Here is a 72089-nt window from a genome sequence, read left to right on the forward strand (position 1 = left end):
AGCATCTGAGAAGCATATTGAATTCATGGGCTTCTTCACATACTTAGAGTCTGGCATGTGTGTAAATACTTCACTGTAGCAGGGTCACAAGACCTCAATTCAGCTCTTATAAAAATCAGTGGAAAACTCCGTTTTGATGTTAAAAGTTGGATGTGTTTGCAGTATGTATTTTTTATGCTAATGTGGAGTGAGCCAGCCATATTGCAGGAACATTTGGTACACGTTAAAAGCCTTAGGTTTTGTGAGCAGTAGCAACCTTACACCAATGTTTATCCAGATTGATTAAAAGATGTGAATCAAAAGGCATGCCCAGACTGGCAGAAGGCAGTGAGTGCCCTCCAGAAAAGGCAGCATGGAACGGGCCGTGGCTGGGGAGCTGTGGGTGCTGGCAGAAGGTCATGGTGGGGGCCCACAAGGATGACTGGAAATGATAAGCTCACTCCTTGAACATACCGGGGAGACAGATGTGTCGTCACACCTCATGTGCACCTGGGAGTGTGAGGGTAAGTCCTGCTACAAGCAGCTGACCCCAGCTGGGGAGGAAGAGAAGCATCCATCTATCTCAGAGACAGGAACTTGGCACCCAGGCAGATCCAAATTTCTGGAGAAGAGTGAGTTGTGAGCTGTACAGCATAATAGCAAATGTAAAACTGTCACTGCTTTGACACCAAGCCTGCGCTGAAAAGGCTTTGTCTACAATTGTGTTAAATTATCTCAAGCATAACAATTTATCCCAATTTAGACCAATGTATGGTCTCATTTTCTTTTGCATGAGAGTTGAAGGGCACTGCCTGGGAAGATGCAATGGAGGAGGGTGCAGAGAGGCACCCCTAGGAGATACACCGTGTGTGCCTTTTTTGAGAAGAGCTTGGGGAACTGAGTGGGACCTAGAAAAGTGAGGTGTTACTATGCCAGCTCACACTCAGTTGTTCCTGGAATGCTGCTTCTAGGCATTTCTGTAGCAAGAAAATTTGCAGAAAACTTGGAGAGGGCAATGGATTGGTAAAAAATTACAAAAATCACAGGTAAATAACGCCATAGGGACACCTAATTACTTGTGGCATTTGAGGGAAAGGGTTTGCAAATAGTACCAGATGAGTAATGTAAGGAGATAAAAGGAGGTAATTAGGAATTGGAACTGCCTGAATATTTTCAGAATTTCAATATGGGGAAAGGAAGAGATGAAAAATCGTTCTATTTTGACCTGTTCTGTTGGCAAGGACAAATGTAACAGGAATAGTTGAGCTGGCTGATATAGAGAAAGTCTGTTCTGATCACAAGACATTTAATAGAAATAAATGACAAATCCTTCATTACATTCAAAGTAAGACTCAGCAAAACTGAAAAACAGAATGTAGGGGTAGGCAAAGAACAAGAAACAAACCAAACAATTTTAGAGGGGCTTTAAGAGGGAGACGTATGTATTCGATTAAGGAATCAATTAGGTTTCTGTGCATTCACTTATATAAATTCCAGATATATTTCCCTTTATATATGCTGGTTAGTACAGTCAGGCTTTTTTTGTGTGTCTCCCCAGGTTGAAATTCAGCCTTAGTTAATACTTGACTCTCAGGTATGTACAGCAGTCCTTTGAGCTGACTATTCCATATTATCCTATATGACCTCTGTTCCTGTTAAGAGGACATCTGCCTAACTTTTTGCCTGATAAATAAAGCACCCTTTTCTACCATCTTTTCATATATGAAAGTGTTCTTTTAGTTTCATTCTGCCTTTTCTGTAATCTCTCCCTTTTCGTACTTCAGTTTTTTCTCAGTGCTTTTTGACAGCCTAGCTCTGACTGACATAAAACCAAGAGTTCATTTCCTCGACAATCTTCCTAAACATTTTGCTTCAAAAGATACAATAACATATAATTTGATTCCTTTTTTGCTCAAGGCTCAGAATTTTTTGCCTGCATAAGGGTGGAACACAGAAAAGCCAAAAGACAAATGAGTATTGCTGGCTGGGCAATTTTTTGAACTAGAAAACCTAAGCCAAAGACAGCCCTTGCTAAAATCTCAGGAAGACTTGGCAGCAATGACATGTGCTCCCTGCCTGTGTGACATCCTCTTCCAGCCTCTTCCATCCATCATTGACGTGGACCCACAACATCCAGTCACCATTTTGCACCCATCTAGTGCTGCTTCTTACTTGTTCCTGTCTACAGCTCAGGAGTCACTTTCATTCTCTTTCCTAATTATTTCAAGTTTCAGTTAGGTTAGCTGGGACAGTATGAGGCATCTGGTGGATGGACAACCTCAGTTGTGCAATGTTTGCTTAATTGCCTTCATATAATTATGCTGTTTATTCTGTTACCCAACTAGAAAGGATATGCTGTTTGAAGTTTAGATATTTAGTTGATAAGTGGAAAGATAAATGTAATAATATTGCCAACTAGAGAGGGTAATCTAAAACTGCATTGACTAAAGGACAGCTATGTTACATAATTGTGCTGACTGGGAGTGGGAGTCAACCCTTTTATTACCCAAATATATTGAGGTGAGGAGGGCTGGTTTCTCTTTGAGAGAGGCTGAGCTGGTTTTGCCATCCTTTCTCTCCTGAGGGCATATGTGACAGGATCATATAAAGGTCAGTCCTGGTTCTGACCAGGATAAGGTTAGTTTTTTTGCAGTAGCCAGGAGAAGACGTGGCCAGAACCTGGAGTTTATTAAATACCACCTCATGTCATTTTCTGGGGCCGGGGTCCCTTCTGGTTGAGTAAGCATGGTGTGAAGGGGGTGGCAGGTAGTGCCAGTTCCCTCTGTTACTGATACTATTGCTGTTACTGTTTGTTTGTCTTATTCTGTTGCTCTTTCCAGTAAATTGTTCTTATCTCAATCTGTGATCTTTACCCTTTGTGCCTCCAATTCTCTTTTCCATTCTGCCACAGGGGGCCTGAAAGGGGGGAGTGAGCGTGTGAGGGGTCTGTGGTTTGGGGTGCTTCAGTGAGAACACTAAAATGGGGAATGCTATTCCTAAATCACAGCAGCCTTATTTAAATCTCTTTCTTGATTCTTATACCAGCACACAAAACACTGCTACAGAGACAAATAAATGATTCCCCTTAAAACTCTGTGACTCTTGGGATAAAATTTATCTACTTCAAGCAAAAGAAACAAGTGTGTGGATGTGGGATGGTGGGGCTAGAAACCTTGAGTCTTTAATCCCAGGCTTCTGCCTGTATTTGGCAAGGGAAGATTTCTTGCAGGATGTTGGAAGATTTCTTGTTGGAGGTTGGATGCGTGCTTAACAATTCCCAAGTTCTAAACCTTTTTTTCAGGTATTTAAGTGATCTTTCCAGTGTTTAAGTGATTTGTGAACAGTAGCTGTTTTGGCAAGGAAAATGATATACAGCTTCATGGTATCCAAGTGAGATTTATTCTTTTAGCATGAAGTACTAGCAAATTGGCTGTTGGCCTATCTAGCTTTTTGATAATGACATCATGATTGATAAGTCTTGATAAGAGCCTTGATAAGAGCAACAAACCTGAGCTCAGAGTTTCTCCTGCCGTTTCTGAAATTAAGTGGATTAATTTATACCTAGTATGTTCAGTTCTTTCAAGGGTGTGCCAATAAGTATGCTGTTGCTAACATAATGTCAGAAGCCTTAGAGCTAAGCTGGAACTTTTCAGCAAGCTTAGAACTCCTTCAACTTTGCTCTGTAAGGCAGGTGGAAGATCAGTGGTCAGAGCAGAGAGCCCCAACCTGCTGCTCTGGTCTTATCACATCTAGGCAAAATTTCATGGGAGGAATTAAGAAAAAAAAATATTTTGACCTTTTCTATTAGAAATGACAGAAGTCAGAGAGGGAAGTCCTTTATGTTGCTTTGTACAGAGCCGTCATCCTCTTGGCTCCCTCTTTCCCATCCTGCCCTCAGCACAGCAGTGTAGCTCTATGATGGCTGGTGAATTAGTGAAGGCAAACAAACTTACCCTTGCCTGATAGGAGAGACAGCAGAGACCCACAGGAGCCACATGGTGCTTTGTTATGCTTCCTGTGCACTTGGGTTAACTGGATTTTTTTGGTTTCCTTGCTGTGCAGCTGACTTCTTTTAGGATGGGAGACCAGCTTTATAGGCACTGAACCAGAAAAAGCAGTACCCAGGAATCAGTAAGACTCTTCTAGCTCCTGGGTAGGGAGGGAGGGGGAGACTAGCAAACAGGGAGGGGAGAAAGTCCATTTCCAGATAAGCATGTTGAAAGGTTGAAAACAGGGAGAAGTGTGCTTTTCTGCTCAAAGTTTACATATTGATAGGGACTTGGTTCTTGGCTGCTTCTGCTTCTTGGTGCATATGTTTAGAATTTGTAGAGTGTTATGTTCTTCTTCAACAAATCATAGCGTCAAGTGAGGAAAATGGTAAACTATCAGGACACTCACATCTGTTGAATGACATCTGTTAACAGTATTTTATATGGGATTTTATCCAATTTTGTTGTCAGGAGTCCTCATGATTGCTTCAGTGTTGCCATCATGTGAGTACACTCACACACACACTGTATTTGATTATAGATTTAGCTATCTGTCTTTATACACTATTTTTCTGCACATTGGTTGGATCATGGAACTGATGTGACTTCTTATAAGCAACTAAAATGAAATCTCACTTTACAAGAAGAAGCTTCATGCTGAAGACCCTCCTGATCTGCACTATTGGAATTTCTTATCTTATGCTTGTGACACATGTTCCTTTTCAAAATATTCTTCAATTCTGTCAAAAAAAATTTCCTTCCTCTGTTACAATTCACCACACACACTTACAAAACTGCAGTGAATACATATTTCCACTTTTTTCCTCTCTCTTGTTTTTGCTTCATGATGATGTAGTGCCTCGCACAGTTGGTTTATTGTTTTCCCTGGATGGTTAATTCCTTGTTTGTACTGTTTTTTTATCATAGCAGCAGGAAGAAAGTATCTTTTTTAATAGGGAGATGAGAATGTGATTATTAAGCCACAAAAACGATATACAGAGAGAGGTGTTGTATACAAAATTCTTTGACCCTAAACTAGAGTTTAGTAACACTTTGATTTCTATAGATTGTGATTTCAGTTCTTGTTATTAGAAAAAAGAATATGCAAAATCATGTCAATGGAAGGTTATACCATTTCTTTCCCAGACTTCTATTTTCCTGGATGAAAGGCAGTGAATTTTAAAATGTATATCATTGTACTCCATGATGCTTGTGCCTTCCTGGATCAACAATTTTGGTCATGAATTCAGTAAATATTGAGATAACTATCAGAAAGCATGAACATTAAAAAAGATCTTTGGACATACTAGGTTTGACTGATTTCACTCTAACAAACATCACTGTCAGAATATAATTTAGCTTTAACCAGGAATTTTAGAATTATGTAATATTTGTCAGGAAATTCATATGAGTTTTTTTATGGAGGTTTCATAGGTTAATAACATCATAATTCTTGTTTTTCCTTTCCTCCTCTATAAGGTTTCAAAGAACTGGAAGTATCCTTATGCTGATAAACAGCATGAGATATTCATGCAGAAACAAGGCTAAAGTTTTAAAGTCTCATCCCAGAATGGCATTAGTAAAACGTATAGGACTTGTGTTCATACTTCTCTATCTGATTTTTATTAAAAAATGTTGGTAACAGATGAGTTTTAATTATGCTGTGTCACTGTGTCATAGTTTCAGATCATACTTTCAGCTGCACTTTCAGACATTATAAATCAACGTTTTCCTATTAAACCAGTGAAGCTGTATGTCCTGGGGGCCAGATTAACTCACCCACACACACCTGGTGCCATATGAGATACCCTCAAGGAGCCTGCCTGGCCTCTGACTGCCCTTGCAGATGGGCGTCTGCTTTCCTCCCATGGGTCCTGTGCTTTATCCACCAGTTCAAATGGCATCTCAGAGGACACTCCACATCTGTGGCCAGTCGACATGCCAATCCTGTCTCCCACAAGCTTACTTCATAACTTTTTGAGGTTGGAGAGAAGGAATGAATAGATTAAAATACATGTCTTCTGGAAAATCTTTGAGGACTGTTCTTGTAGTGATTTTTTATTTCAAGCCACTTGTGCCTCCAATTTATATCCATTTTGACCTGACAGCCATTTCTCTTAATTTTCTTACCCTTTTAAAATGCATTTAGTGGGTAAGTGCTGGCAAAAAGCCTGACCTGCTATCACCATGTACTGCCATCAAGTCTGATATATTAACTGCCTCAGTAAACCTGCAAGGCTAATAGGGAGATGCTCGTAGCTGTGTGTGTCATATCCTCATTAATCCATAATGTTGGAACACAGCAAAGGCTTGGAAGTATTTCTCAGTAGAGTGGATAGTAAGGATTTTCTTGCCTTCAGTGGAGTAAGAATTAATAAGCTTTAAAAATACTATTCATCTTCTCTTCCATGAACGTATTTCTGTGTTGCCTCCTCCTCCTCTGAGTGAAAGTTTTAATGTTGAAATTGCCAGTATAAGAGAATGGCTTCCTGTGCCTTTTCTGAAGATGGGTAGAACCAGATAATGAAAAGAAAGTATTAATAATTAAAAGATGCAATAACCTCATCTGATTGATGGGAGTTCCTTTCTTCCCTAGGAAATGTGGATGATGGGAATAAACTATGAAAAATTATTTTATACCCTTTAGTATTCTTTTGTAACACTAACATTGATTGCGACAACACGGAATATTTTTCCTTTCTGAAAATATATTTACTATTTCGGTTTACCTAGATATTTGGCATCACTGACATCCTGGAGCAATAAATTCCAAGACCAAATTGCATAAGAAGATTTATATCTGCTGCTTCCTGATACAGGTAAAAGTTTTGTTGCTCTTATTCTTCTGACAATGAATAGAAACATAGTTTCTCTGAAGCTCTGCAAAGACATATGGTCCCACACTTTGTAGGCCTTCCAGGTTTAGCAGTTTTGCTATTTCAGTGACTATTTTCTATCATCTTTCTCCAAGTCTTCTCTAACTGCAGAATCTGCATTCATACTGCAGGACCCATTAATGCTAAGTATTTCACTATTATATTTTGCACTGTTATTATTTTCTGGATTTCACTCCACTATGGTTTTTCATTCACTAGTTGTGTGGTTTATAGATTACTTTGTAACTGGGCTTTGTATTTGAGCTAATCAGGATTTTGGCAGAACTGTAAAAACAGCTTATTGAATAATTGTTGGAAAGTTGTCACCACAGTTCCCATGTGTTCTCTGAGTCCTCCAGCTGATTTAGTAAAATCCTTGAGTGTGTTCTGATATCTATTTATCTGGTTATGCTTCAGAATTAGAACTCTGAAATGTGTATTAATAGTTAATTTAGCATTAGCCAAAGAAAATTGATTATGAAAGAGTTAATATATGGAGTGTAGGTAATATTCTGGGTTTTACTTACAATATTTGAAATTTAGTGGTCCTAATTTGTTTTAAGCACTTAAAATCATATAGCCTAGCAGAGCTCTGGCCTAACAATATCTTTGCTAACAAAATGAACATGTGTATCTTTGCCAACTTAATTATGAACACTTTGTTCTCAACCATAAATCAATATTAGCAAATCCCTTATTCATCCACAGTTTAAAAGTCAGGCATCCTGTGTTTGCTGGAGGATGGCTGCTCCTGCTGGGAAGCAGCCTAAAGTCATGGTGGTAGAAGGGGCTGAAGGTGGAATGGTGTCTGCATGTGACCACCAGCAGAGACACATCTCTGAGCTACCCTGCTTAGCAGGCATCCATGAACAACAAAGAGCTATTTCAGGATCACACAAGTCTGAGAGCAGCCCTTGGCCTCCAGTATGGGTCTAACTGTCTGTATTTAAACACTTGTCTAAGTCCCATGAACTGCATTAGAGTGATTCTTTTATTTTCTCTGTATCCTGCTGATGTTCTTTTCAAGTTTGCAAATATAATTTAAGAAATACTAAATAAGACAACTAGAGAGGAACTTCTGAATTTTCAATGTCTGTTTTTTGCTATCACAATAAACACATTTTCACCTCACTGATTAATGGCTCAAGATTGAAAGCAAATTTGTTTTCTATTGAAAAACTCTATACTAAATTGATATTCTACTCTATTTCTATGGAGTATCAGCCTTTAGGTTAAAAAATTATCTGATTCCTTGCAATGCTTCCTTCACAGCTAGTTTTGATGAGCTGAGATTATTTCCGTGACTCACCTGTTTACCTTCTGGCAGTGCCAGACAGCAGTCCTTATCTTGCTAGTCAACCTTCTGCAAACAGGTACAATAATTTCTATGGCCTTCTCCCTTTGGATTGACTCTTCACTTTTCAGACATCTCAGTAGCCTTCTCTGTATCTACCCCAGCTTCTTTTCATAATCAAGATATTTCAGATTTCAGATGAGAGCCTAATAAATAATATTAGTCACTCAATAATGGAAATTACTCTTTTGCTGCATTTTAGTGTTGTATTTGGTAGATTTTTTTTCTGGTGTTTTTTGTTTTGTTTGTTTGTTTGTTTTGTTGGTGTGAGTTTTTTTAAAAGTTATTTTTCAGAATTGTCTTAAATCAACAATACAAATCTGCCCTGAGATCAAATAATGTATTCTTTCTCACCATTCATTTCAGGCTATAATTTGTTCCTTGTTTCTTTCTGCTTAAATTGTTTTCCCTTTCAAAGCAAGAAATCTAATTGCTTCTACAGGGAATCTGTTCAGACCCTTTCTTGACAATGTGTCTCCAGTTTGTGTAATTTATCTTAGAATTGTTTAGCTTGGAAAAGACATCTAAGATCCAGCACTTAGCCCAGGACTGCCAAAACCCAAATGCCAAATCTGCACATCTTTTAAATACATCGAGGTATGGTCTCCACATTCATGGACAGACTGTTCCACTGCTTGACTACCCTTTCGGTGAAGAAATTTTTCCTAATATCTTCACATCTGTTATCAGTAAAAAGGGCTTATGCAGAAGGGCTTATGCAGTCTGTGAAGATGAAGCCATAAATATTCAAGGAGTTATCTAGAGATCCTCTAAAGAATATATTCTGCTCCTCCACGAAAGCACCCATGGATCTAATAGGAGGTGCTATTTATAATGGATATTTGTTAGTCTTAGCCATTTTCCCCTTCTTTGCAAATTATCCAGAAAAGGATGATGATTCTTATGACATAAGGTGAGTATTTTTACTTAGAATGAAGGTTAGGGTGTGGCTGAGTGTATGGCTTCTTTCTAACTATTTTCTACTAGTCCTGATTTCTAAGGAAAGAGTGAATTAAGCAAATGAGAATTTGGTTGCTTGCTGTGGTGGCAATTCTTTTGAAGGTGAGACACAAAGAATGAGGAAAAAGGATTATTTGCAGAAAAAAAATTGGATCCTAGAAGATACAGGAATGGACCACCTCATGAGCCAGAAGGGAGTGACTGAAGTTTCTTTTTGCATAGGAGAAGAAAGAAGAGGTTAAGGAAAAAACCCCTGGAAATCCCAGGGAGCAGGGCCTGGATCTTGTGATGGAGAGTTTAAGAGACAATACTGGAAGTAATGGGAAAAAACTGACTTTGACACTGAACAGTCACTGTATATTAGTAGATTTGATCTCAAAAAAGATATGTAATGGTGTATGCATAGAGAATATCTGGCCGATGGATATTCTAGGATGTCCAAAAAGTTTGTAGGCAAACAATTCCTCTTCAGGGCAGTAGCCAGATGTATTGATTTTTGCTTCCTTTGCTGCAGTCACAGTTGTCTTTGCAAAATATTGGAACCTGCATGTGTTCCTGCCTGTGATCAGGACCCCTGCACAGCCTCATTTTCTCTTGCCCAAGGGCTCAGCAACATCTTGATGCCTTTTCTCTTGAAATAAACTGCTTCTTCCCCTCACCCTGTGTGTGTCAGGATGTGTAAGTGTACCTTCTGACAACACCCACACAGTTACACGCCTGGATAGTAAATGCGAGACTCTTATTTAAATGTTACAAACTGTTCAGGAGTGTGGCTTTTGCTTTGTTTGCTGAGCCATATTTAAGAACACTTTCCAAGACCTGGGGGAACAAGTAAAATTGGCAACCCTTTCTGCAGTTCTTGCCTGTGGCACGCCCTGGTTGCTAAAGTTTTGCAGGTTTGCAGGGTGCCTAGGGAGCGTAGCTGTGGTGGGGTAGAGGGGTGGGCAAAGGGCAGTGCAGCTTTTGATTTTCTGTGCTCAGCACTATAGTCACAGGTTTAACAGCATGGCGTTACAAATGGAAAATAGAATGTTGCTTTTCTGTCTCTAAATGTAATTTTTTATATATTTAAAATAACTTTCTACCTGGCTATGACTTTTGCAAAAGGCAGGTGATACGTCAGAGTACCAGAAGTTATTGTCCTGTAGTGAACTCTCTATCGCTTACTCGAGCCTAACAGTACATACTGCATGACATCAGCAACCCAGTGACTCACACACTAAGATACCATAGGTGTGTTCCTATATCCTGGAGATCAGAAAAATCCCACGCAGAAGACTTGGCTTGTTTTTCCTATCTTGTTATGGAAACTGCGTGCATAGGTTCTAATAGCATTAAACAACAGTAAATGAAGACTTTCTGTTTCTTATCAGAAGATAAACTGCCTGTTTAAAAAAGGTGTTGCCAAGCTCAGGAGAGCCTCTTAGAAGGCTACAGGCTGCTAATTATAGCTCTGTGTGGGTAAATGTTGTATGTAAAATATGTAATATTTCCACAGTGAACACTCATAATCCTGTTCTGGGGGAGAGTCCAACTAGTCTGAAGCACTGGACACATCTGAAGATTGAACAAGATCAGTAGTTTGATATATAGCAAAAAATGTACAAAAAAGGATGCAAATTGCCTAGTTGCGGGGTGACAGTATAGCTCTTTCTCCTTCTACAAAAATAAAAATATAGATAAAGAGTACTTATAAGCAGTTTAGAACTTTTGTCTCTAAACAAACAGCAGCAGGTAGTTTCACTGAAGGCATTTAACAAAGCACTGTTTTCCTCAATTCTCATTTACTTGAACAACTTCTTACACATCCCATTCCAATTAATTTGTAGGATAATGACTTTTAGCTGCTTGCCTCTTTGATTTCACTGATAACTTTTCCATGTAATACTTGGAACTTCAGTTCCTCTTCATGGCATATAGATATGGAGGAGGCATTAGTGTGCCTGCTGAATCAGGCTGGAATGGTTCCACAAAACTTCAGAAGAAAAAACAGGGGGAAGAAAACTTGAAGGTTGGGTGTTGTGGATCATTGGCCGCCCCACAAAAGACTTGGCAGCTTAATGAAGGAAAGATTTACTTTGCTATCCAAAAAACAGGCTAAGAACCTTATAAAAACAGGCTTACTCAAGAAGTTTCTGGGGTTTTCTATTTCTCATCAAAAAGAGGGAAACATCACACAGCCTTTTGTGTGGCATTTCAGTATTCCTGCTTCTATTCCCAGCTGAAACAGAGAAGGATAGTCACAAACAAGTTCAAAATAATGACAGCATTGCAGTAAGAGCATGCTGAATCTCAAATAAATGATCTACATTTCAGGGAAAGTTTCAGAAAGGGGGCAGCAACTGAATTCTGCTGTTACCTGGGTCTGCTACATCTCATGGTTTATGGTGCTTTTGAGCTGTGAATGACTGGAGCCTGTGGAAGCAGGAGGTGCTCTGTTTGTATTTGTATTTCCATGGCAATGTAACAAAGGAGTTGTTTGGTCTTCTTTCCTCGAGAGACCTGCCAAACCACTCCTCTTTATAGAGCAAAGTAGAAGGAATACAGTTGGCATTCTTGTGGAAAATGTAACCTGGTTTCAGCTTCATGCAAGCTTTAGATATCATTTGAGTGTTTAATAAATATTTTTGATTTCCAAGAATTTAGTTTAATTTTGTACTGATGCTTTAAAATGCTTGTTTGTCTGAACTGATTCTTGCTTCCTTATGTACTTTCTCATTTTTGTGATACAGAATAAATTGGGTTGGAAGGGACTTGAAAAATCTTCTAATTCTAACACTTTGTCATGAACAGGGACAATTTTCATTAGACCAGATTGCTCAGAGCTCAATCCAACCTTGCTTTGAACACTTCCAGGGATGTACTTGAGTATAATTTTGAATGTTCATTAATCTTATATTCTTAACACTGAGATTTCTGGATGTGAAAGTCCTTTATAAGCCCTACTATAAACTCATGAGATAGGACTTAGACTGGGAAATGGAAGCACCAGAGAGGTAAAGAAGATGTTTGCAAATCTCTAATATTCTGAAGCCTGCTAATGATAACTGTGTTGGGAGAGGTTTTACTGGGTCCCATAGACCTGTACACTTCTGCCCCCTAAAAGTAGATCAGGATGAAGAGGGGTAGCAGTATCCATAGATTTGACCTCATCTCTCAGCAGTTCAATAACAGAGTTCTGAAGAGCCAAAGAAAGCCAAGGAAAAAAAAAAAAAATCTACCAGCTTCCTCTCAGTTCCTCTGCATCCTTCAGTTGCAGAAAACATTACATAAGTATGGTGATCATATAAGGCAGCAGAGCAGAAAGGGAGGTCACACCAGGGCGTTTGTGCTTTATCCAGGCATTTAATCAGCACAGCCAACTGAGCAAGGCTGCTTCCTCGGCTGCCTCAGTGCAGATACACCCTCGCTGGGACCTATCCTGTTTTCCTTCCTGGGCTGCTGCTGAAGTTTTCTAGGATCCTGAGTCAGGTGTGTGTCTGCTCTGACACTTCAGCTCTCATGCAGAGATTGCTGTCTGCGTCTGCTAAGGACAGAATTGCAGCATAATGAATAGCTGTGATTACTCTAGGATGTTAATGTAGGAGAAGCACACTGACTTTGGAGCTGGCTTATTTAACGGAGAATCTTCCTGGTGTACTTCTAGTTTGCTATTGAAAGTGATTTGGGTTTGACTGAAAGCCTAGTGAAACCAGGTGAAGTCTTCTCTGGGTTTCAGTGTATGTGAAGGTTTATATGAGAATGAAATAAATGAATTTAAAATACTGTATGGTATTTATCTGAGAGAGCTTAAGTGCCTGAAAGCCAGAAGCTGAGGGTGTGAGTCAGTTCAGAGATAATAAGCAACTCCTCCTTGTTCCTTGAATGATGGTTATACTTTATGATGACAGGAACAACATGAGAAATGAGAAAAGCAAAATTTTATCTGATGTGTGAAATGTCATGAGGACAAGCATCACATACAATAAGTATGAAGAATAAAATGGATTGACTGACAGAAACTCTCCATTTCTAGAATAAAAAGGATCACATTTTTGTACAATACAAATATGAAGTAACTTTTGTTTTAGGAATATCCACGACTGCTCTAATCCCAGGCAAAGTATTGTATCCTTTCTTTTCCTGCAATTCAAGCTTTAAATAGAAAAGTATGTAAATTTATTCCTCTATGTCTGACACAAAATAATTCAACAAAATGCTGTAGGTGCCATGAGAGAGGATCCTGTGAACCATTCACTTATAAAACCAGACTGATTAGCTAGCAACTAACTGCTTACAGGAAAACATTGTTTCTTCAGCATTTTGCTACATGTTTTGAGTGCTCAGTGAGAACACACATAATTATCAGTATTTTTCCCCATGAGAAGGCTTTTTAATAGAATTTTTAAAAATCATAACTCAAAATTCCACATGAGAGCTGTGAGAGCATAGTTAGAGAGAAAATGTAAGTTAGTTAGGGTTACAGCCATTACATTTAGATGACTACATACAATTTTAATGGTGTTGTTTATATACCACCATTGTCTTACCTTTCTGTTCACTTCAATCACATTTCCACCCTTTCATTCTTAATAATTAAGGTGAGAGGAAATCCTAAGTAATATGAGTGTGATTTTTATTGGACTGTCCTTCAGATTTCTGCCTTGTGCCATTATGCATAACCATATTATCTTATGGAGTAGCATTTCTGTGTGGAAATGGAATATGGAAGAAGCCTTATAGCCTCAGCAGGTGATCAAGGACTGTGTAGTTAAATCGTAGTCCCATCCCTGAACGGATTTCAGCTAAAGGTTACAAATACTTACATAAGTTGTAACTTTCCTACAGCACATAGCCTGGTGACATCATCATGCCACTTGCTGACATGATGTTTACATGTAAAGTTATGTAAATGTCTAGAACTTGTTTAAAATAGAATGAGGCTTGTTTGAGTGTCTAAATCACTACCAGTACTAAGTACTCAGCATGCTGAATTCAGCTAAGTTTGTCCAAGGGTGATGCTGATTATCCATTTGCTTTCCTTCTCTGGAGACCCAAAGAGATGAACCAATTTTTTTCCTATTGGGATGTCATCCCTAAATTTTCAAAACTCTGGTACTCACTCATACTAGGCTTCAGCCTGGCCAGTCATGAGGTTCACTTAGTGAACTACCAGCTTTTTTTCAGCTTGGATTAGCATCTGAACAAATTGCATTAGTCTTCCACGGATCCTAGAGAGAAGCCAAGTTGGGCTGTATGTACCAATATTGTTGCCAAAATAGGGTAGCCAGGAAGGTAAAAGTACAAAATTAGATGCCTATAAAGGCAAAGGAAATAATATATCTTGCACGTAAAAGTTTCTTCTTACTGCAGAAGTGACACAGTTCTGCCTAAAGACTATTTCTCAAAGCAGAATTTTCTATTTCATTTAATACAAAGTATTACATGCATACACAATATTTACTGTGGATATGTTCATGCATAGTATATATTTCAAAGTCTAAAATAATATATCATATCTTGCTCTAGAGGTGATTCAGAAATAGCAGATTTATTTGATCAAATTATGCTAAATTATTATGTTCATTTTGGTGAAAATATTTCATGCTTATTTTGAGAAAATATTATTGTATGATTTCCTGGATGTATTTAGTTCATACATAGCATATATTTTAAAAAATAAATATTGAAGTTGTTTGTTTTGCTTGTAAGCAGTTCCCACTAAATCAGATCCAAACCAAATCTACCCTTTCCCAAGAAATAGTTCTCTGGATAGCAATATATTTTGAATCTGAAGATTAGGCTTAAGATTTGATTGCTGGAGTTAAAATATTGCTGTTAATGCAATTTGGCATTTTAGGCTATTTTTTAAGCTGTGAAAAATTGAAATATTGGAATCAACTTGGATTGACAACATCACATGTATATACAGAAAAGTTATGGATGAATTTCATTAAATATAATAGAAGAAAAATCTGTATTTTTAAAATGGTCTTTGAACAGAGATTTGAGTTAGCTATTAATGCAGTCAAGTTAAGAAAGATAACTAGAAAAAAAGATTATTTTTCTTCTCTCTTAATAAACCTTGCTTCTACTGATGCCCATGCATGACATCCTATTTTTAGCTGTCAGGGAAGCAGTGAAGCATATGCAGCAAAGTGGAATGCCCTGTTCCCATGCCTGGCTCTCCATATAGAGCTACTGCACTGCACTTTTCTTCCTTGGCACTCACTTTGAGGGTTTAACTTGAATTTTCTTGTCAGATTTGCCTCATGTGAGAGCTGTCCTCATAATAAACTCTCAGGCAGCTGCTTCTTCATGGCATCCACCTTCCCATGAGGACCCACAGAGGCTGAACATTGAATAAACTCAGTACCAGTGAAAAGATGTGCAAAAATCATGTGCAATGAATCTCCAGCTATCTTTCCTCTTCCCCCTGGCCCCTGTTTCATCTTGGTGTTGGTACTAAGTATGTCTAATTTTATTTTCTTTTCTTGTTATTTTTGGAACCAAGTTTCAGACTTGAGAGACTTCCATGCACAGGAGATGTGTTTTGGCTCTTCTGTCAGTTGTGTTCTGTGGATTATTAGATCAAATCCAGGGACTGCCAGGTGACTAATCAATTTATTACAGAATAACAAGGCTCACTGGAGAGTTAACAATGTCTTTATAGTCTCCCCTCAATGAATTGTCTGTAATTTTCTTAGCTTACAGGACAGATCAGTTTAAAAATTTCCAGTGTTACTTGAATATGATTTTTAAGAGAGTTTTAAAACCAACCCACAACAAAAACAGCATCCCCCAACCTCTTTTAATTTTACTTCTGAGTTAAATGCCATCATTTAAAGAATATTTTGCCCTGCATTATGTGGTATTTTATGTTTGTTTGTATTAATGGAACAGGGAGTGCCAGTAAAGAAAGACTTTGAAGCATAAGCAGAGGTGGAAGTATGGTTCAGATGGTTTGAAGTGTGCTACTTAGAGCAGTACTATGGCAGTACAGTCTAAGACCTGTAGAAGTCTGTACTTTTCTCTCCTGAGCAGGGCCAAAACTTATGTAACACTATGTATATTGATGCATAAGAAGGACTATGATGCAGAAGTCACATGTTGAAACCAGTGGTTTGGTTGGCTGCTCCCAGTGAGTGTTATTGCAGCTGCACCCTTACCTTAATCCAGCCCAAAACTGGATGATGCAGTTTGCACTTTTTTTTTTTTTCCCCGTGCTGACTTCAGACTGGCTTCATCACACCTAGCTTCACAAGTTAAAAATTAACAGTCTAAATCCAACCTAGTCATGCAAGTCTCCCAGTGTAGATAACTAAGAGAAAGGAGACGTTACTGCTTTCAATTCCTGATGCAGTACAGGCACAAGTCTCACTGCCCTGAGTGGTCCTATTTTCAGAAGCACACGGTTTTCCAGGATTTTTATGCTGCAGTGAGGAAGATGAGTGCAACTGGTTAGACATGATTAGCCTTGCTTATCATGCCATTCCAACTGTCCACCTGTGCATGAGCCAATCTTTCCCCTGTACCAGGGCTGGAGCTACTGCTTCTATTGACAATTTATGCTCCCTCCATGCTTTGTCTGCAAAAAGGGAGGCTAGGCAAAAAAAGAAATTACGGAAAGATCCTTGAATATTAGGAGCGTATAAAAGGCAAAGGCTGACATGTTCACTCACAAATCCAGTAAACAGCTGTATGTTTTTAGTTGCACTCGTTTTTGTATTTGCATCAATTCCAGTCATCATCTTGGCCAGGAACTGTGTTTGATTTAGATATATTTGTTGCACCTCTGGAGTATAAAATAAATATCTTAAATAATATTTATCTCCGTGTTACAGCTCTATGACCAGAATGATACCCACAAAATGCTACTTTCTGAAAACAGAGCTTAGTAGCAATTAAACACTTTCAACCACTGCACTAATCACCTACTTTAAATAAAGCCCACATTTCACACAGCAGATCTCAATCTATGCCAAATTCAAGTCACTTTGCATGCACAATTTTTCTCTGCCTTTTTTTTTTATCTCAGAAATCTGTGGGAGAAATGTATTTTGAAGTTTTCTAGTTAATGACTCCTTTTGTAATCTGCAGGGCACTGGCTGTTAGCAATTTCTTTAAGATCACTTAGTGTATTTATATAATATCAATATTAACAGGAGATTAGGTGGAAAACAGTTGTTGCTGAGTGACTGTTAGTGCAAATTGAACTGTTTGTATTAGAAGAGTATGAATAGTGTATTTGCTGCATTAAATTGGACTGCCGAGATAGGGGAGACATTAGCTGGAATCTGCATGTGAAACTATACCAGTCTCCATTTGCAACGGTCTTTAACTCATGCTGAGCACAAACCTGAATTTCCATGTGAATGTTAGAAGAGCTCCAGACATTACTGCATGATGGTAATGTTACTAATTTTGCATGATGGTAATATTACTAATTTAGATCCTAAAAAAATATTTAAGTGTGCTCATCAAACCATACAATGTAGCAGACCTCATACTCTGGACTTCAGTCATGAAGATGTGTTTCACATCAGAACCGTAGCTCTGACAGTAGAACCCACAGAGATGCTGATTGCCACATAGAATTTGCCTATCTTTTTCAACCAAAAGCAAAGTACTGCACGGTTGTGGCAGTACTTTGTCATGTTTTTCATTTAATCGGTCTTGGTGAATGTGAAATTGAATCAGCAGTTTGTTCCTTTAACTCAATCACTAGATCCAAATAGTCTTTTTACCACAAAAGAAAATTATAATACCAATAGGCTACACAGCAGGGGTTCAAGGCATTCTAGGAAGAGCAGCTAATTATTGCTTTCTGGGTATTATCTGAAACAATGCCCTATTATTGAATGGTGTCTGGATTCTGTTTGGTTGGTTGGTTTTGGCTTCAGTTTCAATAACCAAGAGCCCAGTTCTCATTTCATGCTACTATTCACTTTCAGGAGGATTGCTTTGCAGAGTAATGAAGCTGTGATTTATAGTTAATGAGAGTCAGACTCACCATAAGATATGGTGAGTATTGTATTCATCCCACTTTAAAACATCCAGTTACAAAAGACACTTTCCCTTTCAGCTGGTGTCATGGGTAGATAACTACTGGGTTCCTCAGCTTATTGTTCCACTGATATTCAGAGTAGTTTTATCATTTTGCATGTCTCCCCAAAAAAAAGAGGGAGATTGCAATTTTCAAATATTCCACTTGTTTTGATGCTAGAGATGGTGATTTTTACGACAAAGCACAGCAACAGCTTGTTCTGTAGTATTTTAAGTGAGTGTGATTTTTTTCAGTATTTTGAGGGTCAAGTGATAAAACCTAATATCTTAATGCTGGTTTTGAATGTTTGACTGGAAATCAAGTGTTTGTTGGAAACAAAGAGAACATAGGCTTTGAAGAAAGAATTCTTGTACAAAATACATGGGTAAATAAAAGTGGTGGTTGAGTCAATATTTCCTTTTATTTTTCTAATTTATTCAGTCTATAAACATAATCCATGAATAACAGACAAAAAAAAAAAATCTGTGTTCTTCTCACACAAGAGTTCCAGTTCATAGTTGTCATTATTCTGTATCATCAGGAAGTTAGGATGAGAGAGCTGAAACTAATTATCCAGATAAAATTCAGACTTCTTCTGGTTAGTGTATCATTAAATAGGAGGCAGGTGGAGATTATGAGATCTTAAATTCCTTTGAAGATAATTTTCTAGTGACAAAGGCGCAGAGTTGTACTACATGTGCTCACACTTATTTTCCTAATTTTCAATAATAACTGGAAGAATTCTATGGTATTACTGAACTCTTTCTTTTGCATATCTTAGTTTCTAATATTTAGATTTCTTTGGCTGCTTCTCTCACTTTTAAACTCTAATATTTGTGAAGGAACATTTGCCCCAATGTTTCTAGAGCCATACACCAAAGCCTACCCACAGCAGGGTCCTTGGACAGTAACCTTCACCTGTTGATGACAGTACTTATTGAGGAATATGTATTTACAGCCTCAGACAAAACAAGGAAAATTGCCTGTGATACATATCCTCTGCATAGAGAAGAAAGGAGTGAAAAATGAACTGCCTAAAAACCTTAAGGTGCAAGTGCAAGGACTAGAATGAGGCAGCGAATGTGTACATCTGGCCAGAAAAGGCAAAGAATACTTTGCTCCAAGTTGACTTATATGGTTCAAGGGGCTTGGATTTAAGGTGAAACTGGCTTTTGAAAGAGCTGTCTGAAAAAACCATGGGCTGTACAAGGACCAAGGGCAAGCTTTTCTCCATGCTTTCCATCTGAGTTAGGTGACAAGCCCTGGTCAAAAACTTGGCTCTACAGGAGCTGGTCTACACCACTGTCTTCCAGGCAGTCAGGATTTCTTATCCTGAGCTTCTATTTCGCTCCTCACTTTTTTTTTTCTTGCCTGTGGTTTTCAACCTGATCAGGACACCTTCATAAGGTGGCGCTGCACTGTGGGGACAGCACTTGCTGGCTTTTTCTCTCCTTGTGCTCTGGGGTATGCTGGCTGCCTACTGAGTGCTTGCAGTGAAATGATTAACATAACAAGGACCTCTGAACAAAGCCCTGAGGTTCTCCTGTAAAATTATTCCTAAAACCTTTTCATATGTGGATAAACTTTAAAAATGCACAAACAAACAGAAAAGCCATTTCCTTAGTTCTGCATGAATCCGTCTCCCCAAAGGTGACAGAACATGTAAAAGAGCCAGCAACACATGAGAAAAATGTCCTGAGGAAGAAAAGAAATCTTCTGTAAAAGCTTCACATTCAGCAAGTTGCTGTTTAGTTCCTGTGTGAACAATTAATCTTAAAACAAATATTTGGGCAAGAGGGGATTGAGCTCTGCGAGGTTTCATAGCTAACTAAGGTTGAATGAAAACACACACTGCCTGACTTCTTCAGGCCAGTATTTCTTTTTCACCCTTTCCATAAAAATAACTAAGAAAAAGTATCTGTTACAATGACCCAGGTTTTGCCATTGAAACCTCCCTAAATTACAGGCTTTTCCTCTGAGACCATTTACAATAGGGTATATAATGCATGGCTGTGTTACACCCTACTGCTCTTTGAATCCAGTGTAACTGGTTATTACTACGTTAAAATGTAGTGGTCTGGTTCAAAGGCTTTTCTATAAATAAATATCTTCCTTACTGGGCAGATGACAGTCCCTACCAGTAGCTCCTGTGTTAACAGCTCTCTAGTTTTTAGCTCTTCAGCTGAGCATGGCTTGTAGCTGTTTTGAGAAGTCTGTGAATGGCTGGCAGCTGCAAAGTCATGCAAAACCTGACTAAGATCAGACTGGAAACCAATAACCTTATTACACTACAGGTTCTTATTCTGGTTAGTATTTCAGTAGGGGTATTTTTTAATTTCCTGTTATCTAAACTTCCTGAGTTATGTTTAGTTTTAGATAGAGGAAGAGAGAGGCCACAACTGTTCTGCTTGAGACACAAAGGCTTTATGGTGTGTTTGTTCTGTCATGAAAGCCCTTATCCAAACCAACAGAGAAGCCCCACTGGCTGTGGGAAGCCCAAGGTGCTGCCTGAGTATCAGGTAGATGCCATCACATCTTGGCTCTGTTCTGGGTTATGCTGTATGTATGCATATCTAGTCCCAGGAGGGTGATATAAAGCATAGCTAGGCAGTACATACAGCACCTGTACATGCTGCTGTGCTTTGCTGTGCCCCAGCAGTCAGCAGAGCCCTCTGCTTTTCCCTGCCTTCCCTTTCCAGGTGGCTCCACCTGGAATAAGAACTTGGCCACTCTTGAGAACTTCTTCCAGAGAGGGATGAGTGTTGCCTCCCTCCCATGACTGCTTAAAGTCATGCTCCCTCTGAGTCTCTTGGGCCATTTTCGAATAAAACAAAGTTGGTATCCCTACACTATCAAGAGTAGGTGGAATAAACCACCCCCCTCTTTGAACAAGTTGACCATGACATTCTATTTTAACTGGGGTCTTTAGGAAAGAGGCTAGCTCGTGCTAATGGACTTCTGATATCTGCAGGCTTTCTGACTCTACAGTAACACAAAAAATAAAGGGATATAAAAGTATAAACAATATGTAGCACTGTTGGAAAACATTATTTTCAAACACTGCAGAAGAAAAAATTCCTCTTTTGGGTGCTAACTTGCACTAGTACTCAGCTCGTGTCAAAAAAAAATAAGCTGGATTTTCAAAGATTAAGTTACAAGCATTGAGAAATTATTTAAAAAGAAAAAGATGGCAAATTATTTGGTGTTGGTTTGTGATGGTTTTGTGTTCATATCCTAATTTTTAGGCTTTATATTTTCAAGATTTTGTCTGCACTGTTGGGGAGAGGGAAGAGGGATCCAACATTTTTTCTTATAATTGCATAACTCAAAAGGCTGGCTCTTTATTGAAGCATGAAATATTTCATTTAAATAAGGAGAAAAGAAGCCACAGCATAGTTAGGAAAAGAGTACAATACTGTGAGCTGTGTGAGAACAAAACTCATTAAGCATATCCTAAGAAATCGTGGGATCGCTTTAGGATTTCATGAGAATCAAAGTATTTTTTTCTTTTTAAATTGCTTAAAGGTCTCTGAAGTAACTTCAGACTTTCAATTGTTCTTTCAAAACCGTGAAAGCTGGCAATTTACTTCATTTTAATGAAAGACACTTTCAGTAGAGGGTGATTCTTGAAAACATTGAAAATTGGAAAAATTAATGATAAAGAGATCACTATGATCTGGTTGCCTCAAGCTCCTCATTCTAGACCTTTTTTGGTCATAAATCATACCATCCTTCAAATTGTTATAAAACAATATCACAGCAAAGAACCTCTACAAATCAAGTTATTGCTTCAAAGGATGCTAATAAAAAACATGTATCACAAGTCTTCAGTGGACTACACACAAAGTGTTGGATTGGCACTAGAGTTCAATGATAGACAGAAAAACAGTGTTTGTTTGATTGTTTTTTCTAATTGAACTTTGAGTACAGTTCTGTGTATTACTTTTTTGAATTTTAATAGTTTTTTTTTTTTTAAATGTCAAGTAGGACCTTCTAACTAGTGACATCAACTTTTAACATAGTAACTACTGTACTTCTCTTCAGTTTGTACTGCTCCACTTATGCTGTGTGACCTACTACAGGGAAAGCAGCTTCCAAGGAACAGGAGATTTTAGCTGTCTCTAAATTACTGGAAATGTTCTGCTTATATGCCATAATGAAAGGGTACACATACAGGAGATGCTTCTGCAACTGCAATCTGCTGCAATTATAGCAGATACAGCTACACCAGGAGACCAATTTAAGTGAACAACATTCAAAACACAAAGCCAGACAGTCCTTGGGGAATTTCAGCTCTTTTCTTCTCTAAGGACTAGTTTTCCCAGACATCCATGGCCCTCTCCCTCCTCTTTCTTTTTGATCTTGGTGAACCTGTCCCAACTTATAAGTGAAATTTAAAACTAAGATCTTCATCACTTGTGGTCACTGAAAATCACAGGGCATTTACAGTAAGAGCAGGGTTCCAGCTCCAGCATCACAGACACATTTCACTGGGAATAAAAGCATTTTGGGGCTCTTTTGGGAGACCCCTTGTGTCAGGGCTCTCCAGGCTGCCTCTGCCCCACACTTCAGCCTTACAGACTCAGCAAGCAGGGAATTGAGTCTCAGCCACCCACCCACCTGCCTGGGAAGGCTCCACTGAGCAGGGGCCTTGTGAATTTGATGAAATTAGGGAAAAAAAGGTCACTTCTGTGCAGATGCATTGTGTACACACAGCCACTAAAATTTCTGGTTCTCCCAGAAAGGAAGGAAAGGTTCTCCAGTGTTCACAAGTGCCTTAAAGAAACTTTAATTTCAATAACAAAAGTATTTTCCTGTGGCCCCTCTGAACTGTTGAACCTCTAGAAAAGTGGACTTTATAACATAGAAAACTTTTCCAGTTTCTAACTTCATAGGGCAGTCATAGCCATCTTTAGTTTTTTGATATTTTTAGTATATTATTCTTCTACACATAAGCAAAAATAATTTTTCAAGTAACTCAAAGGGAGATGATTTATTTGTCCATGAAAGTATATAGGCATAGAAGAGAAATTTTATGTTAAAAAAATTGTTTTGTTGTAAATTGTGAATGCGGAAAAAAAGAAAGAAAACCTTAAAGAAATATATTTTCTGACAGACATCTACACATAATTCAGAAACAATTGACAGTATCTTGTTGAATTTTTTAGAAATGTCCCTGGGTTGGGACCAGATTTAAAGAATTTTTAGTCCCCAAAGTGAGTTGTTTTTCCAGAATGTTAGGAGGCTGTGAACAAAGGGATTATTATAACAGTCACTGTCAATAAGAAAAACCTAAAGTATATTAGTCCCTTCAGGGGAAGAAAGTAATATATTAAAAGATTTTGCTACTGCATTTTACAGGTGTAAGAAAAGTGTTTCAATTCTACATAATTGTCCTTCCTTCCTCAGAACGAAAAATATGCTTTTCTTATTTTATCTGCTTGTTCTTTTATTGCAGGATTATATTTTCATTACTGGAATTTCCTGCTTATATGGTGACGTGCAAGCCAGGATTTTCTTGGCTGTTACCAAACTATTTCATTTCTTGTTGAAGAAGTGCAGAATAAATAGTGGTTAGAGGCTGGTGCTGGGCTGCTCATTCCTTCACATTACTTCTCTTGTGAATTTGTCTCCCTCCAATACCACAATGTCTGAAGAATGTCAGATTTTTCCTACTTTGAATTATATAGTTGTGCTCTTGCGAGATACAGAGCTTCTAGGTAAACTTGGCCCTATTGCTCTGCATTACATTCTTGTTGTTTTCTGAATAAAAATTAGCTCCAGTAAGATCAAAGACAACTTTGGCAGCTCAGGAAAAAAACAGCACTGCCTTTTTATTCTTTTCCATGTTTATTTTGCTGCCAATTCTCTTTGAAAATGGTCCTTTTTGCCAAGGCTACAATTTTGTTAAACAAATTACTTTTAATACTATTTGTTGTTTGTTTGCACAAGTGGAAAATGAAAGATGGAAAATATAGAAGTGAAAAGACAGTGAGAGATAAAAACACAAGAGTAGCAAGAGAAACATGAAGTGTAGCCAAAGCATGTACCACACACAATCACTCAGCACTATGGCAGGTTCGTCCTTGAAAATCCTCCCAATGGACCCATTGAGGTGCCAGATCTTTGGGGTCCCTTTACAGAGAACTGTCCCTTGCTCGACTTGGAGTATCTTGAGGAATGAGTTTTGCTGACTGCAGTGTTTCAAAGGTGGATGTTAGGCTGGACAGGGGGGTATAAGGCCTTACAAGTGCCATTCACAGCTCTGCAAGACCAAAACAGGGACCAAGTGGCATATGTATTCCTGCCTCCGCTCCTGAGCTGCATTTGCTTCTGAGGGGCTTGTTGCCAACTCCCATTTCACGTGCCTCAGTGAGCTTCTGAGGGCTACAAAAGTCTGGATCATTTCAGTCAGGTTCTCATCCTTCAGCATGCTGCTAGCCAGGAAATAATAAATTAGACATGGCTCAATATGAGATTCTATGACAAGTGAGGACAGGAATCTGTCAGGATCCTTTGCAGGCTTAACAATATGCTAGTTACTACTGAGGGCTGCAGAAACAGCTCTTCATTTTTTAAAGCCCAAAAGCCTGCCATATGGCCAGCATAAACTGCATGCTTCCTCCATGTGGTAACTAGCTGAAAATCACAGACTTGTTCAAAAAATGCAAGGTGGGGTAGTCCAGCCTCCTGCTCCAGGCAGGAAATTGTTCAGGGCCATGCTGAGTCCAGTTTTGAAAACCTTTGGGGATGGAGACAACACAGCCTATCTGGGCAGCCTGCCACATTCTTTGACCACCCTCGTGGTGAGGAGTATGTTGTCAGAATTGTTTAATAACTGAAAAATGTTTCTCTTAACTAGAGAATTTTCTGTAAAATGCCTTCTTCAGAGTGTGATATTTTCTGAGAAAATGACAGTTTCAGAAAGCAAAGTTATTTAAAGAGTTTTAAGTTTCCTAAACATGAGTGTTAAATGGCTTTAAACTTCCATTTTCTTCTAGACATTAAGTTTTCTGGTCATGTTACATCACCTAAGATGCAATTCTTACTGTACATACATTTCCTTTTTTTTAGTGGGAGAAAACAGTTTATGACACCAGTGGAGTAGTCTGTAGGTGGAAATAGGACCATAAAAACCATGTTGTAACAAATCTCATAAGAATTTCTGGCACCACTGTGAATTCAAGTGCTTGGTAGTTGACATCTATCTGAATGGATATGTTTGTATAAATGCACACACACACATCCATATATATATGGATGTACACATTTACATTCACACGCACATCCACATATCTCTAGATTCACATGCTCATATTCATTTACATGCATATATACATCTATATCTATATCTATATATTCACATATATGTATGTGTATATATGTATACATACAACAGGTCTGCCAGCACACATTTCAGCTTATTCTGGGCAGTAAAGGCACCATGGGCAGACTCAAAGACTACCAAGATTGCAGCCAGTGTCACCTGGCTGCACTAGACAGGGCAGGAAGGGCTGCCAGGCAAATGACGAAGCAGTGCCTGAACAGCTCAGTGCTCCATAGATAGAGCTAGGCTGTTTCTTTCTCACAGTGCATGAGAGCTGTGGGAGACGCTTTTGGGATTAATAGCCTTGGCATGAAAATTTTCAGCCAAAGGGAAAATACTCATAGATATTCTAGATGACCAAGAAGGCCAATGGCATCCTGGCCTGCATCAGAAATAGTGTCACCAGCAGGGCCAGGACAGGGATTTTCCCTCTGCACTTAGCACTGGTGACGCCACACCTCAAATTTTGTATTCAATTTTAGGCCCCTAAAATTTCACTGAGGTGCTGGAGTGTGTCTAGAGAAGGAAAACAGAGCTGGCAAAGGGTCTAGAGTATAAGTCCTGTGAAGAGCAGCTGAGGGAGATGAGGGTGTTTAATCTGGAGAAAAGGAGACTCAAGGTAGACTTCATTGCCCTCTATAACTGCCTGAAAGGAGGCTGTAGCCATCAGGGGAGGTCAGCCTTTTCGCCCTGGCAACTAATGACAGGGCAAGAGGAAATGGCCTTGAGCTGTGTCATGGGAGGTTTGGGTAGGACATGAGGAAAAATTTCTTCACTGAAAGGGTGGTTAAACATTGAAACAGTCTGCCCAAGGCAGTGGTGTCACCATCCCTGCAAGTGTTCAAGAAATGACTGTATGAGGCATTTAATGCTGTGGTTTTGTTGATGTGGTAGTGTTCAAGCAAAGGTCAGACTCGATGATCTTGGAAGCTTTTTCCAGTGCTAATGATTCTATGATAGAAGAGCCACATGATAACTACAGGTGTGAGTGTAATGACTTTCTGCGAATGCATATGGCCAATAAAGACACCTCTGGTGTCATGCCAAGCTTGGAAGTATATGCTAGCATATGAGATTATAAACAGAAGCACTGAGGCGCAAACAGAATGATAATGTGCTGAAAAGGCTCCTGATGCTAGGCACTGCCATCTAGGCAGCTGCCATCACCTTCTGCCACCTCTCCCCTTCTCTCTTCCATTGGCCCACAGTACTAGCAGCATGTGTTTAGATTTTTCTGCTGTGGACTGAGGAACAGACTGGCCTGAGAAGTAATACTCTCTCCTTTTTTTGGCTGATTTATCCTTATTGATTTGCCCATCTGGCCCGTGTGAGTGCTGCACAAGCAATTATGCTGGCAGTGGTGGCAAAGAAGTGTGAAGTGGTGGGGTCAAAGTCTGTGTGGGCCACTCCTGCAGGCACACACATCCATGCACATTTGGATCTCCATCTGGTACATCAGGAAAGGAGAAAGGTCTCCTACACAGTGGTCTGGGAGAGCAGTTCTGTGCTGGAAGGATGGAGATGAGCATGTAGGTGCTGCTTCCATGCCTTCTCTTCTCTTGGTTCTGCATGAGCTGCTTTGAGGTCTCTGAATGACATCCTGAAACTACAATTTATTCTAGATTGAAGAACAATCAAAACAACATTACCATTTCCCAAGAAGACTCATGGCAATTGTATGTACATCAGATAAACAAATCTGTATACATGATTTCTCTCCTTTTCTTTTCATTGTTTCAAAAAAACATGCTTAGAAAGCATGCATTTAAGAAGTGTACCTAAAGCACTGTCTGCCTGTAACTTGATCTCAAACACTGTCTTTCTCTTTAAGCTTTGCAAAAGGGAAACAAGTTCATACTTATCATCAGTTGAAAGCTCAGTTGGAAGTGAAACAAATTAAATTTAATGAGGACTGCTTTAATTCTCATCATTACTGTCTGCTCACTGCTGTAAAAAAGTTTTACTAGCCCACTTAAAATGCTTAGATTAACTGTCTTTATTCTTTTCATCCAGGCAAATCCTTTTATAAGGCTAATGAAACTGCATCCTTTGGTATAAATGTACTCATGACTTTATTTCATATGACACGCAGCCCTACAATATCACAGTTGTCCACAGCAGGTAAGTTAATATTAATTTATTTTTGTGCTGTTATTCCATAATTCTGATATACTGGAAGGTTAAAAAAAATTCCTCAGCTCTGCCTAAAAGGATAGACACTAAGTTTTTATAAAACTTATCACTGATGACATGAAAATAGCATTGCTGCTTGTCAGAAAAGAGTCTGTAGTTCAATTTCTGTGGTTGAACATTGTAATCCAGAAACAAATTCTATGTTTCTAATGGGAATTAAAGCTGTGTGACTAAGAGGACCAGGTGGTCCCTCACAGCAGAATCTGGACTATTGTTATTTAGATTTATGTAGGATTTCATGCCTATTCCAAATGTTGCCTGCTAGTAATTTCTTTTGCTATTGTTGCTTAAGGTCATCTATAAATGCAAAATGTTCCTCAGCGGGCACTTAACAGCAGTAACCTAGATAAATATTTTCATTTACATAAACATTGTCTGAACAATTCAGAAAGTGTAGTAAACAGTCTCAAATCCCAGAAGCAATCTAGACATTGCAAGAATTACATTGTTTTTTGAAAAAGATTGATGTTCTACGTTATTTTATTGGTCATAGTCCAACACAAGAGGGTGGACTGATGAAAGAGATGCTCAACACGTCCAGGATTTGTGTTACTTTCTTTTTTCTAACTGTGCTAGTAACTGAATTTCCATTTGTTTTTCAAATTTTTATGTACCCTTACGCAATAAAAGATAATCTAACTGGACAGGCGCAAGCAATGGGGACCAAAAGGCTTTTAAAAGCAAATCCTGAACCAAAAAGCCTCTCTCTGTAACTGTAACAAGGTACTAAAAAGGAATGGAATTACTTTCTGCCTACTGACAGCACAAACGTTGTTATTTCATTGGGAATAGATGCCCCTTCAGAGCTCGGTAAGTTTTCATGTGAGTATTTTGTTGTATATGCTCTTCATGGAGGAAATTTACTCCTATGAGACCTATTGGACTCAGGCCCTTCACCCGTGCAATGTTGCACCACAGGTCTATGCCAAACAAAACTGGGCTCCAGGCATTTCAGAGAGGCTAAAGCTAACAAAAAATACACTATATATGGGGTGTGGGTTGTTTGCATTTGTTAGCAGTAACATCTTGTAAGATCAAACAAGATAGAGACACTTTCTGTACACAGACACTTTGTCTCCAATGATTTAGCTTTGTTTCAAAAAAGCACGTGTGTGAATAGATCCAGAGAGGTCTTAGTTCACCTCCGAGGCAATCTCCAGTTGTTGTTTACGCGGCATGAGCCGAGCGTTGCTCCTTGCAGCTGGACGTGGCTGCCTCCCCCTCACTGTCCAGCTTGAAGCCTTGTAGATAATGAGGATTAAGTGGAGTAGGTATGATTGAATATATATCTCTGGCACAGGTTCACTGACATGCTATCTTCTAGGGCTGCCATACCAGCCTGAGAAAGAATGAAATAAATGTGAAGAGGTGAATATGCACTACTTGGAATACTGGTGTTCTGTTAGAAGAGAAATCCAGCATCCAGCCATCGATTGCCATTGCCTCTGCATGTATATTCCATGCCTTATGCTCTGTGTATGTTTTACAGCCAGAGCATGTGTGTTGAAGCAAAGCCCTCTGAGCAATGGCACTGTTGCTGTGATCTGTTTATACTGAATCTCAACAACTAATCCTTCTAACCCTCAAACAATTATTTTAGCCAATACTGTAGCTGTCCAGAATTAGTGGACAGTGTTTGTACAGTTCACACTTGATTTAAATCATCATTGTCTTATTTTAACTCTCCCATATGAACACATTATTCCAATTCACTCCAAGGATGGGACCACAAGAACATGCCCACATATATGTAGCCATCTGTGTGTGTGTCTGTTTTACATGTTTGTGTTATAATTTAAAACTGACTTACGGTGTTTGGTGTTCAGCTTGGGGCACTTGAAAGATACTTTGATTTCAGGAAGCCTGATTACCCTAAAAGAACCAAGTAAGGGGCTCAGATTTTGCATCTGCATCCTCTAGATGATCATCCTTACAGCTGGGGTTCTTCTGTGCTCTGTCATAGGACACAACAGGGATTAATCAGGGACTTGCATAAGTTAGGGTTATCTTATCTTTTCCAACTGGGTGGTTGTTCATTTGCTGGTGTCTATCAATTATGGTGCCCACACAACTGTAGGTACATATTTTGCCAGCTCAAAGAAGAAACACATTTCCTCCTTTTTTGCTTACTTATTCTATAAGATTAAGTGGATGATTATTGACCTGAATATCCCACAGTCCTTTTCGGAGGAGATGCTATTTTTGCCTCTCCCTGTGAGTGTGGCAATTCCTGCTGCTGACTGCAGTAACTCCTGCCTCCCAATCATTATTTTACTGGTTTGAAACTGCAGCTTGTGAATTAGCTCCCAAACTTGTACCCAGGAATGAGCATTTACCTTTCCTCAAAGCTACCTCAAATGCTTTCAGGTTCCTCAGCTTTAACTGGGTTTTGCCCACTGACTAAAGAATTCAGACAGTATAGTTATGACTTATTTTGAGTATTCAGTGATTGCCATAGGATTTTCAGAGACTGACTGTCCAGAGACTACAAACTTGTACCTATACTAAATGCTAGGAAACAGATTAAATCCCATGATGATCTTTAAGCCTGTTTTTAACAGTCTCCAGCTAGTGAAGGAGCATAGGCCCGACTGCAAAATTATGCTAGTAAAACTTTCTATGACAACACTTCCAACTTCAAGGGGTATAATCCATCTTTCCCAGAGTAATTTCCACTAAATTCAATTTCCTGCATCATCATATTGTAAAGAGTCAGGAACCTACTTATTCACAAATGACTTTGAAGACTGAATGCAAATGCAGTGAATTGTACTCATTTTATTGCTAAAGTTCAGCAGAAAGAGAAGGTCTTTAATCACTTTAAAAAATATTTTACTGGGTTTAATTTTGTCTAGTACTCCTTCCAGGTCTCTGACATATTGTTAAATGTAAATCAGTAGAGCAAATACTTGATGAAATAAATATTTAAACAGAATTAGCGTAGGTGGGGCAAGAAAAACTCTAATTAAGTATAGAAAAGGAACAAAGAGAGGATGAGTTGTTTCAAAACCAGATTAAGACCAAGGAAAGTCCTGCACTGAGTTTTTCAAGTAGAATAATATTCTGCTGCTGTGTCTAGATCTGAGCGTCCATGCTTAGTGACCAGCAGGGACAACATGATCACTTCTGTGTGGCTGAAAGGGAACCTAAGCAAAGAACAAAATTTGCTTGGCTGTCATCTATTTACACATTGGCAGCTCTCCTGAAGGCATCCTCTGTCCATGTCTCTGTGCAGGATGAGACAACAATCTCCAGTCTTCTGGCTTCTCCACAAGCAAACTGGAGAGTGGAAAGATAAACTGCCTAGGGCGCCCCACACCAGAGCAGAGGGGACTGCTGCTCTGTGCTTTCATTTCTTGAGGACCTCCCTGAGTGTCACTGGACATGTGCACAAGAAAAGGCATATGGTCATTTTCAGATTATTTTCTCTGGCCTGTTTCTGTGGCACACTTTACATCAGTGTCTAACCTGACAAAGGGCAACAAGGCAGGTTTAGAGGACAGCATGCTGAACTGAAGAAATTCATTTGGGAATGGTAAAATACTTTAAAGGGTGAGGCTATTGCCTTGTGTTATTTCAGAGATGAGTTGGTGCCTTATATTCCCAGGATTGGTTATCTATCAATGTTGAACAATTATACAGAAAGGCCTTTTGGGTCTGCTGTCTTGCAAACACACCCTCCATACAGCTCTAGCAATCAATAGCCTGCTGGAACTGCTTCTTTTGTACATTTGCTGCACATCTCCTGACCAAAATACTTAAACACTAATTCAGAAAAAATAGCCCAGCTAAACTGTCATGTCACTTTATAAGGCTACATGACCACCATTTTGTCAGGGCTTGTTGGAGTTTTTTGTCAAGTGGAACTAACTGTTGGGATTTTAGAATCACACAGATAGTATTGTAGTGGAAAAAGGAAAATGGGGAGTAAAGTTATGGCAGCAAAGAATCACTTGTGGCAGGTCACTGCTGTTCTGCACACTGCACAATGGTACTGTTTCTATTTGTTCCAAAAGAAATAATGCCAACTACAGTCAAAATATTTATGCTCTTACTGAAATGTGTGACTTTTTATTAAGACTGAATTATCTCACAGTTCTCATTTTTACACTGCCAGTGTACTTCTGCAATTAAAACAATTTCAGACACCCAACTCCTCTGATACAGAGAAGGATTGGGTGTCTGAAATTGCACTGTCATGCCAAGAGAAAAATGCTGGACAAATGTTGCCTTGAAGGCACTGACAAGGCCATTGCAAAACAAGTTGTTGATCTACCTCAAAATTTTCTTTGCTGCTTGGCTTACATAAGAGGTAACTAAATCATGGACTGAAGACATGCTGCCTCTGGTGCATAGCAACACTATAGGCCCTTTCTACATTAGGATGAATTTTGTATAATTAATTTGTCAAGAGAAAAACTTGTCAGTAGCCAGAGTTTTTGGCTTGCACGATGTCACATTGAAGTGTCTTCTCTGCCTGGTGCGCAGCAGTAACCCATGGCCCCCGTTACTGAAATCCAGGTCTCCTGTGTCAGTCTAATATCCTGGTCCAGATGGTTTTTGCTCACTTTTCTGATCATAAGTACCTCCTTGGATCTTCCTTTCATTTTGAAACTTGGGTATGTGGATGATGATGAGACACCCTTTAGTGAGCTCATTCTCAGCAAGCTCTGCTGGTGACCACCACTTACCCTACAAAGACTGCTCAGCCCTGCGCCTTGAGAAGATTCTCACACTCTGTCCTGAATTCCTGCTCGGCAAAATCTCCCAGGGAACAGTAGGAGTTTTAACTGAATGAGGTTTCTGGGATCAAACCACAAATAAATTATGTTTGTTGCCTTGCAGTCATATGGTGTTTGTCTGATAATTTTAAAATTAGGAGTTAAGATGAATCTGAGAAAGAACAGGACACTAAATTATCAGTGTAGTATATAGAAAAAAGACCAAATGTTCAGATTTCTAATGCAAAACTGCACTTTTTATGCTAGTGTTTTCATATGAATCAGCATGAAACTTGGCTCCAAGTAGTAAATTATGCCACTTTGAGCTAATGAGCTTCTAGTCCCTATGCTTGTTTGCTAAACCTGGCAAGCAGGGAAGCCTAAAGCCTTAATTAATGTCCTTGTGATATTAGGAGGCAAATAAAAAAGCAGCAAATCAGTTTGCAGAAGTGAAGACAAAAAGGCAGTGGGGAGTATTGGAACAGTTTTGTACGTTCCTATGGATTTCTGTAAAACTCACAAGAAATGCTTAGAAAAAGCAGGGAAAGGTGAAAGCAATTTTGGCCTTCTTTTAATTTTGTTTGCAGTCTCAGACTAATTGTCCCATGTAAGCAGTTAATTTAATAGAGAAGGAAGTTAGGTCTATTAAGTTGCCCAACTACTTCAGCATTGAATTTATTGCCATGGTTGTTTTAAAATAGACCTGCATGTTTCGTATAAAATACTTCCAGATTTGAGGTTATTTTCCAAACAACCCAAAACTCAGCTGGCTCGTTACATATTTAAAATTGAGTTGGGTTTTGTTGAAAAGTTTATGAGAGCTTCTTCTGTATTCTAAATAAAGATGAGTGTACAAAGTGAGAACTGGAGTTTCTGACTTGGCCAAAAGTTACATCTATCTGAGACAATAGAGAACTATGGACTCTGCAATAAAACACTGCTGCGGTTCTCAGGGCACAAGTTGTTTCCTCATCTCTGACCTTCCTCTCATTGAGTCAGATACAGTACTTGCCAAACAGGGCTTAATTCAGGTCAAACACAGCCACCACTAACTTTGAGAGAACTTTCATAGTCCAGATTTCCAATACAGAAGTTGTTATCTACCTGATGACCCATATTCTCTAAAAAATCCTATGATTTTTCTCCATTTCCCAACTTGAAAAATGATCATAGGTATAAACATTTTGGACTCTTTGACTATCTGGGAATTTAGATCTTTGAGGAAGTTAATGGGATTACCAAAGGGATGAGGGACTTACCCATGTGAGAAGAGGTTTAGGGGAGCTGTCCCTTAACTGGGCAGTGATGATCTGCATGTGCGTCAAGAACAATTCAGTTTGCGTTACTCCTTCTCAGCCACTCCACGACATTAGACTTTAACAGGCTATTCTGGGAGAATAGGAGTACTTAAAATGGCAGTGTTTTTTTCTCTGGTCGTACATAGTTTTGTCAGAGTGCTGGTGTAGCAGAAGGAGTTGTCCTCTTTTTTTTGTCCCTAGATATCTGGTCATCCTGTGGCTACAGCTGTAGTTCTGGCACCCACAGCAACTTCTCAGGCTAAAATTTATACTGTTTATTTTAATATTTTAAAAAGCAAACCTTTCTCTGAAAGAACTCTAAAAAGAGAAAAAATGTGGAGTTTTCTTTGAGAGGCTATATGAAATGTCTTAGAAAAGTAAGACTGAAAAACTGTTTCTGTTAATTACATTTTGTGAAAACAGAGTAAGAATGAATCAGAATTTTAGCCAGGTCTAGTATTCCCATATCAAGTGAACTCCTTATGCACTGATGTAAAAAAGCAAAACAGAGGATTGTCTCTAATTTGATGTCTGAAAATAGAGGCATTATTTTTTGTAGTACAAGTAAGGCCATGCTATTTGCTGCCAACATTTATTTTCCCCCCAAATCTCTAAAGTGTTAGAGTACTACAACGTAAAAGCAAATATTAGTGTTTTGGATACATAAATCTATCTATTTAATAAGCTTCTGCTGTGCAAATATTTGTGTTACATAGGATTTTAAGTGTTTTAATATTTGTATAAGTTTTATTTTCTTTTCAAAATCATTTTACAGAACTGACTATTTTGGTAGTCCTAGATAAATGTAAACTAGTACAAAGCCCAAGTGACAAGGTAGAAATCCCAGATACTTGGGTTTTTCCTGGGGAGCCCATGTTTTTGTGCATCTCAGGGTGAGGATAACCAGATGGTGAAAGCAGAGTGCAACCCATTCCACAAAAAAAGTGTATATAGCTTGACCACAGTTCAGAGGCAAGCTGGAAACTTGCTCTGCTCTGAATACCACTCCAGCTCATCTTCCTAGATACAGAGTGGACAATTCACTGCTTGTGGCCTAAACAAAGCCAGGCTCCACAGGGAGGCTGGGACTTCACTCTGAGAGTTTATTCAAATTACTACTGGATACTTGTTATGACATAGAAAACACAATAACCCTCAAGTCTATGGGGATGCAAGCAGGTATTTGACTCTACAGTGAGGGTAGAGGAGTCTAAACTTCTATCATCCTCCAAATTTGTATCTTGGCTACAATTCAGCCTCTGAGTAGACAAAGAGATGAATTATCCATGTGTCAATCCCGTCTCCCTTTGGTACACCATTAGATACCAGGGCTGTTGGCTGTGCAGGCAACCTTGGCACAGACACTGAGGCAGTAAACAAGGGAAAAAGGTGTGGAGAATGACTAAATACAGCAGTTATTGCATTGAATGCAGCTGCCATGGTTTCCCATGGAGGACGAGGCTGCACCATACCAGGAGGAGACAAGGGAAAAGAAATAGGGGAGGTTTGGCAAGAACATCCTCTTAAAACAGTGCTTTTTTTGCAGAGTTGTAGTACAGTTTGTTTCTTTTAAGGGTGATATCCCTTTGATGGCACTCTGGGAGAGGATGAGGGTACTGGATGAGGCTACCTGAGCTGTGAGTGAAGCTCTGCAGGTGGCCACCTATCCTCAGCTGGGGACTTCCATCAGCACCTGCAGTCAGGTCCCAAACAGGCATCTGGTTCCAGCACCACACAGTGTGATCCTCACCTCATCTGAAGACATTTCTGAAATACTTTGTTTAATCACCTTCCAGCAGCTGCTGTAAAATTGTTTCAGAAAATCAAAGTGAACACCTCTTTGGAGTGAGTGGGCTCACTCTCCTGGATCCCAGGGAACATATTCAGGAAGAAAAGGAACTGGCTGCAGTGTCGCTGGGTAGGCAATGGACTTGTGTTAGTCCAACCCTGCTGGGCAGCACTTCTGCACTGCTTTGCAACAGCTTGCCATTCTAAAAGCCAGTCCAGAACATCCTGACAAAATTTTGCATAATTCCAGCTTTTCTTGGTTAAGGACTGAGCACATTGATTTCTACTTCACAGTTTTATTTACATGGAAGATATAATGCAGACATGTGATTCTACAGCTTTCATTACGACTGTCCCTGTTTTGGCATACAATTTGATTTATATGTTATCTTTTCCCATCTGTAAACTATGTATTTTCCCTTATACACACACATTCATACTAGAGAAAACATGAGGATGAAGTATGGTTTAATGAGACAGGATGTCAAGACACAGTAAAGACAAAAAAAAAAAAAAAAAAAAAGAAAAAAAGAATGAAAAGACTTAGCAGAATAAAGGTGAGCTTTTTTTCCTCTGGTGACAATAAAGGGTTCTGACATATGGCTTCTATCCATGGGAACAAATATACTTAGCTTGAAAATCCCAGAGAAGTCTGTGTGACCAATTTCAATTCGGATGAAAAACATCTTCCATAAAATAAGCAAGTGTGCTGTTTGCAGTGCAACAAATGCCTACAGTACTAACATGAATTGTGAAATCACTGGCTGTGACTGATCAGAGTTCATTAAAAATAAATCTTGGCCCAGAAATTTTAATAAACAGAATGAGCAATAAAGGCAGCAATGATTCACTTATTTCTCCTGCAGAAAATGGTCTGATTTTGCATGTTTCACTCAGTCAAAGGATTTCTGATGAAAAAACCTGATTCTGGCATCCAATGTAAAAATTCAAGTCTCACCTATCTGCAGGCAAGGAAAAGATAGGAGGTAGCAGTTTTCTCAATCCTTCAAAACCTTTCAAATTTAACTTTTTCTAGAATTTATGTTGTCATTTAAGACTTCATAGGGGGAAAACAAGCAAACAAACAAAACAAAACAAAACAAAAATATCTAAGTTGCTTTTTCTATTCTGCCTGACGAGGAAAGTTTGAGAACAGAGGTACAAAAAGAAGGCTTTGCTCACTCTCATTGAGGACACTCCCACTGAGGACAGCTCTGCCTGGTGGCTGAAGTGCTACCTTGGCTGGAGAGCTCCACATAGGGAGGAAAGGCAAAGCAGTTTGGAAAATATAGATGGTGTAACAGCACTGTATATTCATCTCATTGGCCAAGGAATGAATGGATTAGTGACCTGTCCTGGAAATAGAGTCTGCATGTGAATGCTCCCTCACAAATGTAGGCTAAGAAAAATCAATGGAAGAGATATAAAAGTTAATAGGACCATGCAGCTCAGAGGCATGAGCACCAAGGTGCTAATGCTGCCCCAGAAGTTGGCTGCTGAAGTGCTCAGACCTCCACCCAGAGTGGAGTGGCACTTACCAACACAGAGCACAGCCTGGACACCTGCAGTAGTGCTACAGCTCTAATCTGGCACAAAACCCAGAAATGTAGCTTGCTGCTTCCTGATTCAGGAAAAGGGGAGCAAGCAGCACTCAGGCACAGCACCTGGGTGAAAAGGTCACATGCTTTCTCTGCATTTTTCACTGTTATTTTAATTTTTTACCTCATACAACAGGAACAGCAACTGGACAAGATCTGTTCCAGAACATGGTAAAGTCTCTGTGTTATTTATGGCACACACAATGCAAAACAAGTATGTCATCTACTAATGCTCTTCTCTGGCACTGGGACACAGAAAGCAATGCAAGTGGGTGGACCTTGCTTATATTATGGAAGTCCAGCTACAGTAACACTGTCCAGAAAACAAAGAGAAGAGAAATTAATATGGTCAGAGATATTCTGTTCCTCCCTGCCATCTCTCTTTCCTTCCCTGCCATCTTCCTTCCCCATTGCTGTCTCCACATAGTCCTTAGTCTGGTTGCACTCTTGAGGAGCGATAATCCCCACTAGAGATCCTCTGTGCTGACATTTCATAGCTCAGGAGCCCAGTTCTTGAAAATTATGACAGCAAATGTCTATCAGTAAATACACTATCAACAGCAAGCTACTCCATTAAACTAAGCATACAGAAAAGTCTGAATATTGGCATGGCAAAGACAGCTGCTCTAAGCCAAGATCATGCAATTTCCAGTCAGCCTTTATCAGGCAATTTCCACGTTTGGGTAGGGCCAGTGCCAAATTCACCGGGGAGTCAAAGAGAGAAAGGTGTAGTAATCCTGGTCTGAAGCCCAGTGAAGTGGATGGAAAATCACACACTGCTCTCAAGGTCCTTTGTAGCATACCTGTAAGGGGGGAGGAGCAGAGTACTCTGTGAAGCACTCTGGCCACCTACCATAGTGGCTCTGGATTTGGGGGCAATATTTTTTCTAAATCAAAACACTTGCTGTGCAAGTGCCAACTCAGAGTGTGCGTGCAAGAAGTGATGCCTGGAGGCTATTGGTCATTTATATCCTAAGATAAATGGCTTTAATGAAGTAACAGTGTTTACCTTTCCTTTGCTGCAGCAGAACACAGAGCACCTCCATGAAAGGTCACTGAGGTTAAATAAACTACACTTAGTAACATACCTTACAGCTAAAACCCAGGGCTGTTCCTGTGCATGAGATGGGGTCTTTGTTATTCTCCTGGGTATAATAACTTGTGCAGCTCATTGATTTGCACCGTGTATCTCTAAATAAAAAAGGCAAGTAAACCAAAGGCTATTGTGTGACTGATACAGGTCAACAGATGCGTTGAAGGGTTTGTATATTCTGATGACTTTTATCACTGGGGTTTCTCACATATAAGGCTTTGTGCCAAAACTGATCCTACAGGCCAGCATGTGCCCAGAAGGATACATCATTCACCTGTTTTCAGGACTTCTCTTTTGAAATCTGATTTTGTTTGCTATTTTCATTCATTTTCTCATGACTGGCAACCTGATGAGTAATAAATGAGGTTATGTCTTGTAGATTTGATAGCAGCAGCATGTGGCAACAGTTTCTGTCCTTTAAGCTAGTCAGAGCAGGGTGTTTTTTAGCCTGTAGTCTCTTTAGCTGTATGGCCTACTGCCTAACCCCCTCATTTTTATTTGATAAAGATCTCTGTTTACCCATTTCGTAGGCCTTAGATGAAGGACAGTCTCCATCCATCAAATCCGAGGAAGACCGTGAGGAGATGAGAGAGACATGGCTGTGTTTTTCCACACAACCTGTTACGGTAACAAGCACTCCCCTGTAATGTTTGCTGACAGATGTTCAAGGCTTGGGAAAAAAATCTGCTTTCAGCTAATGGCTTCACCACCACTTTTGAAATAAGTGTTAATTCCAGGCTCCTGAGTTCATGAGGGCAGAGAAACGGCAGGAGGAAAACAGATGAATGGGTAACAAGGGAGAACAACAAAATGGGAAAATAAAACCTTGGTGCTGACAGAGCTGACAAATGTAATATCTCCTGGACGGCAAGGAAGAAAAAAAAAATAGAGTTGGATGTGAAAGAGCTGGAGCAGTGACTCTCAAACAGCTGTGTGTATCTCTGAAGCTAAACCACTGTGGAGGTCCAAAATCCCCACCAGGCCCTGGACCAAGTATGTAATTGCTAAATATGCGCCCCAACAGTCCTCAGGAGGAGCTTGGGGTGGATATCCATTGTCAGGGCTTTGAGAGGGCACCTCTGAGGCATGGGCCATCCTGGGAAAACATGGGGACCTGTGTTTTTGTGGAGCCTGTGTAACAGTTTGAGCACAAAAGGAAGTGTCTGGGGAGTTGCTGACACCAGCAAAAGGTCTCCCATTAGGTGATCCAATTTACTAGTCCTGGCTGTGGCTTGGGGCATGATGCTGCCCTGGACAAGAAGTTCAGTGCAAAAGGCCTGGATAATCATGGATGGCCTTGCTGGGACAACCAAATTCAGCAAGCTGTCTGAGTCCTGCTCATAACAGTGGGAATGAGGCAAATAATAATTTTGAATGTGAGATGCTGCATGAACCAGGCATATCAGCAAACTTCAGTCACTTCTGAATTCCTGGCCCTCCCCTGGGATTGGTCTTGCATCTGGCATAGCCAGGATTTTCTCAAAGGCTACTAAACTTTTCCCAGCTATGGCTTGAGCAACTGGAGCATGGAGGGGAGGATTAATCTCAAGCAATGAAATTTCATGTCACTGACAGTTTGTTTGGGTTTGGTTTTTTTAGTTAGGATGACAGAGATATGTGTGTAGGAACGGGAAATCCTGCAAGTGTATCCATTTCAAAACACTGTTAGAAAGGTTTTCTCTGCTTGTGGACAGACTGTAGCCACATGATCCCTTTCTGTCTTCACTTCCTTCTTCCCCTATTCCAAGATGTCAGGAGTGACTGGAAAGACTACTTACAGTCTTTCTCAAAATTTCCATTGCCTGGCTTCATCTTTCCTTCTTCCTTCTAATTCTGTATCTCAGATATCTACGAAAAGGTAAAAAAGCTTTTTTAATCTGAAGTTCAAAGTAAACTAGCTGTGCTATCAACTTGCACATACCCCTATCTTCTCTGACAGCATGGGAGTATTTGTTTGCTCACTGTGAATGTTGCAGCGATTTGTATGTCTACTTTAAAAAAAATTGAATCAAAGGATTAATAATATATCATCAAGTAGCATTCCTTTTTGTGAAGTTGCATCCATACCCCAAAATGCTACATCAGTAGCAGATTCTGAAGATACGAACTTCAATATGAGACTAAAAAACCATGTCAGTTTTCAGCTTTAACTGATGCCTAGAGAGGCTGACCTAGAACAAAGGCTAGACAGAGTTCAAGGAATAAAGTAGGTATTTATTAAAGGCCTTCCAAGGATACACCTTGGGCAGTACAAGAGCCTGGCTGGAGTTCTGCCCATGATGGACCCAAGATGGACCCAAGGTGGGATGGACCCAAGACAGACCCAAGATGGATGACTGGTCATGAGGTTTCACACTTTTATAAGTTTTGGTCCATTTACATATTGGGATTAATTGTCCAATCACAGCTTCAGGTTATGAAGTCCCATCCTCCCAGTTTGCTCTCTTCAATTTGCCATTGCTTATACTTTTTGGGCCTGAGGCTGTAACGATTGTCCTTGGTTCTCAAGCAGGAAAAGGATTGCTTTGTCTAGCTACCCTGTGAAGAGAACTTGCTAACACTTTATATGAAGTTCAGAGTCACACACTAAGGCAGTACCAAATCTGAAAAATATGAAAGCTAAAACTTAAGGCATCATAACAACCCTTGACATTACCTGGTTAAAGATGCATATATGTCATTTCTGCACTGTTATTCTGAAAGACAGATTAATTCAATAAAAGATATTAGCATATGGGCTTTTTCCTATGTGCAATACTTTCTAGAAATAATGTTCTCTAAAAAACAGGCAAAGTTTAAAAGTTTTCCTTTTCTGTGGATGAATCATTTGGCCATTTGAATAGACTGAACTAATAGGAATTCTATTAGCTTGAGCTCTGTATACCAGAGAGAATGACAGCAGTGCATAACAAGAAGGAGCATGTTGTGTGTGTGCATCCCTCCTTTCACAAATCCAGTTCTGGCATACTAATACATGACAGGAGGGAAAAATTCAAGATGAGGAACTATTCATCCCATTGTCTCTGTGGCTGTGGAGGTAATTGTGATGAATTGCTCTGGAATATTTTTTGAGTTTTCTGTAAGCTCTTTGGCCCTGTATTTTTTAATTGAATCTTTAGCACTTTAATAAAGGGTACAATGTTTTCCCAGGGTGTACTGGAAGAAGAATGTCTCAAAATGGAAAAACGAAGAACATTTTCCATGATTTATGCCATTGATTCTGCAAACATAATATGTAGAGCAGAACTTTGGCAGGTGTTAATCAGTATATTTTCCTTCACACCAGTAGAGCTGCTTCAGTTTATACCAGCTGAGAATCTGGCTCTGTATATTAAATAAAAAAGTGGGTCTGGCTTCCTGATCTTTTGTAGTAGACTCACAAAACTGTTCGTTATTGAGCTGTAGGCTTGAAAAGCAATCTCACTTTTCAGTATTGGCAGCAGCCTGAAGAAATGGGAACATGGTGTGCTGAGCTCCTGGGTAGAAGAAGGTTTTCTTCCAAACCATAACAACCTTTTTGGCTATCTGAAGAAATATGTTCAAACTTCCTTGCCAAGGAAAGATGGGACACTAGCCAGTTACTACATGAAGGCTTTGAAGATGGAGGGAATAATAAAGGGGGGAAAAATTAAAAAGGAAAATCTTCTTGTTCCCAGATGGGTAGCTAAGGTGTAACCATTCTTCTCTCTGTTTTGGGGTCAGAAGCACAAATTGGGCCGATACATGCAAATCAATAATTTTTTTTTTTTTTTTTTTTTTTTTTTTTACTTCTTTGTCTCAGATGTTGTGTCTGGTTTTCACATGACTGCAAGGTTTTAAAATAGGTCCAGTTAGTTTCGAAGAGCATCTTCAGGTGGTATTTCTGATCTGTACATGATTCTGGACCAAGCTCTTTGAAAGTTCATGCACGCTACAATTTGCTGTATTTGCAAACTATAGTCTGCACATTGCAATATGATTTACTATAGGTAAATCAATCCAAACCCTACCTGATATTCCTGACTTAATGAGGAGAAGAGGCAAGACATAATTTTGGAGAAGAAATCAGGGATTCTAGGGGAAAACAGGAACACTGTTTTGGCAGAAATTATAAAAATGCACATGTGTGTTAGTAATGCAAATTGTCATTTTCAAACAATTGCTTCCAGAAAAAAAATAGTAAAAACTTAGGTGGAAGTTGGAGGAAAATTGGGAAGCTGCATAAATATATGCACACTACTTATTTTTTCTAATCCTTAGACAAGCTTCTTTCAGTCAAGATAATTACTCAGGATAAGCTCAGAGGAGCACTGGTTCTTATGCATTGAAATATGAAACAACGTTCCCATAATGTGAAGCTCCTGTGAAATCTTAAGGTGGCAAAAAGTGAGCTTTATGTAACAAATATGGGGGGAAAGGATATAAAAGCTTGATGGGTTTGAATGTCAAAGTCTGGTGTCCACTGACTGTACTTAGATGTTGCAATTGCTTGTTTTGGAAGGAATGTACTTCTCAATATACTGAGCACACTATTTTAAATACTAAATCTCTCTTGAATAAGCAATATTTTGTTACCCCAGAATTTTATTATATCAGACTGATCTTTAAATTATGCTTTCTGTTGTTAGAGTTTGACCTAAACTCCAAAATAGCTCTATTATGTCCAGTGACCTCGTTCTTATCAGGTTTGCAGGTCAGTGGCGAATTAAGCAGCCAGCTTCCTGCTAATTAATCCTATTTAGTTAAAGAACTGGTAGACTGAATTATCTCTGTTAAAAGGAAGTTTTTACATGATTGGCACCAGATTACTGTTATGAATGACAACCCTTTGCAACTCTGACATATAATACATAAGCAGAAACATAGAAGAGAAAAAAAAGAGGACAGCATACAAATGCTGTCTTGTTCTTCAGGGATTCCCTATGACATGAATGATCAGAATTATTAAAGCACCCAGATGGCACTCTGAAATTACACAGTCCCTGCCAGGTGAGTCCAGGTGTCTTGTCAGAAGCCCAAGTCTCCAGCTGGTGTGACTGTAGACGGGAGAGGCAGACAAAGCCAATGGTATATTTCTGTACACAGTCCTTGTACCCCTCCAGAATAACAGTGGCCTGGCAGAATTGAAACCCTCTGCGTGTCAGGAAGCCTCTATCAAAATGTCTGACACAGACTTCACAGCTTGTTATGACTTTGAGGCCTCAGAGGAACCCTTTTTTTATGTCAGGTTTTGAAATCAATGGGCTACATTAACTAAAATGACCTTGTGGAAAATACATGTGAGTACAAAAAGGGTAGGGCATTCAAAAACTGTACATCGAGGAGTAGAATGAATTTGGTGGTTCCAGTCCATATTGGGTGAGCTGTAAATGCACCAACAGGTTTACAGCTGTTTCCCTTTTATTGCTTTTTCCCTTTTCTCCTTATTGTTTGCTCTAGAGTGAAGTGGATGAAGTGTGTGACAGGCAGGGTTCACCTTGCCCACAGGCATATCTGAGGAGGGGGTCAGAGAGGAAGAGGAAGAAGGAGAAGGCAGTGTTTATAAATTATCTTATTTTTACTGATCTTGATTTATCACATGGAATTTGCGGAACTACGCCTATAAAAAGTACACATATAATAGGACAGCAGTTGGCACAAGACTGCTGAACAATGGATGTATTTTTGCCTGAGCTGCTCAGGATAACCCATCTGTGCAGATCCTGTGTTACCCATCCAGCAGGCTTTACTGCCCAGAGCTGCCAGAGCCCTGGTATGGGCAGCATCTGGACACTGCAGCTGCAGTACCCAGCTTTGAACAAAGGCTGGGCAGATGCCACTCCCAGAATGCTGGAGGAACAAGCAGGGTCTTTAAGGATGTGTGTTCACTCTGGTCAGGATAAAGAAAATCAGGGATGGGGAAAGCCCATAACAACTAAATAATTAGAAGTCAAATAATCCATGCATAAAGATTATTAAGTCCTTGGTCCTCTCCTAGGGGCACTGAGGTGCTTTCCTCTGTTGGATACTAACAACAAACCCAAACACTTATGGTTTGTGTCACTCCTTCAGTATTAGAACCAGAATACTAAATCCTTGGTGGATGTTTCAGATGGAACAGGGCAGAAACTGACAGATGCTTAAAGGTGACTGCTGCATTTGTATTATTCAGGGTCAATAAGAAGCTTAGTTTTAATATTTTGGACATCTCAGACACCAAAAGAAGATGTATGTTAGCTAGCAAGAAGAAACAAAGGCACAAGTATTAAGTAAAAAGGACTAATTTAGGACTTCAGCTCCAATAAAAAACTGTTTTAAGGAGCTAAACATCCCTCATTTCTCCTCTAAAGGACAACTGCCAGCTGAAGAGTGACCATGGTGTCCAAGCACAACTTGGCCTTTAGGGAGGCATGATTCAAAACAAAAGATGATGAGGAGCTCTTGACCTGGATTTTCATCAAGCTGACCATAATGTAGCAAGTCTTTTAATGTTAATAAAAGTTACTGATATCTGAATGTAAAATGATACACTAAATTACACGTTTTGAGATGAATTGCTAATGTATTCTAGTGTCCAAAACTAAAGAACCTGTATTCAACAGCACAAGACATATGTGAAGTAAATTTCTTCTGCACTAAATTTGCACTGAAAGATCAGAGAAAGTTCCATTTCTTTATATAGGAATAGAAACACATACACCAGAAAAAGAGATGATGAATAAGAGGGACTTAGAATACATGAAAAGCTTTGGCTGCTGGGTGATTGTTCTTTGTTTGGGCTGTGTCTGAGGGCTACAAACATTTTCTTCATTAGTGATTACAGAAGGTTTATTAACTGCACTTAAATGTAGGACATTTGTGCAGCAGTAAAAAGCAGGAATTCAAACATGTGCTCATTTAAAAAATTAGTTTTTGCAAAAACAAATAAACAACCAGGAAATCAGATTATTGAAATTTCATCAGCATCTTTTCTATGTGGCTGGAGTCAGCCACTTCTGCCTTTGAGGACCACACATTCGCTGTCCTACACTGTATAATACAGCCTAACACGTGCACAATACAATTAATTTGAGCTAAGCTGAGCTAAGTATACCCAAGTACACTTCTGGCTTTCATCACGTGTAGTTAAAGCACTGACCTATTCAGTTCTAAAATGAGTGCCTGAGTGTTTTTTCATGCTTCTATATCCTAAGATGATCTGTGAAAATCAAAGGAATCAGTTCTGTACTGCGTTGCTCCCCACCACACAGACTTACTGAACAATCTATTCTGGAACTCGTGTACTTCCAAATGACACATAAACCTTTAAGCCTTAAACCAACTGACTGCACATTTACTGGCATGGTTATTTTTAATTCTCCACCTCATTTTGCACACCAGTAATAATCTCATGCCTAGCAAATTGGGATGATCTGGCTTAAAAGTTCAGCTGCAGCCATGTTAAAAAGACGAGAGGAAATGGATAGCTCATCTCTGGAAAATGCAGCCCCTTGGAGTAACGCCAGAACTCCTTAAAAACAAATCAGCTCAGGATTACAGTTCAGTAGAGGCAAAATGGCGAAATCATTTCCAGACTGTTTTTTTGTCCCACTACTCCCATGCTGTTATTAGCAGAGAGCAGTTTTGCCCATCCCTAGTTTTGTGCATTCTCCAGGTGTGGTGTTTTGAAGGGCATGTGACAATTCTGTGCCTTTAGTACATGAGCACGTAAACAATCAGAGGCAAGTACTATTAAGTAGAGTAGCTGCTGGAAGTGCTGTGAGAAGCCTCCTGGCACTTCCATCCCAGTCCCCGGCACGCCGCCCATGGGAGAGAAAACGTAGGAGGAGGCAGCCAGAGATGAAAGCTGGCGGAGCAGTTGCAGCTGCCGTCAAAACAGAAATGGCATTGGTATTTTCCTCAGCTAGGTCTGGGCTTCCTCTGCTCTTGGCGACCACCTCTTTGATCAGCCCACTCTCCTAAGCCTCAGGGCTTCTTCCTCCACCTGCCTGCTCACCTGCCCTGCTGCCTGCTTTGGGCTTCTCTTTAACTTGTCATGAGGTCAATGGAGATACATTGGGGGAGATGCCAGTACCCTTGCCTCCTCACAGGGCTGGCACAGAATGATGTGGGGCTTCTTTGGCCTGTGAGCACACCCAAGGCAAGTGTGGTTAGTAATTAAACACTGAGCTGCTGTAAGACTCAAATTTAGGCGTGGAGAGTACTGAGTGATGAAAAGCTGCAGACTTTGATTAACAGGAACACCAAGTCACTTTGCCTGCAGGGGACTGGCTGCTTTTAAGAGGCTGCTGGTTTACTAATAAAGATGATGTGATTTAAGACAGATGCTGGAAGGATGTGTGCAACTCCAGCATTTATTGGGCATCCACTACTTAACAGCAATCAAGGTGCAATTGTTCAGAGCAACAAAGAGCTGTAAATTATGCAGTGGAAATTAACATCATAGACAGATAAAAATGTATTATCTGCATCTAGTGGGCACACAGTCTGATGTAAGCAGCAGAAAAGGAATAATGCACCTCTGCTTCCTTGCTGTGGATTATGATGTTGGATGGCTGGCAGAGCAACACCTATCACAGGAAGCGTTTTCATATGAAGCCCACATCAGTGGGCTCACCAGAGACACACGGCTCCTACCAAAAAAACTAGACTCCTAGGATTGTTGGGAAGAGACTGATAGGGAATCAACCTTCTCACATAGAGAAATTCTGCAAACCACCTCAAGAAACAATCCAGGGTTGTTTGTGCAGCCTTCTGTGTAAAAGCACAGATTGTCTCTTCATAAAATCCACTGTATCTAGAGCCAAAATCCTTCCCCTATTATTTTAGTAGGAATCATAGCAACATTTGGCATGTGGAATAGACATCTTTCTCTGAAGCTCTGCATTAGTACAACAGGTCTCCAGGGTAAAGCAATATTTGGAATTCAGTGGCAAATGAAACAAATGTTATGCTGATAAATAAGAACCTCTGGGGGTTAATTTTGAAAACAAAGACTATTCTTCAGCAGAGGAACAAGAAATAGACTTAAAATATTCCCACGCCACTCACTCTGACTTCATTTACCAGGCCACCTTGCAGGACTTTAACACTGGACAGCACTTTCAGATGCATAAGAAATTCCTTGATGTTGGGGAAAAAGACTTGAGGAGGAGTCTGGACTGCAAGGGAGCTGAGGCTGTTGCTCAGGATAAGATTAGGTTTGGATATGAGTAGGAGGCAAGCTCAGGGCTCCATTTCAAAAGGGGGAAATTTCACAAACTGTTCTCTGCATTTTGGCTCAGATAAGCTTAGAGGATTTTCACTGTGATGGGGAGCATTTAAACATCAGGGCTGGAAAGGAAGGTTCCATTCCCAGTTCAGTGCCTTTTTACAAACCCAGTGGTGGGTTGAAGTTACACTCTGTGATGACTCCTCCTAATTCCTTAGCAGAGCCCACCTTAAGGTTTGCATGTCCAAAGAACCTGTCCAGAAAAAAAAAAAGAGAGCTAAAAGGACCATGTAGCACTGCAACTAGGAGAGTTTTTGCACTTGGACTTCTAGTCTCTGCCCTTTTATCCTTGTGAGGGCTTCACAGTAAAAAAAGAGCATAAATGTGATAGTTGTCCTTATTTCAGTGTTAATGTTATTTGTGCTGTACTATTTTTATCTATGCACAAAGCCAGCTTACAGTTCAGAGCTCAGCTGGGATATTGCTGAGCTCAGCAGGACTGAGCAGCCAGAGCTGCTGCTCTGAAGAAGAGGCTGCTCCTGCCTCTTGGGAAGGGGGCAGCAGCTGATCTCCACACTCAGTGGGAGATGGATGTGGGAGCTGATCTGGTCATTTCCCAGTCAGGGAATGGCTTCTGGCTCCTAGGTCTTGCTGATTTCTGAGATCTTCAAAGGCAGTGAGACACATGTCTCAGTGGCACAGCTCAGTCAAGACTTCTGTGCTCTGGCAACTGCTCCTCAAGGAAGCAACAACTCTCCCATCTGCACAGCAAGAGTTTGTTGTTCTCTCTGAGCTATAACTGGGTTGCAGCTGCTGCGTGCTGCTGCCCATCCCTCCCAGCAGTAAACAGTGCTGGCAATGCTCTGGTAGTGCTCAGGAAGGGCTGGAGCCCCAGGGTCCTTGGCTAGCATTGCACAAAGACTGGTGGTAACTTGCAGCTGTGGTAGGCAATGGCCCTTGATGCAGCTCATTCCATTTGGGATCCTGCAGAGTCTCAGCAAGAGAACTGGCAGCACAGAATGGAGCCTTCCCCTCATCAAAGGTGGCTCTCTTCCCTTCTACTGAGGTGGTGGCAGGGCATAGTGCTACAAAATAAGCTGCCTAAGGTAGTGATATGTATAATTTTTGCATTCCTAGAGGAAAAATCCTTCATGGGAAAAAACACTCTTTTTCTCTCTTTTATTTTTTTTTTTTGAACCCATGACATGCTTCCTTTCTAATTAGGAAAAAAAAAAGGTTGTTTTGTTTTGTTTGTTTTTGATTTTTTTAATACACTGTTGCTTTGAAATGTACTTGATAAATTGCCTAGTTTATTTTTCTCTGTACCCTGACTAAACACTCATCTCTGTCATCATTCTGCTTTTTGAACCTAGCATACCAAAACAGGGCATAGTATGGAGAAGAAGGTTTTCGTGTGAAAGAAAAGGAGACCCATGGAAGAAAAAAGGAATGTTGTAGTTGGTGCTGCGGCAAAGTACATCACAGTATTCTTGTTTGTGAGAGAAGTGCAATTTCAAACCAGATCCTTGCTCCCACTGCCATCATTAGCACGTAGAGAGCTGAGAATCATCAGTGGCAGGGAAAGAAGAAAAGATTAAGAAAAAAAATGGGAAAAGGACAAATTTGCATGTTTATTAAGATTAAGAATAGATGCCTACTGACATCTTGCAATTCTGGACATGCCAAGGCAGCACCAGGATTTGGGTACAATGGCAGTGCTCACTGGCCCAGCATGGTGGTATTCCATGGGCACCAGCAAAGTTATGGCGTGCTAAGACGTCTGACAGAAAATTTTCCAGTGGTAGCAGAGCGGGCCATCAGCTCTCCATGTCATCTCTTGTAAGATGCACAAACAGACTGTGGTCCTCTCCAGCTCTTTGCTTCTTTGAATGAATGCTCTCACACCCTTTTGATCCACTGCTACACAGAGTTTTGGTTGTGTTCCCACTTGCACAGTTCTAACATGTTGGGTTTCATTCTTTCATCTTAACGGTATTTTGATTCTTTGCCTTTAGGCCAAAGATCCATCCATAGAACTCTAGATAACCAAAATCTGCTCTAGTATTTGTAATGGTTATATATTGGCTCTAAACAAGCACATTTTGCCTCCCTGGGAACAGCTAGAAATAGGCGACCTTATTTAAGAGCAGCCTGCTAGCTTCAGCAGATTCAGGTGACATGAAAGCTAAAGAATTCTTATTGTGCCTCTAGGCAGGTATTTGTCAGTATTACTTCAACAGGCAGCTTTAACAGAAGGAACATCAAATCTGGAGATCATATTTCACATTTTTATAGATGCTAAGAATAGCATTCTGGGAATATGCATATAATTTCAGTGTACAGCAAATTTCAACGCAAACACTCCCATTCTGTGCAAATTTGACTTCTGACTAGGAATATAATACACATTTTTAACAGCAAGGTTAATTGGGTAATAAAACACATTTTCAGTAGTAATCCAGCTGATTTTCAGCATTTATGGACTGTAATCTAGACTGAAAGGTGCCCTGACTCCATCAGAAGTCATAGTCCTGGCAGTGAAAGCATTTGGTAAAGCAGCATTTGTTTTGTAGTAGGTGAAACTCCATTATGGCTTTGACTCTGTGACACCAATTCTGTCTGAATGAACAGTAACTCAATTTCTGTTAGTTCATGTTGCATATTTTCACTCTACAGTTTGCTGTTCCAAAAGCAGAACAGCTTGTTTAAATCTGAAATGATGAGTTTCTCCAATTCCCCTGAATAAAAGGCAGAATGCTGAAATTCACTGGAGTATTCCCATGTGAGCTTAATGTATTGTGTGGTAAACAAAACATGAAAAAGTAAAATCAGCATAAAATCCTACAAGTCAGAAGCAAATGGGGTTGCATGAACGCATGAGTCATGAAACATTGCAGGGGTGTCTTTCCTATGGGGATAGAAATACTGAAGCTTCAAACTCTCCTACATACCAATGAAAAATGTGGCCTCTTATTAAAAAAAAAAAAAAAAAAGAAAAAAGAAAGTCTTATTCTTGACTGCCATATGACTAGGAATACTGAAGATCTTGTGTAGTTCATTTTTATTGCATTTCGATCCCAAGGGCCAACATGGACAAAATCACAACAATATCTGGATGTAAAACATAACTGAACCTGGGAGCATGGCTATTTTTTATGCAGGTGGCCTAGAGAAAAAGGGACCACACCATCCTGTGGTTTGCAGGCTGGCACGGATGCCAGCCTGGCATGAGGGAGATGAAAAGCTTCGTGTTCTGCTTCAGTACCAGCTCTGAAAAATCCTGCTCAAGAGCAATGCTGATGGGTTTGTCTAATATAAGTCACTGCAATGTAGTGGTGTATTTAGGCTGTGAATTTCCTAGATGAGGCAGGAATAGGTACTTTGATAGATGAACCTTTTGATGCCTTGATCTCTCGACTTGGCCAATGGCTGTTGCAGCAACGCATGTGTTGAATGCTACTCTTTCATTTAACACGCTCTCAGCAGCATTGCAAAAAGCCACTGGCAGGACCATCAGAAAATTCTGATATTTTGGCATTCCTCAAACTGCACCTTTTCAAAACATCACAGTATTTAGTCCAAACATTGACTTTTTTCCCAGGATGAGTAAAACATCTTTCCAGTAAAATCTGGCAGAAGGAAAATAAAACTAATAAAAGAGTAGTACTTTCAAAGCACAAAGATTTCTTTTATTTATCTTTGAAAGATAATTTTCTAGTATCTCTGGTTTTCATTTTATTCAAAGAACATAGGTATTGACTACTACAGCAGTTGATGATAATTCTAGTACTGATTCCTAGTATTGATTATTCCATCACAAAATGTTAAACATGGAAATAAATTCTGGAAATAAATCATTGTGAACTATAGAATATCAAGGTATCAGAAGACTGACTACTTTGTGCATGCATGCAAGAGAAAGATAAAGCCCTCGGGAAAAAAAAAAATTAAATTAGATTTGAATATTTTTGTGAGAAAAAACCAAAACCACAAAACAACAAAAAAACCCCAACAAAAACAGACTTTGAGCTCTGCTTCCACACTCATGGCTCAAACTTTGCTCAGACTAGTTCTGAGGAAAGATATTAATAAAAAAGTTTTGGAATGGATCACAAGTGTGTCTGGTATATACAAGACCTTAAGAGTTAATTTTGAAGGGACTTAATTCTGTGCTATTGTCAATAACAGTACTAGCCCCTTTGATACTCAAAGGTATTTCTAGCAAGTCTCCATTTACATTTTTTCATGAAAGTAATTTTCAGATTGTGTATGTGCGATGCAAGGGTGAGGCTGGGCTCTGTTCTAATCTGATGACTTTGTGTTAGTTCCCAGGATTTCCCAACTAAATCAAGTTCTCTGAACTTTTGTCCTGTGGGCTGATGGCTCCTTGAGCTCTGCCCACTCTCTGGTCTGGGGCAGCAAACAGCAGAGAAGCGCCGTAACACACTCAGCACTCCAGTGGGTTTTCCAGAGGAGCAGCAAGGGAGTGGGATGGAGCTGGCAGCTGCCTCGAACACCTGCCAGCAGCTGCACATAGGATAATGAGGAGGGTGGGAAATGGGTACAGCAGCCTGCAGTCTCCAGAAATTTGGTCTCTGGAGCTGAGTTGATACATTCACGTGCTATCTGGGTGGAGAACAACTATGAATATTCTTCACTCCTATAGCTGCTGTTTCTAGCAAGATAATTGTATAGCAACACAGTGAATAACATAAGGAACTTTTCCGGTGATTTATGCCCAGCAATGTCTTTCCATCTCAACAGAGAGCAAAATTCAGGTCAAGATCTCATTTTTAGTGTTTTAGTTGCCGTTGGCCTCTGTATGAGATAGGACAAGCCAGCTGTGCTAAGGCACTTTTGAGCAAAGACAGAAGGAGCTGCTGTGCCAAGCCTGGGTGGGAAGCTGCAGTGCTGCTGTATCCCTGTGCAACCGCCAGCATTCCCACTGCAGCCAGGGCTGCCGAGGGGCCCCAGGGCACCCCTTGCACAGCTGTACATCCACACTTGACATGCTGAACATTCAGTCACCTGGAAATTGGGGTTCTCTTGCAACAGAGTGTCCATCTTGCTACAGATTACTGCTTTTTTTATTATTCTGAACATTTATTTGCATTTTTAACATTGTCAAAAAGACATAAGGAAAATCATCTGCTGTTTGTCCCTCCAATAGGAATAACTTCTCTTAATAGAAGGATTAGGAAAAAATAAAAGAAAGAAGCAATGACATTACCAAAGTTTTCATGACACAATTGTGATAAAATTGTATTCTATCTTTTTTTCTGAACTCTTTCTGAGCCTGTTATTTGGACTTCCTAGACTTCTTTGTTCCTGTCATACCAATCCAGTCTGCTGCTTTTAATGCATAGTAATGATAGCAGTATTGATGTTTGTTAGATTTTTAACAAAAACAAACACCTCTGTCTGAGTCAACACTAGTTTTTGGACTGAAGTAGTGTTCCTGCTCAGAAGTGAATCCCCTGACTGTCTGTAGGTTACACATGTTGGCAGTGTTGGCAAAGCAGCTCTGTCACATAAATTCAATTCCTCTTGAAAAAAACTAAACTGAAGTTTTGCTCCTGTTGGGTACCAAATGGGAGCCATTATCTAGACTAGGCACAGATGAAGAGCCACAGTGTTTCTGGCTCTTTTTCTTCTGCCAGAAAGAGCATGTTCCTGTTTTAGGCACCACATCTTGTGCAGAAGGGACGCAGAACAACATTACAGTCACAGTTGATGTAGTTCAGTCAATAAAATACTTTAATTCCTAAATTCAGCAGAGCCCACCTGAAGAGCACACTCTCTGCTACGTGGCCAAGCTGAATGAAGAGCTCACACTGAGGACTTTATTAGGCAAATATACACAAATGCATACATGAGGAACACATTTATTGCTATTAATTTTCATTTGTTCTAGAGTAGGACTGAGAGTATGGGTGAGATGAAGGGACTAATTGAAAAATGTTGTGCGAACATACAGAAAGACATGATTCACGTCACACATCTTGCGTTCCTACTAATTGCTTGGGCAGCACAAACAACCTGAGTGAGTAATACAATCAAAATTCTGTCAAAGAATTACTGCTCACATTGACAATTTAAAAAACCCCTACCTATTCCTTCCAAAAGTAAGTCTGTGATTAAAGGGACAGAGTGTGTTCATGAGCTGAATTAATGCTTTTATTAGCAGCAGCGTTACCAGTGTCAGTCATAATTAGAATAATCTCTGTAACACATACAAATAAATTTCTCATAACGTAATCCAGTCTAATTCAATTTCTTGTTACAATTCTTAATGATTTCTACCGATTTAAAGTGATGTGGGCTTTCACATTCAAGTAGGACAGAGGAGCAAAAAATCCATCGTGTATATATACCCTAAGTAAAGTGCTACACTGACAGAGTTCTATTTCTCTTTTATTTACACAGTTTATTTAAAATATATATATAAAGTGCCCTTTATCTGGTGTCCATTAATTACGGGAAGAGAAGTGAAAAGAATTGCACATCTGTTCAAATAATTCTTAATCTATACAAAGAGTGTAATGATTAATATCCCTTGCACAATTCTGAGCTGAAAAAACCATAAATGCAGTTATTCTGACTGGAAACGATTTCCTCTCTTCTTTCAGGTGAGTGGGAGGTGATTTTCAGGTTCTTACACCAAGAAAGGGAGGGTGAGGTGAGGACAGGGCTCGGCTAGCCCTTTGCCTTTAGCAAGGCCCAGCAGTGTAAAGGTCTTCCTTCTGAGCCGCATTCACCTTGTCTTTAGCAAATCAGTGCTCTCCACGATGAACTTCTGCCCATTTTTCTTTTTAAGTGGGCAAGCGATAGCAACTTAACAGAGGTCAAAAGTCACACTTCATGGTGAAATGAAACAAAATCCACATGAAATAGCATTGAATCCCACTGACCAGTGTAAATGCACTGGTACATTCTGCAGTATTCAAAATACTGCTAAAATTTCATTGCAACATGTGAGAAACACAAATTAAATGAAATGTTGGTTAGTCCCAGACAGGAAGTTGTCTCAGTTTCTTGCAGTTGGCCTTGCTTAATACAGGATGAGCTTCCAAGTCTGATCTTTGTCCTTGCTCTAGAAATCAGTAATCCAGCTGATTGCTCATAATGATAATTTGCTTATAAATAAGGTGGCAGTTACCCCTTTTGAAAGGTTAAATCATGTGCCCTAGTGAACTGTGGTTCACCCGAGTGATGCCAGTCTGGGAATGGGGTTATGTTTTAACCTCTCCGAGTTTCCCAACTGCACAGGGAGGGCGGTGATGCCCCAGTGCCACAGGCAGGCCGGGACCCCTGTGAGGCCCTGCCCTCGGCTGTCCCCTGGCTGGGCCTGAGGGGCCCCGGGCATGTCTCTGCCCTGCAGGGAGACGGGCAGTGCCTGTTGCTGTCCTCTCGGGGTGCGTGGTCAGTGTGAGGAGATACCGTTCCTGCACCCAGGGGCAGAGAGGGCTCCCTGTGCCCAGGGGCAGTGAGGGCTCCCTGTGCCCAGGGGCAGTGAGGGCTCCCTGTGCCCAGCAGCAGTAGCCAGCGGCCCACGTTCCCAGCAGCCACTCGCAGTCTCCCCTCTACAGGCCCCCCTGCCAGCAGGCCGCTTAGTCTGAATATTTACTTTATATACGGGAATAAGCGGGCAAACCCTATTCAATATGCTGGCAGACGTACAACGTTCTGCTTCTGCTGTTAAGCTGCAGTCACTTGTACACATTCGGATTTTAAAAGCTTTCTACTTTATTTTTTTTTTTTCCCTATAATACACTGACACAGAGCAATACAAGCGCTTTTATCGCGCCGTGAGTGGCGCGGGGAGGGGGCGCTGGGTGGAGTCAGCTCCGCTCCGTGTCTGCTCCGGAGCGAGGGGCAGACCCGAGCGGCTGAATCCATCGGGAATGTGGCAATGGATCAAAGCCCGAGCCGCCCCCGGCCCCCCGCGGCTCCGGCAGGGGGCGCCCTTGCCCCGCGCTGCGCCGGCCGGGAGCGCCCCGAGGGGCGGGGGGGGGCGCGGGGACCCCCGCCCGCGGCCTGCCTGGGGGGCGATGGAGCGTGTCGGGCTGGGGGCGTCCCGGGCAGCCCCAGACCCCTCACCCCATCCTGAGCGCGCTAAAAACGGGGTGGAGGGGACGGTAACCCCGGCCGGGCTGTGTTGCCCACCCCCCTTTTTCGGCGAAGCGCTCGGGTGGGGGAGCCGCGCGTCACGTCGCCGCGCAGCCCCTCAGCCCCTCCTGCCGCGCGTCACGGAGCCGCGGGCGGTGACGCCACACCGGCCGTGACCCCCCCGTGTCCCCGGCAGCGCGTCCTCCCGCGGAACCCGCTGTCTGCAGCGCGCCGGCGGCGCGGGGGGCGCACCGGGGCGGGGGCGGCCCCGGCTGCTGCTGCTGCAGCGGGTCTGTCGCTTAGTCTGCTTCGAATAGTCTCTGTATGTTCTAAATAATACCTGTCTGGGAATAGTATCGATATGCATATAGTATCTATATGTATTGTAAATAATAGCTATATGTACGTATATGTACGTAACAGGTGAAAAACAAGCAGATGCATTCATCATTATTGAAAAGAAAATGGAAATAATATATATGGGTATGTTTATATAACATGCTTGTCTTCCACGTTGTTTTCACGGCTCCGCGGCTACCCAAGTTGTACTCTATAGGCAGGACGCTCCTCTAGAAGGCACGGGCCCTCCGTGGTCTCCGATGTGTCCTTTTCCTTCCCCGGCCGGCGAGGAGGGCGGGTGGGCAGGGGAAGGGGCCGGGCCGGGGCCGGGCAGGCTCGGCGTGATGGGCTGAGCTGCCGCAGGCGGCCCTGGAAATCTCGGTCAGGAGCCGAGCGGCGCAAACCGCACGGCCCGGGATCCTCGGCATCTGCTTGGAGAGCGGCCCTTGCCAAATTCCGTCGCTCTGGTATGAAGTTTGGCTGAGCCTGGGATGACCGGGAGTGTCGGGGGGGTGGGGGGAGTAAAAAGGCAGAGGAAAAAAATGGGTAGTGAATGGCAGCGCGGAGCTGGGTGCCCCCGGGCGCGGATCGAGGCGCGGCAGGAGCGGAGGGGCCGCGCCCCGCTCGGGGCCGGGAGCGCCGCTGCACTTGTTGCCTGCCCGGAGCCCCGGGGGAGGGAGGCTGTGCTTCCCTGTGCGGGGCTCCCGGCGCGGGGCGGTGCGGGCGGCGGGCTGGGCGCTCCGCCGGCGCGGAGGGGCGGGCGGGAGCGAGGGAGGGAGGGCGGCCGCGGTGCGGGGTGTGGGCGGGCCGGGGGCACCGCCGAGGCCGGCCGTGCAGATACAGGGGGCGGGACGCGGGCGCCGTGACTCGGAGCCCCGGAAGCGCGGAGAAACCCCGTATAAAAACTACTGGGGACCTTTCGCGGCCAGAACTACGAAAGCTCCGGAGACGGCGGCAGCCTGCGGCGGCAGCGAGCGGGGCGGCCTGTGGGGCGGCGCGGGGCGGCCTCTGCCCCGGCGGGAGCGCGGCGAGCGGCGCTGCAGGTCGGGCACCTTCCCTTATCCTGCAGCACCACCTGCCTCCGGGGGGCTTCTTCTCCCCCCCACCCCCGTTTCATTTATTTATTTATTTCTAATCAAATCAGTAGGTGCGTCCCCCGGCTCCCGCACTGAAGGGGCGGCCGCAGGGAGCGGAGCCGGGGCGCGGGGTGCACGCCGCTGCTGACCGCTGCCTTTTCCTGCTCTTTTGCCAGGCGCGGAGAGAGGGAGGCCCCGGGGGGCCGGCGGGGAGCCGGAGCCGTGCCTGGATCCAGCCCGGGGAGGCCGCTCACCATGGCAGACGATGAGAAGGCCGGCGGGAGCTCCGCGGACGGCGGCGAGAGCGCGCAGTGCAATGTGCTGAGCTGGGAGCAAGTGCAGCGCCTGGACCGCATCCTCAGCGAAACCATCCCCATCCACGGCCGCGGGAACTTCCCCACGCTGGCCATGCAGCCTCGCCAGATCGTCAAGGTGGTGCGGAGCCGGCTGGAAGAGAAGGGCATCGGCCTGCGGGACGTGCGGCTGAACGGCTCGGCCGCCAGCCACGTCCTGCACCAGGACAGCGGCCTGGGCTACAAGGACTTGGACCTCATCTTCTGCGCCGATCTCAAAGGAGAAGCCGAATTTCAGACTGTGAAGGACGTGGTCTTGGACTGCCTCTTGGATTTCTTACCCGAGGGAGTGAATAAGGAGAAAATCACGCCTCTCACGCTCAAGGTAAAGCTGCCCTCTGCCCGGAGCGGGCAGTGTGAGCGCCTGCCCGGGGGAGTGGGCGCCTTCCCCTGGCATGGAGCGGTGCGCTCAGGGACGCGGCTCCCCCCACAGCCCCGCGTCCCGCAGGAGCCCCGGGCCATTTATTCACCCCACGCTTAAAACCGTGGAGGAGTTTATAGTGAAGCGCCCTGACCGGGGCTCTTCAGGATTAATTAGCTTTTTCTCCCTGCCGGTTGATTTGCTGGGAGCGTTGTTTTACCCGGGGCGTGTGCCAGGCGCTGCACATCTCTCCTCTCTCCCAGCCCGGCCCGGCGGCAGCTCGGTGTGCCGGCCCCGGTGCCCGAGGGCACGGGGAGTGTAGATGGATTTAACATCTGCAAGAAGGAAACCCCGTCTGCAAGGCATGCTTCCAGGTGTGCTAAGTGCCCCAGTGCGCAGGCATATTCCCTCTTCTAGAAGACACTGCGCTTGAGTCGATCAGGCTGAATCCAAATCCTTTCAGATTTTTTTTTGAATTTTTTAAATTTTTTTTTTTTAATGTGGGACTGATTTATGGAACCTGCTCTGGTAGGATTGAGGGGAATGAACATTTGCTAACTTGTTTTTTGGGAAGTAGAGAAAGAAATGAAAACCAGTAAATAAAATTTCTTACCAGATTGTAGTAGTGACCTTCTGCATATGGGTGCAGGCATATTTGGCAGGTGTGCCATGGACTTAGTCTGTAGATGTATTTAGAAGTGACTGAACAAAGTAGTGTTGCTGTATGCTTCCTTTACATGACACAGTCCCAGCAGAATGCCCTTCCCTGTCATACCCTTGCAGTGACAGCATTTTGAGCTCTCACGTTAAGCACTTATTCTCTAGTTTGTATCTGCAGGCTGCATGAAATCTTCTATGAAATGCAAGTGTTGAGGGGGGGGGGGAAGGTTGGGGGGTTGGGAGGGGTGAGCAGATGCAGAGAAGGAAAAATTTCTTGGGTCTTTATCTTGATTTGTTCATTTTATCTTTCTGATTATAGGAGGCTTATGTGCAGAAAATGGTAAAAGTATGCAATGATTCAGACCGATGGAGTCTTATCTCCCTGTCCAACAACAGTGGCAAAAATGTGGAGCTGAAATTCGTGGACTCTCTGAGGCGGCAGTTTGAATTCAGTGTCGATTCCTTTCAAATCAAGCTGGACTCCCTGCTGCTTTTTTATGAGTGCTCAGAGAATCCGATGACTGAAACTTTTCACCCAACTATCATTGGTGAGAGCGTTTATGGGGATTTCCAGGAAGCCTTTGATCACCTCTGCAACAAGATAATTGCCACCAGAAACCCAGAGGAAATCAGAGGAGGTGGTCTTCTGAAGTACTGCAACCTTTTGGTAAGGGGCTTTAGGGCAGCCTCTGAATCTGAGATTAAATCCCTGCAGAGATACATGTGTTCAAGGTTTTTCATTGACTTCTCAGACATTGGCGAACAGCAGAGAAAGCTGGAGTCCTACTTGCAGAACCACTTTGTGGGATTAGAAGACCGCAAGTATGACTATCTCATGACCCTTCACGGTGTGGTGAATGAGAGCACAGTGTGCCTGATGGGACATGAGAGGAGACAGACTCTGAATCTGATCACCATGCTGGCCATCCGGGTCCTAGCTGAGCAAAATATCATCCCCAACGTGGCCAATGTCACCTGCTATTACCAGCCAGCCCCCTACGTAGCAGATGCCAACTTCAGCAATTACTATATTGCCCAGGTTCAGACGGTGTTCCCTTGCCAGCAGCACACATACTCCACTTGGCTGCCCTGTAATTAAGAACCGAAATTAGTAGACCTCGTGGGGAGAACTTTTTCTAAGATGTAGGAAGGGGCGACGGGTCCCTCTGAAATGGGGTGTTTTGTGCAATGATGATCTGCTCTAGTTTTCAAGCTTGAGACAAGCTTGTGGTTCTTCTAATAATTAATGGGAGCATGATCAAGAAAGAACCCCAAAATAATTGGATCCTACCCCAGAGCACAAGAGGCCTGTCATTAAAAGCAACCAGCTTCTCCTGAAGTAAGTGAGGGAGGAATGCTTGATGACAATATGGGTTGGCAATATTTGCTCCCATAGCTTTGGCATAGAGAAGGTGGGAAAGCCTTATTTTCTTTTATTTTTATTCTTACTCTAGAATGGGATCTGTAAAAGGGAGAATATGAAAGAAACAAAACAAAAAAAACAACAAAAGAAAAAAAACTTCACAAAAAACAGTTCTATATATATTCAGGAGTTAAAAGTTAGAGGCATAAAGCAGAGATAAGCTGAATAAAGTTGTATATTGGAATTACTGCATTTGGGGCTTGCAGCAAGTGCCGTCTATGGATTGACCGTGTAGAATGTATAGCTTGCTTGACTAGAATGCTTTACCAGAAACAGCTTGCTCCAAATGAACAGTAGTGGATTGGTACAGTTATAAAAACAGAAACATGTACGATGACAAAGTCCATTATTTCCAGCTGTGTGCATGCCTCACATTTTAAAAATGTGAGAATGCTGGAAAACCAGCTGTGGCAAGAAGTATATACTTAAGGACCAAAGATTTCACAAAAACGTTATCCAAGCAAAGAAGATACAGTAGAGTATATATATATAAATATATATATATGTAAAAGGAGATGTTCCTATATTTGTACACACCAATAGTAATCAAAAGTGCCTGATGCCTTCATAAAATTTGAAGTGAGAAAAAAAGATATAGTTTTGTGGTTTAACCATGCATTTTGTTTTATCAGGGACACAAGGATTAAAAAAAAAAAAAAAATCAAACCAACCCATAAGCTTGTGAATAAGTGGTGGAGGAAATGCCCTATTTTTTTTTCCTTGGCAAATACCTGTATAGAGTTAATGTTTGTCGGTGTGCTATTATCCTAGGTACGTGTGTGTATGTGTGTATATATGTTTGTGTGTGTATATATGTACATGTTATTGGTGTATATCTATATATATACACACACAATATATATTAATGTGGTCTAGGAAAATGTAGCAATTAAGGAATGTTTAAATAAAGTACTACTTGTTTTCCAGTTTGCAACAGGATTTCATAGGACAGTGGGCACCTTGCAGTGAAATTTTAACCCACACCTGAGAAATTTGGAGTAAATGAACCAGTCAGGATTAAGGTGGGATTCAGATAATGTCTTTGGTTGCAAGAACAAGGATTACAGTAATTCAGTGGGTTGCTTGTGAGCCATAATAATTCCGCAGATGGAGAAACATATGACTAGCTGATTTTTTTAACTGTTTTGTACTGTAATGCCATTTTGACATTTAACCCACTAATGTTGTGACTGCATACCTCCATGATGTGTAATTTCAGTGGAACGTGGATCAAAGATAGGTTTATTTAAACCCCCTGACAGCTAAAGAATATTGTATTAGTTGGTAATTTGAACACTAATTGTTAATATTTAAAGGAGTATTTTTAATAGAATGCATTATGCATTCCAGGACCACTAGAATTTAGCAAATGTGAAATGAACCCTTTTTAAGAGTGTTGCACGATTGCTTAAAATTATATTTTATATATATATTATATATATATATTTTTATGCAAATATTAAACATCTTTGATCTGGTTGTCACACTGCATTTACAATTTTAGTACTGTACTTTATTTAAATGGAATCACTTTACATTGGAACAATAGCTATTCACTTTCATTTCCTCTCCCGAAAGACCAGCAGGGGGGAAAAAACCAACCTCCGCTGCTGTTTTCACTTCAGTGCCATCTCTGAAGGTGTTAAATTCTTTGTTGTGCTTTGAAAACCTAATGACTAAGTGACACTTGACTCTGATATTTTGCTTTTTCTTTCTGAGGGAAAAAAAAAAAAAAAAAAAAAAAAATGGAATTCAGGCTTTTGAAGGAGATCCGTCTGTGCCCTGCCTGGTCACAGGTATGGTCTGGTGTTGGAGTCAGGGGTAGAGAGAGAGAGAGGACTCATGTCGTGGCAGTGTATTTTCCCTATGGAGCGAGTAAGGTACATCTATTTTTGTCACGCTTTGTACTTTTCACTCTGCAGGCACTTTAATAGGAACCCGATTTGTTTACTGAAGCACCTTCCCTGCGAGTCCTTCAGGAAACTTAAAAGCTGGTCCATTGCCATTCCTGGCATTGACGTGCAGACCTTGTCCCCACCTTCCCTTCCTTTGGTGCTGGCTGCAGCCTCCCATGGGATTCTTGTCCCGGCGAGGTTCCCTGCAGCCCCTTGGAGGGTCCAGCCTGGGTGCTCCTGGCCCACTGGTTCCCTTACCTCCTGCTCCTGGTTTGCTAGCGGAAGTGAGGGGAGGGCTGGGGAAATAGGATCAGCTGGTAATGTGGTATGTCTTCTCTCCCACAGCTATTTACAGCAAATAAATGACTCATCCTCTCTTTAAAAGGGTTTGAGAATCTATAGCTGTGCCACAACCACAGAATGCTGGTAGTACATGATACAGTGCTGTTTTCCTTTGAAGGCCCCCTTTTTTTTTTTGCCATTGCTTGAAAGAAAGTTTTGAATTACTTCCTCTCAGCTCAAATCTTGTTGTGGGTTGGTTTTTTTTTTTTTGATTGACAGCAGCTAGTTACCTTATAGTGCATACAGCAGGGCATACAGCAGGGCTCTGAGCTAAACTGCACCTTTTGGCGTTTGCATTTTGATACATATATAATATGTTTTTATATATATTATATAGGTATTCCAGTTTCCTGTTTTACATATGTTAATGATCAAGTGGTGGAACTGGTGGAGCTTTGTTTTATTTGTGACTGGTGGCTTAAAATGTGCCTGGTGTTAGAGGTGGGAAGAAGGCATGAGTTCAGGCCAAGAGTAAAATAAGAACCCCTTTTCAAAGCTGGTTTATTTCTGTGGTTTGCACACCTTTCCCTCCATAAAGTCTGACTTCTTTTTAACTGGTTTTTCCCCTCCTCTTCAGCACACTGGTACTTTTAAAGTTAATAACCATGTTCTTGCTTCGTAGACTTGATCTATCCCATCCAATCAGCTGTAAGGTTAGAGCTTGTGCTACAGAAGACAGTGCCCCTTTTAAAGAGCTGAACTGATTAAAGACACTGACCTGATTACAGTAAAACTGTTTGTGCCACAGTTGAATTTCCTGCTAACCAACAGGGCGCTAAACTTGCTTAAATGTAACAATTGATTAAACCAAGAGCTTTTAAATGGGATTTTTTTTCTTAGATGTAGCTGTCCTGTCAAATGCAAGAACATTTCTTCTAAAAATAGAAGGGCAATTAGAAGACCAAAAAGATGATATTTTTCTAGTTTCTTGTATTGCACTTAAAATATTTTTTATCTTGCACAAAGGCCTTCACACAAATCCTCTAAACAGCTCTTACTAAATGCTTGGTTTGCATCACATTAGAAGCTCCTACCAGTTCAAAAAAGGCGCTTTTTTAATTGAGAAAATGAAGTGTGTTAGATAAAACTGCACAGAAAAGGAAAAACTGTATTTGCGTATTCAGCTCCTATTTGAATATATTCTTTTGTATGGTTTTCTTTATGCAGAGAATTTCCCTTGCAAGAAAGAAAATCAGTGTACTGTTTTGCTGTTGTAATAGTGGTTTGCTAACAAAATAAATAGTAAAAAAAAAAAATAGCCTGCAAATTTCAAGACAGCTTGGCTAAGGCACTACAGGCTCCTGCAGTCTGTAGGAGTCTGTGCAGATTTGCTTTCCCTCAAATTTCCTTACAACTGTTGCCTTCTGCAAGGCATCCTGTTGCAGCAAACTGCTCCTTGGATTGCTCTTTTGGAACATTTTGACTATAGGCTTTGTCACAGACAGAAAAAAGAGCTGATGGAAAACAGACTCTAGAGGGAACAGATTGTGAATTTTGTTTACAGCATCCAATATTTGGATTTTTTTTGTAAATAAAAAGAAGTTATTTTTTTCTATTGATTTGTGTCTGCTGTCTTCCGTGTCTGAAATAGCTCTGGCCTGCTCCTACTGAATACCAAGTTCGCTTTCATTAAAAGAGGACAAGGGCAGCACTTTTCTGAGAAGAGCAGCATTCGGCTGCTTTCCGATTGGAGCACAGAACATTTTGAAAAGCCCTGCCTCGTGCCAGCCGAGTTTGGCTGGCTGTACTCAGCTGCAGAGGAACCTCCCCAGCCACTGCCAAAAATATGCACTCCAACACCAGTTGGGCCGTGCAAATGGTCCGAAACACAAAAATGAATTGGCGCCATGGCAACCCCACGCCCTCACTGCCCTCCCAAGTTAGGTAGTGGGCCTGGGGCTTTGTGACAGCTGTGATCATTTGCACTGCAAACCACCGTGCTAGCAGGAATGTGAGGTCCTGCTGTCCTTGAGGAATATTTGGTAGGGGCTGACGTCTCCACCTTACCATTTTGGTAGGTCCAGGGGCAATGGTGTGCTGCTGCCTGGGTGTAGAGGTGGTGCCAGCTGTAGCGGGTGGGATGCTGCCGGTCCTGTAGCTTGGGGCTCTGCTGGGGAGAAGGGATGCACATGCCTGATTGATTCAGCTGCTGAATCAGTCCGCTTCTTCCTGCAGATTCAATGTTTACTCTTCTTCCTTACCCTACAATGCTGCCCTTGTCAGCAGAGGTATTTTGTGTTTTCTATGTTTACAGGAGAGATGCCTCAGTAATGAAGGCTAATTTCCTCAAAAAGCACTTCAAGGGAATATAAAATATTAATTTACAATGCTCATGGCAATACTTTTTCAGCCATGGTGCCACAGACTGACCCAAATTTGAAAAATATTGGCTAAGAGTCTGCAGTATGTAGGTCTTACTAGGCTCATTCATACACCATGCTGGTCTTAGAAGTCTCAAACTGGCTCAGTGGAAGTGTGAATATGCTTATTGTAATGATGAGTAACCTGTATTCCTGTGTAAAAAAAAAAAAAAAAAACCAAAACAACAAAACAAAACCAAACAACCAAACAAGCTAGTGGGATTGTTCATTTTTCCAGGCACAGGAGCAGTCCCCTTGCCGAATGCCGGGTGCCTTCTGCACAGTACCTCTTTTGAAATCAGCCTGGCCAGGAGGGGGGAATGCACTCAGCATCCCTGCTCATACAGCATTGTCTTTCTCCCCTGTTGCTGCCAGAAAAGGGAGGGGCACATGGCCTAACCTTTCCTGCTGTTAACTTACTCAGTTAGGAAATATTTCAGGCAGTTTGACAAAGGCAACTACCCAAAGACACAGATGGAAACTGGGGGATTGGAAACCATCTAAATCTAAGTGTCTTTGCTTGTATCTCAAAATCAAAGCCCAGATGGATGCTCTTATGCTTTGGAGTGAGTTAATACCCGTTTCTCTGCTGGAATTTGGGGGGATTTTTTTGAGAGCCAGTTGAGTGTCTGGAGCATTGTGAGTCCTCTTTCCCAAACTGAGGAGGAGTGTGATGTGGACACAGCCAACTGAATGCACATTTTAGAATATTGTGATTTTCAGGAGGGAGGAAGCGGTCAGTACTGAAGAGGAGGGAGGGAGGGCAATAGCGAAGTGTGACAGTGGAAATCACCTGAACAGCAACACTATGGAAAGTTGGAGGACACACTGATAGATTACAGTAGGAGGGGAGAAATAGCTCAAGTCTTTGACTTCTGCTCACCCTGCTAAAATAAGTCAGATCAGAGAAGCTGTCTTATCTTATCAAGATAAGTTACGGTCTGTGTTTTTCCTTGGCTGCAGCAGCACATATTTATTTTATTGCCATTAAAAAAAAAAATAATAAAATTACTCAGGAACCCCTTTACTCAGGAATGAAACTGAGTTTCTAGTTTTTATAGAATTATTTGGGTTGGAAAGACCTTTATGATCATCGAGTCCAACCATTTACCCATCACCATGAAGTCCACCAGAAAATCAGGTCCCTAAGTACTACATCTACTCATCTTTAAATACCCCCAGAGACGGTGACTCCACCATGCCTCCTAGGGCAGCATGTTCCGATGCTTGACAACTTTTCTGGTGAAGGAATTTCTTCCTAACATCCAACCTAAACATCCCCTGGTGCAACTTGAGGCCATTTCTCCTGTCTGTGAAACCTCTGCAGAGGGTTTTGTAGAAGTTACACATACTTTTTTTCCCCAAGTGTTTGTGTGGATCTAGTCATGCCTTCCTGAGGCTGCCACCAAGCAACCTCCTCCCTTTTATTTATGTGTTTTTAGTAAAATTCAGTGCATGTGGCTATATGTACTTAGGTAAAGCACAGCTATATGCATGTGGCTATATGTACTTAGGTAAAGCACAGCTATATGCTGTTGCATTGAAGCTGGTGTAGTTTTGCAGCAATGCCCTGAATATCTATATATGTGTGTCAGAAGCAGCTCTGCAGTGGGGCTCTAGTCTGCATGCAAGGATCAAGAGGACAAAATCAAAATCTGTACATTAGAGAAGAAATATTCACCCTTCAAAAGCCTGATAAGCTATCATGAATGGACTAATCTCCCACGTACTTACATAGCCTTAGGCTATTCAGAGAGTGTCTTTTGTGGATGCAAAATTTCACTATTTCATGTGGCTGTTGCACGAGAATGTGCAATGACAGTACTTGTCAGAAAATCTTTTTTGCAATGTTTGGGAAATAAACTTATGTCCTAAATACACACCTAAATATTGGGTGCACAACATGGATATTCCCTATGGTGAAAATATTCCTTAGAGTCCCATAATGACTTTGAGGGCATAAATTGCTTTTTTTCAAGAGGACATTGTTCTTAAACATACTTTTCCTTCTGTTGGACTTCAGGGTGAAAAAGTTTTATGAGTGAACAACCCTCCTGATTTAAATTTTTTCTCTTGAGAATGGAGAAACCCAAAACAGCCAGCAGTTTTAAAAAATAAAACTCTCTTATATCTAATCTACACAGGATTGGTTCTCTGGAGTTCCTCACTTGGGGGCTGAAGAACAATGTCCCTTCTAAAGTCACAGCTAAAGACATTAGACAATGAATGTGCTTTGGAGACATCCAGCTCATCCTCGTCTGTGTGTGCATGTGGTTTCCTCTCTGCAGTTTGAATGAAGGTGATGAGGGAGGCCTGGAGAAGGAAGACAGGCATTCCTGAGGGAGATGTGCATGGCTCTGTGATAGTTTTCTCTCAGAGAACATGTTCTTCAGTGAATGTGTTCTTGAAGAGGATTCATGTCTCTGCAGTGACTGCATGGCCATCGTTTTAATGTGACTTCCTTTCTTGGCTTATTCCCTCAATGCAAGACATCTGTGGAGTTCCTGCAGTACATTCTGACGTGGAAAAGTAATTGCAAGGAAACCTTTCTGTAATCACAACCAATCTTAAGTTAACTAATGCTTTGAGGAAAAGATGAAGGCATAGTCCTTTTAGTTTTTAATCTTTTGTCCTTGAGTAATTTCTCACAGTTTCACTTCTTCATTGCTGTTCTCTTCTTGCTTCTCTGCTGCCTTCTCATCCTGATTCTTGCAGAAGAAGGAGGGACCGGCACATGCCTCTCTTCAGGATGTCAGTAATTCTGCTGGTCTCTAGTGTTTGAGAGCCACTGATGTAAGGCTGGTGCTAGATGGGTCATTAGGTGAGGTTCAGCAGGAGGAGTGGAAGATCTCTGTGCAACCAGGTGTCCTGGGAGTCCTGTGAAATGCTCTTCAGAAATGTTTCAAACCAAGTTGTCACTAGCAGTTCTTCCTGAGAGGGGAATTATTCATACAGCCTTATACAGGTTCTTGAACATCTCAAGAAGTGCAGAATAGTAGTTAAATTAATTCAAAAATTAGCAAAGCAACAATTATGATTAAATCAGGGAGAAAATGGATTACAAGGCACTTATTAAAATGTCAGCATGCAAACTAGTAAGAGAAGCTCTTCCTCAGGTTGAAGTATTTTATTTGGGTTTCAGCAGGCTTTATACACTTTGTAAACCAGGCACTTTGTTTTGGGTTAAATTACCCACTGAAGAAGGGTTCGCATCTCTTGTTCCTCACCTCATTGTTTGTTGTTTAGGGAGCAACGAATACATGATTGTGGTCAGCTTTGCAATAGTGGTGTAAACTGTGACTTGACTGATTTATGTAAGTGCTGTTTATAAGTAAAACACTATAAATGTCAGCCAATGTGGCAGAAGTGAAACTAAGAGTTTGGCTTCCTTCTCACCAGCTGTAAATGGTTCTTTTGCATTTTTTATGGAACTATAAAATTGAATAGTGCATCTTCTGCAGATTGAGCTTTCCTTTTTCGACATGCTTTTCATTTCTTCCCAAACCTCTGTCACCAATAATGTCAAATATTTAAGGCTGTATTTTCTAATCTGGCAAAACCATTCTTGCCTGTTTTTGCTGAAGTCATGGGCCCCCAGTGAGGTCACACAGAGGCATTTGTGCTGTATGCTAGATGCTTTGGAAGCAACATCTCCATTGCTGCAGCCATCATAGACATTTACATATGCAAAACTTCATAAAGTTATTGAAGTCACAGAAGTTCCAAGAACTTGAAACTAACCAGTTTTCCTCCAAACCTAAACCCAGACAGCTCCAGGTTTGTCACCAGCATCCTAGAGACACAGCTTGCCATGCATGTGCCATTCTCTGCCCCTGGGAAGAATATCTGTATCTGATTATTATAGCATCTACCTTGAATCAGGCTATCACTGTTGCTCTTAGGAAGACAATGTGTTTGGCAGCAGAGACTCTGCAGGGCTGTGCTGATGGCCATCCCAAAGGTCATCTACTAAGAGAGAAAAAAACAGCTTCCATTTCTGGTAGGAACTACTGTCAGTCTTTCTGAGAAATGCACACACAGTGTTGTCTCCATGCTGAACACGATGCATTTGTTTTGTGGAGTTTTGTGGGTAGACATATTTGCCATAGATCATGTTTTGTATCACTTGCATTTTAGTTGTCATGGGTGCACATGACTGACCAATGCACATGGAAGTGCTCTTTCAGCTCTGCTCTTTGACTGCTCATAGGGTATTCTCTATAGCAGAAAGGTGCCCAGCAGGTATTGTTCACTGCTAAAAGCTCCATCTTTTGTGTCAAGATATTTTCATGATAGTCTTCCCTATGGGATAAAGATTTTTCATCATCACAGAAATGCCCTCCCACAACAGTGGGACATGAGTGACAGGAAGTATCTGATGATCTGATGATCTGATGAAATTCCAGCCAATGCATGAGACACCTAAGCAGAAGCTGTGGGGTCGATAGACTTTTTCTTTGGCTTTAGCCAGTCTTTGTATGCAGCAGTAGTAGCTGCCTCAGAGCTTAAGGAGGCATGTAGGGAACATACAATGCAGATTTTGTGGCTGAGCTTGACCTGGGCATTACTTGCTACTTCTTTGTTATTGAATGTTTGTTCTGCAGTAACAATCAAAGGGCATGACCAGGTTAGGACCCACTGTACCAGGCACTGTGCAAACACCCCTGTGCAAGTCCTGTCCCTTAGAGCTTCTCTGTGTGGAGATTTCAATGAGCTTTTTTTTTTTTTTTTTTTCCTTTAACTGTCTCACAGTAAGTCAACTAATTTGATTAAGGCAGGCTCTTGTTTTTTTAAGAAATGGAATATGACCTGCAAAAATTGTTCCCAAAGAGGCAATTTTCAGGAAATATTATGGAATTCTGTAAATTTGTTCACCTGTTATGTCTGTCATGTCATAATCTCAGCTTGCCTTCATGAATAACTGAACTCAGTTGCTCTTTTCAAAAGCTCTGTACTTGATGTGATACTTTTTTGTCAGAGACCTGAAGTCAGTTCTGTAGCCAATGCAGACACAGGTGTATTTCTCTTCCCTCCATCTTGAATTTCAGTCACTTCAGGAGATGAAATGAAACAACATTTTTTTGGGTTAAACAACAACATTAAACGACTGCAGAGCCACAACTAGAAAACCTGCTGAAGAAACTGAGCCCATAATTGGAATCTCTTGAAACTCAGCTTCCCTCAGATGAGTTGGTGTCCTGACTGGGCTTATTACTTTTTATTTCTGTAAAGGTGATACCATTTTTTTTTTTTTTTTTTTTTTCTTTTAGGCTGGTCACTAGACAAATGCATGAGTTACAGAAATTTCCTTAACAAGCAAAGATTGATCACTTTGCAGGGCTGCCTGCACCAGTCAGCTGGTGAATCGACCCCCCATAATACTCACTGTCATAAATCTGCAGTGTCCCAGCCTTAAACTGATAAAAGAGAATCATTATCCTGGGACACACAGTCTCACTGAATGTGCATTTCTTCCTGAATATGTCAATTTGCAGTGTTTGGAAAATTTTGAAGTGCTAAGCTGTTTATGGACAAAAGTTGTTAGAAAGAAGGTTTAACGATGGAAAACCATCATAAATAATGATCTGAAGGGGAGTGTAATAACAATTCTTTTTGAAATTCAATAAAATATTTGAAACTCAACTGTAAATCTATGACTATGGTAGTTCCAACAAGAGCTGTGGACTGTGGTCATGTTGTAGTCTGTGTTTTCATCGTCATTCCCTGTTTTCAGGGTTTATATTTCAGCTGTAAAACACTCATCACAAATTAGATGGGTCCACATATGGCTTAAACCCACCAAAGGCAAGAATTTAGACTTAGGGCTGGAGCTCCCTGTCCTGCCTCCCTGCCAGGCTACAGCACTGTGTCATGCTGCCAGTTGGGAGAAGTGGTTGCCTGTGGGCAATCTCCTCCATGCAGCTCTTCACAGTAACACTGCTGCCTAATAGGAGCTATTTCTACATATATAGATCCACCCCTTTCCACTTCAAAGTATAATGCTGTGCATTACCGAAAGTTTGGCTCATGCCTCTGATGTTAAACATTATGATAAACATTATTGGGCATTTTCCCTCAAAGCTTGGCATCAAATATAGGAACTTATTCAAATAGGAAGTGTATTTACCTTCTGAAAGGCACATGGATTTCTAAATTAATCAATTTTTAGGTATTCTTTAAATAACATGCCAAGAAAGACCAGAAGGATAACCTTTTTTTGAAAAAGTATTTCAAATATTGCTAATTTTGGTTGTGTAATAGACAGAAACATTTTTGTTTGGAAAGGTTAGGTTCAGACCTATTTATTTTGCACCAGTAATTGTGGATCCAGCTTTCATAAACATAGTAAAAGCAAAAGTTGGCAAATCTAAACCAAGATTCCTGCTGATTTTTTGGGAAGCCACTGCTTCACTAATCAGAGGTATGGCCAGTCTACTATAGAGAATGTCCTTCTCATACTGGTCCAAGATGAGTTTCCCAAAGACAAGTGACAGCTCGTGGCTCAGACTCCCTACGTAGTAGGAGGGTAGTGTAATTTCTACTCTCTTCTTTGGACAGATGAAGGCAAAAATCACACAGGCTGGCAAAGGCCTTCTCCCTTGCTCCCTTGAATTTGAAGGAGGGTTGCAATAAAATGTACAGCTGGCTACTTTGTTCTTTCCTTCTCATTACCCCAAAGCTTTGTGGGCAGAATCCATCCTCAGTTTCTACAGCCCTTGCAAGATGCTGGCTGCTGAAGAGCTTGGAATGAATGCAGTCAGGTAAAAGGTCACCATGCAGTTGGCCTTGACCTGGGCAGTAGCCATGGTGCACCCTATTTTTTGGATGTGAACCAGGGGAAATGTGATTTATGAAATCCTTTTTGAATAGATCTGGATTATGCATATTTTCCTCTTACAAAGAGCTGAATTTTGATGGAAGAAACCATGTCTAACCAGACGGGGATCCAGGATATGGGATTTCCTAATTTGCTTTAATGGAACCCAGGGTGGCCAGGCTTTACAGGCAGCCCTGCCTGGGTTTTTTTCTTATACTGAACATACAAGAGACTCCAGTCTCATATGTGGCCCACACAGCACTCCAGCAGCTACCCCCATGGCAGGTCATGTTTCTCTCAGGCTGTCCTGATTTTGGCTATAGTTACCAGAGCCATTCAAACACACCTCCTCCCATCTTTGCACCCAGTTAGGGACTTAAAATAAAAAAAGAACAGCCCCTAGCATGCAGGAACAAGACCAAGGGAAATGGTGGTGGACTGCCATGATGCAGAGCTGAGGGTCTCAGATAGCGTGGGGGGCACCCAGGGTTATGGCTGACCCATGTCAAGTGCATAAGTTGAGCACTCAATCAGGAAGGCACATGGGGACAGAAAATGTCTTAGGTTAGCATTGAAATGAAAATTAATAGAAGGCATAGAAGATGCAGAAAATTGGTACTGAAACAGGGGATTTAATGATAATTAAACAGTTAATTTTGTCTGTCTTCAGAGACAGACATTTGGGACATTTTATTCCATCTGAAATGATATAGATAATTTTATTGCAATTTATTATTTTAAAATATGCTTTTTATACTATTTTAAAAAGCAAAGCCAATGTAGAAATAAAAGAGTGATTTCCAAACTATAATTATATTAATTCTTATGACATTTTGTAGTCTAAATATTTATCTCAAGTTGTGGGCAAAATTTATTTTGAAATAGCAAATTTTTCTGACAGCAAAATCATTTGTATATGTGTGCACACATGTGGCAGTGAGAATATAAAGATTGGATAATGCCTTTTAATATTTTTGTTCCTGC

The 72089-nt window shown here is 41.1% G+C and overlaps 1 protein-coding gene and 2 long non-coding RNA genes across 3 annotated transcripts; all 3 read left to right on the top strand.

Annotated features, from left to right (window-relative positions):
* The first annotated feature begins 6691 nt into the window (after positions 1-6691).
* Positions 6692-9472, top strand: LOC310907684. The gene is made up of 3 exons (XR_014589691.1): positions 6692-6787; positions 8117-8217; positions 9381-9472. It is a non-coding gene; the product is annotated as an uncharacterized lncRNA (long non-coding RNA).
* Positions 9473-12326: 2854 nt separating this feature from the next.
* On the top strand, positions 12327-39434 carry LOC310907850. Its single transcript, XR_014589734.1, has 5 exons — positions 12327-12629; positions 18092-18161; positions 27524-27631; positions 28334-28513; positions 38732-39434. It is a non-coding gene; the product is annotated as an uncharacterized lncRNA (long non-coding RNA).
* A 17700-nt stretch (positions 39435-57134) lies between these two features.
* Positions 57135-63487, top strand: TENT5A (terminal nucleotidyltransferase 5A). Its single transcript, XM_083856495.1, has 2 exons — positions 57135-57572; positions 58588-63487. Exons 1-2 carry the CDS (start codon positions 57150-57152, stop codon positions 59365-59367), a joined length of 1203 nt encoding a protein of 400 aa, XP_083712621.1. The 5' UTR covers positions 57135-57149; the 3' UTR covers positions 59368-63487.
* The last annotated feature ends 8602 nt before the right edge of the window (positions 63488-72089 follow it).

Source organism: Zosterops lateralis (assembly GCF_965231275.1).
Source record: "Zosterops lateralis genome assembly, chromosome: 3".
Classification (NCBI taxonomy): domain Eukaryota; kingdom Metazoa; phylum Chordata; class Aves; order Passeriformes; family Zosteropidae; genus Zosterops; species Zosterops lateralis.

Excerpts from the sequence above, each read along its gene's own strand:
- TENT5A (XM_083856495.1), top strand. The coding sequence starts at position 57,150 with ATGGCAGACGATGAGAAGGCCGGCGGGAGCTCCGCGGACGGCGGCGAG. Across the intron at positions 57,573-58,587 it reads TCACGCCTCTCACGCTCAAG|GAGGCTTATGTGCAGAAAAT; the intron begins GTAAAGCTGCCC and ends TTCTGATTATAG.